This window comes from Nyctereutes procyonoides, unplaced genomic scaffold (genome assembly GCF_905146905.1).
Source record: "Nyctereutes procyonoides isolate TBG_1078 unplaced genomic scaffold, NYPRO_anot_genome, whole genome shotgun sequence".
NCBI lineage: Eukaryota > Metazoa > Chordata > Mammalia > Carnivora > Canidae > Nyctereutes > Nyctereutes procyonoides.
In genome coordinates, this window is record NW_026575121.1 from 29,933,545 (window position 1) to 30,005,633 (window position 72,089).

At 35.6% G+C, this 72,089-nt stretch overlaps 1 long non-coding RNA gene across 2 annotated transcripts; it reads left to right on the forward strand.

Moving 5' to 3' along the window:
- The first annotated feature begins 18,313 nt into the window (after nucleotides 1-18,313).
- LOC129516306 (uncharacterized) lies at nucleotides 18,314-33,979 on the forward strand. Of its 2 annotated transcripts, none has more exons than XR_008665743.1 (5): nucleotides 18,314-18,358; nucleotides 24,832-25,006; nucleotides 25,373-25,438; nucleotides 26,114-26,285; nucleotides 26,870-33,979. It is a non-coding gene; the product is annotated as an uncharacterized LOC129516306 (long non-coding RNA). The 2 variants fall into 2 exon arrangements; XR_008665742.1 differs by lacking the exon at nucleotides 18,314-18,358 and adding an exon at nucleotides 20,977-21,063.
- The last annotated feature ends 38,110 nt before the right edge of the window (nucleotides 33,980-72,089 follow it).

A 72,089-nucleotide genomic window follows, 5' to 3' on the forward strand; every position in this document is an offset into this window, starting at 1 on the left:
TTCTCTAGTTTTATATATGCTTATAATTTTTCATAATAAAACATTAATTTAGAAAGAAATAATGAAATGCTTGGAATCATATGAGTTATGTGCAAGATCAGGAACAGAATGAGACAAATATAGCTGGTTCTAATGCAATATTTTATAGTAAAGTACTACATAGGCAGTGTGACTTCCCTTTGCATATTAATTCAAACTTCTTCAAAAAGCAAGCTTTCAGCCTGCAGAGATTCCAATACAGATGACTAACATCTCTACATTTGCTTTTCCCTTTATCAAAAACTCTCATAAATGTGACAGTTTTACATTTATCCAGTGCTTATGAGTACCAGATACTGTATTTAGCATTTGGCATGTATTGCCAAGAGTCAATTCTTAGGCTTCAAAGTTTCTAATAAACTTGTGACTATTTCTTGCTCTTCTTCTTTCCTAAAATTTAGAGAAAAAAAAGTAGCAGAAAATTTAAGACACAAAAAGTTCAACTAATGATGGTGAGAGAGGGTATAAGCACAGCCTGCTGCCTGCCCTGTGTTCCAAAAAGAACCCTGTGCTTTGTAGAGGACATGCTGGCAAGCTCACAGATGACACTGCACACAGTTTAGACAGTGCATGGAAGCTTTTCTCTTGGGAATGCTTAGCTATGTATACCTCAGTGGTCCTCCAGCTTTCTGTATTTCAGATCCCACAGGAGAAAGGTTGGAGTCCTTGTACGGTTGCTTTAAGTGGAGTCATGGGGCCACACTGTATACTTTATCTATGGAAAGGATCCATTAGCCATAGGACACTGATGCATTGCAAGGGGCTGGATCCTGGGTACTCTCCTTCTCTCCTCTTGTTATAAATGAATGCTGTGCCACTTTAGTTTGCTGTATGTGTTTTCTGCTCTCAGTGGCCTTCAAATCTACATTCATCTCTTTCCTGGGTGGTACTCTGCCTGCCTTTGGACTTTGACCATTCCTCTGCAATATTCTATCCCGCAGCACAACCTGGACACCCAGTGAAACAATAATTTTATGTTATGTCTGTTGCATCAGTCAAGGATATTTTTGGGGACTTTGAACTGTTTTAGATTGGGACAGGTAAACAAGATAGGGAAAATACTCTAACATCACTAGAGTAGAGGTCCAGAAATTCTTCTAACTTCCTAGAAGATTTCTGGATTTGAAGAGCTTTTCTAAAACTAAATTGGAGCCCTAGAAAAAAATATACAGAATGATACAGCTCTACCTCTAGTTCATTCTACACATCTGGTCTAATCCTGGGAAACTCTACGCTTGCAACATAAGCCATGGCATCCAGGGTATGATATAGATATGCATGCCAAGAAAACAATTAGCTGTTTGCTGTCCTCAGGGCAACACAATGCTTTCAGCACCCACCATGAGATGGCAGAAAGACTGGGGCACAGCTCTCATGATCACTGATTCATGAGCCAGTTAAATTTCCACCTCACAAAAGCATTCTACTTCTTCAAACTTCTAAATCTCTCACAGCTGACTTTGGAAACAGACATCTTTGAAAATCTTTTTCTCTGCTGACATGGAACATGAGTCATGTTATTGTCTTTATGTGAATATCTTGACTTAAAATTTGACACCTCATACATTGTGGAGTCATTTTAACATTATTACCTTTACTCATACAGATCTGGGAATTTGTACATGAAGTACTCACTTGGATGAGAATATGCCTTTGTGCATCTGACAAGGTCATTCTAAAGAATCATGCTTGAAAGCATGTGAATAGAAAAGTGAGGCAGGGAAAGGACTAGCTAGCTTTATCAGAACAGGGAAACCAGAAACCAAACCTCCCTGTAAGATAACTGACTGCCTTTGTCATACTTTACAGAATGAACAAATACCTTCCAATAGCCTTGATGATCAATTATGTGAGTTCTGGGCTTCAGATGTGAGAACACAGAGGAAAGTAAACGAAGGTCAAACCAGCTCAAATTCCTCAATAAATGTATAATAATCTTCTGCATTTATTCAACCTGGCAACCTGGCACATTGAAATCATATTATCCTTTTTCTTTTTTTAATGGTAGAAGAGCAATTATCTTTAACTTTACAGTAATAGGAAGTTATAACCTTTCCATCAGAGCTTCTGAACTTAAGATTTAATAACCTTTGTTTTTTGAAGGAGGGATTATTCTGTTTTTTTTCTGTATAATCATCCCTAATCACACATTCTTGACTAAGACCCATCTGAAAAGTTTAGGCTACTTCATATTTTTTGATGTCACACATCGCATTAGCAAGTGCTATTCAAGAGAAATGAGAGAACATTCTCTACAAGGTGAAACCATTTTCTTTGCATACTGCAAAACAGTCATCATTGCATAAAACATTCAAGAAGGGTGGATGATGAAAATATTTACTCTGCTTTTTAAGCTAAGATATGTCCATAATTGTAGGGTAAGAATTGCTGTTTGTAGTGTGAGGATCTATTGACCCCAATGTATTATCTTTGGGGTTTACTTAACTACTTGAACTTAATGCATCATACTCTGTTTCTTCAATTCTTTGCTTAAACAAAACCTCTGTGGGGCTGACAAACTGATCTCCTTTCTTTCATACAGCACTTATCACTTTTTAAAAATGCATGATTTATATAGATTTTAGCTTTATTGTTTGTCATTGATTTTCTGCTCCTCTGTTAGAATGTAAATGTCATATGGGCAGAAATATTTGTCTGTTTTGCTCGCTGAGATACCCTCATTCTATAAACAGAATCAGGCACATAGGTGCTCAATAAGTTTTTCAATCATTGAAAACATCCATGATGAATAACAATACAAATGTTTTTGTTTTGTTTTCTGTCATTCCACAGAGTTGATTGGCTTTATAGAGTAAATATATACAAGGTACAAAATTTCAAACTCCAGCTAATCAGACTCCTTTAGATGTCTTTAGTATTTTTAAATCATACTAATTTATTCGGAGCACATGTAATTAACATGGCTCTTATCCCAGACAAATTATTCTTTTGCAACTTTTTAACTTGTCCTTTCTTCGGTGAACTTAATTATTTTAATCATTTTTCAAGTTTCTTCTTAAAAAAAATCTGTGTGATACTCATCCATAAATATTTTCCTATTTTTATATTCTGTTACATCTGAGAAAAAGATGAATATTTTCCTATTTTTATATTCTATTACATCTGAGAAAAAATTTTAAAAGATTATCCATGTGTTTGTGTGTGTGTGTGTGTGTGTGTGTGTGTTTTACAATATACCCTCTGACAAGAGTTCCTTATTGGAAGAAGTACTAAGTATTAAATGTTTTGAATTAAGTATCTGAACACTGTATCATTCTGTTTCTTAGGTAAGATGAGACTGTCTTTCTCAGTCACTTTGGAGATCAATTCAGTAAATACCAGTAGTAGTTTTGATTTACTCATCACTGGCCCTGTTTTGGTCCAAATGCCCATGGCTTTTAATATCAGGATCCAATAACTCCTTTCTGCTAACAGGACTTACTATAGATGTCTAACATCTCCTTTCTGCGAACAAAATTTGACTACTTTCAAAATTGTCTCAGTAATGTTTGGAAGTACACAGGGTCCAGGGACACATGTGCTCAAGAACAAACACACCCCTGTTCTCTGACTCTGACCTAGTAGTTAAGATGTCCAATCACTGCTCCATGTGTCTTCCTGGGGAAGCTTGTTACCATGGTCTGCTCTGCATCCCTACACTGTGCTATTCTGTGTGGGGAGGAAGGAGGTGGATGGCCCTCCTTAAACACAATGTGGAATGTTGCTGTCTGGACTCCAGAGGTGTACCATATAGACCTTAATCTCTAACAGCTTTTGTAAATACTGTTTGAATAGCTGTTTAAAACCAACCTAGCATGTCAAATTGGGAATGTGGAATAGAGGTAACTCTCATTAAGTCACCTCCATCTTTATTATCTTTTCTACTCTCTTCATATACCCCAAATTGCTGAATAATATATCTTATTTTTCAGGAAAGAAACAAAGGGCCCCATGGATCACCATTTTGTAACAGTTGCAAAACCAGGAATTGATTTTGAACTGAGTTAGGATACTTTGTAGATGGGTACCCCCTGCCTTCCCTATAGCCACCTAGTGGTATAAGGAGTTTAGTTTGAATGCAGAGGACAATTTACAGAGAGGTTGGAGGGATGTCTTAGCTCAGGTTACTATAACAGAATACCATAGACTGGGTGGCTTAAACAACAAAAAATTATTTCTCACAGTTCTAGAAACTAGGGAGTCTGAGATTGAAGTGGCTGCAAATTTGGTATCTGGTGAGATCTCTCTTCCTGGCTTGGGAATGGCATCTCCTCATTATATCCTCACATGATGGAGAAGAGACAGAGATAATACAGGATGCTTTATGTCTTTACAAGACCACTAATCTTACTCTGGAGAGCTCTACCCTTATGACTTGACTACCTCTAAAAGGTTTCACCTCCTAATACCATCATTTTGGGGTTGAGGATTTCAACATGAATTTTGGGAAGACAAAACATTGTCTATAACAAAGGTTGTCAACCTACCTATCATAAAAGAGAGGTAGAGTCAAAATATTATTTTTAAACTATTTTTTCTTCCTTCAATTCTTTAATTTTCAAAAGACATTACAAGCTGTGAATATGCCAAACAATGATACATTTTAGCAAAAATTACTGAGTTAGTCATGGATATGCAACCATAGGAATGCAAGGAAATGCTAACAGGAACTCAAAGTAGAGAAAACCTAGGATTAAATCATGGTGCTCATTTATTTAATGGATACTGAGTGCTACACATGTGGTGAGGTACCAGACAATTTATGAAACAGTCTGTCCTTGCTCTTACAGATTTCTTTATAGAGGAAAACTATTTGTTAAGTATATAGTGGCTTGCACAGATAATACGCACAATAGTCCTGAACAGTAAGAAATACACCAAATGTTACCTGTAAAACACTGTACTAACCCTTTAGAAGTACAAAAAATGAATTAGCAATGATCATCACCCATGAAGATGGTATAGTACAAAACAGAAGGACAATAGTTACTAGTAAGGCTGAATGGGTATGAGATTTCTTGACCAAGCCAAAAGTAGTTAAAACAAAAATAAATAAAGAGGAAAGTGAAGATGTATGATTCTATAAACTAGACAACTTTTTCATTTTTTTTCCAGTGAATGTTTTATAAGCAAAATCAGAAGCTGCAAAGTAAGGCAGGAAATGTCAGGTTGATATGTGACAATCTGAAAAAGCCCTCGATGTTTCCTTTACAATCAGTCATTGAAAACATGAAAAAGCATAAGTCCATCTTTTAAAGCAGCAATAATTTAACCTGAATTGATCACTTAAGAAAGACAAAGTATAACTGAACCCAAATGTGGCTCTCCACACTGGTTGAACTATCTCCAAACAAATCCACAAAGGCAAGAGATGAAGCTGAATTGATATATATGGAACCCACAGTCACCTGAATCTTCTGTCAATACAGAGAAAAAGACAACAGTTTCACAGTTCTCTAAATTATTGTAACATCAGCCTGGTAAGGAAGCAAAGTACTAACCATGCTTTATAAAACAATTCTTTAAGAAAGAAATTTTTAAAGGGGTTATAAAATTGATATTAGCCATTAAAGACAGTCGAAATGTCACTACAAGTTGATGAGTGAAAGTAATATGAAAAGGGCATGAAATTAATATAAAGAAGTTAAGTTTGTGAAAGTGGTATTATTCTCATTATGACTGCTATTGTTTATTTTGTCAGAAACACTGCTAATTCAAAAATTCCTGGAAAATGTGTCAGCTGAGGCAATTTTTAAGAATAGGAATGTGTGATATAATTTTTTAAATATATAAATTGGGCAGCCCGGGTGGCTCAGCGGTTTAGCACCTCTTTCAGCCCAGGGCCTGATCCTGGAGACCTGGGATGGAGTCCCATGTCGGGTTCCCTGCATGGAGCCTGCTTCTCCCTCTGTCTGTGTCTCTGCCTCTCTCTCTCTCTCTCTCTCTCTCTCTCTGTGTGTGTGTGTGTGTGTGTCTCATGAATAAATAAATAAAATCTTTAAAAAAATAAAAAATATATAAATTATCTTTCAAACCACAAAGAACAGTCAGTATTTATAGGCTAATGCAGACACTCTTTGTGAAATGAGCAAAAATGGATACCCAGTCACTTTAAAGAACTCTCCTCAAGGCACATACATAATCAATGTTCCTGCAGAATTCTCAGATATGTCACAAAAATAACCTCAATGGGCAGAGTGAGCTTTAAGCCAAGAACTAAAATAAATATGCTCAAGATTTTGTGCTATTACTGATGTTTCCAAATCAAATATTTCCTAAAAATGTGTAGATTGTTCAACTGACAGAAACTCAAACATAAAAAGACAGTGCGAGATGTACAAGTCAAAATCACCTAACCAAGATAGGAGCCTGATTCACATCATTTAAGTCTATTTTCCATAATTGGTACTTGTAATTCCAAAGCAAAGTCAGGTTTTAGATTATTTTGTCAAAATGGCAGAGCTACCTCCACAGGGCATCTGGGATTAATTAGAGAGCTGTGTACAAAAGTATTTTGATACCAGGCTCCACCTGGTCCTGTGAAAAGCCCTCTTGTCCTTGGGTCCTACGAAGAAATAGTTTGATCAGGACTGGTCAAGGATGGCAGAATGTTTCCTGTGGGTCCTATTTGGGAGACTCAACAACAGCAGCAGTGATACTTATCAACCAGAAGAGATATATACAGCTGAGCACATAAATAAATGGTAGTGTGTATCAAACTGCGAGAGGAAACTAAATCTTCCATGCAAAGATTAGACAAGTCTCTATGTTCCTATGAACAAACTATGTGCTAAACACTTCATATACAGTATCTTGTTTAATTTAAAGTAAATGAGAAACCTGTCTCTACTTTAAATAATCCCAATTCTTTTAACCTCCACTGTGGCAACTGTCTGATTCATGGTCAGATACTCTACCATTCAGTGTTCTCTAAAGTAACTGAAAGGATCTTATGACCTATCCAGGATGGATTAGATAACTTCCCACTATCTCTTTGGAGAGCTAATGGGATTTTTAATATTGTACAAAAAAAAAAAAACAAGCTGTACCCTTTTAACAAAAGGGAGCTTTAAAAACTGAGTATCAGTAGGAATCCTAGAACAGCCTCATTGACATGGAAAACCCTCAGAATCATGATGACATCTCCCTCAGCTGTCAGAACATCACAAAGTGTCATTTGAGAGTCTTTTGTCCTTTTAAAAAGAATGCACCATGACAAAGGGTTTAATGAAATTACCTTTTCTAAAACTTTATATCATTAAAGAGTCAGAATTTCTTTCATCTCCCTAAAAAAAAACAAATCAGTATTCTTTAAAGTTTTCTTTGCTTTGCTGGAATCTGTAGAGGAAATAGAGGGGGTGTGTGTGAGAGAGTGAGAGAGAGAGAGCGCGCGGGAGGGAGAAGGAAGAGGAGGAGGAGGGAAAGGGGAGGAGGGGAAGAAAGAGAACAATGCTGTTTGGTTTCATCTGCCATCTACAGAAGTACAGGAACAGTTGGTCAAGGGAATTAAAAAAAAAAAAAGTATTACCTAGAAGTTTCTAACCTAACTTCCAACAAAGTTCTCCATTACATGTAGACATCAGGAAATAAGATGCAACTGAAAAATGCTGCACAATCAAAATTTGTATACACAACCTTTCTTAATAGAACAGATACCCATTTAAAGCTTCGCATTAAAGGAAGATTTTGAAACCTGCCTGTCGTTAGTAAGGAATGTATAAATACATATTAATTCCTCTGCATATTTGGCTTTATTGATAGAAAAGTGTCAAGTTTAGTCCATAGCACAGGCATTAATGTGGTCAGCTGCCGGCCCTGGTATGACCATCCACAGCACAGGGGAAAGCCATCCTAGAGAAGAATTAGAAATAAATCTTGGTTTGAGGCTGAGTTTTTTTAATATTTGGGAACTGAAGACAGAGATTATATTTAAAATTGAAGATGTGCTTGTAGAGTACGAAAGTTTGCTTGTGGGATAATGTATAGAGTTGTCAAATTATTACTATGTTGTACACGCTAAACTAATGTAATGTGTGTTAACTATAGTCAAATAAAAATAGAAAACAAACAAAAACAAAACAAAAGTTTGTGGACTTTATTAAACTTTTTTTTCTGTGCCATGAAAATAGAATTGGGCTGATCAAAATATACATTAGCTTTAGCTAGAGTGCATCTTAAAGAACCCATTGGCCTGTTAAGAAAAATATATTAGGATCATTTCTTCATCTTCTAGTAAAGATGAGGATGCATCGTTAATAGACACATTCCATCAGATTATTTGTATTTCTTGAATATGCAACCATTATCCATGCAAAACAGCAACAACAACCAAAAAACCCTTTAGAAAGTCTGTTATGAAAGAAAGGCTATCCTCCCTTGTATTGGAAAAAGGAAAATACATATAATCCTTAAAATTTCCCTTTACTGGTTATTCAGGTCACTATTAACCACAATAATGACTTAAGAATAATTTGGTTTTACTATATCCGTTATCACCAAGTAAAATGTTTAATGTCTTTTAATTTTAATCACCTAATTAAATATGTCTACAGTTACAAATTATCTCAATTTCTTTTCAGAAATAAAAACAGCTCAACAAGTTATTACTGTTTTAGAAAGAAAATTCAGGGTATCTGGTCTTTCCCTACCTACCCAGACTAACTGAAGAAAAGTTGCTGGTATCTGCATACATCTTCCAATAAACTGCAATTCTAGATTAACTTTTTTCCTATGAAATTTAGGTACTTCCACATTCATTCTCAGAGCAATAAAATGCTAAAAGATATGTTTTAAAAGAAGAATTTCAATAGCAGTAAAATCTAACATGAAATATAAATATGTTTCTTATGTAAGATTCATTTTGACAATCATTGTTTAAATTTTAACTGAAAAATTTTAACTGAAGCATATAGTCCCTTACAGTTAATATATATATATATATATATATATACATACATATATATATTATACAAACATATTATTTTATGGGTTCCACTTACTCCATTTGTGTTATTTTATTTGTCCCCCTTTCCTTCTTCTGAAATCCTTTTTTACTATTCCATTGTCTCTCCTCTGTTGGTTTGGAAGTAATATTTTTGTTTTTATTACTTGAGTGGATACTCTAGCGATTACAATGTCCATACTTAACCTATTGAATTCTACACTCATCAATACTTTTATCTGCTTCCTCCAAAATACAAAATATTAGAAAATTTAGTTCCATGTGGCAGTCATAGAAATGTTTCTCAGATCTTCTGATGTGGGCAACATGGTTGACTCTTGGCCCCAGCCACAGCCTTTCTGGATCCTCCATCAATTTTGTGCCAAGGCCATGCTTCCCCTAGGTTGTTTTCATACTTTCCCCAGAATGATCACAGTGAGAGTTTTAGTGTCTTCCATTCTTGCTCAGTGCAAGCTTCTTCTGATGGACAGGTTTTGCTGGAGAACTCTCCTTTGGCCTGGATAAAATATTCTAAGACCTGTGTTGTAGTCTGGTCCTCTTTCTACCTGATGCTCCTTCTTCCCTCTCTCTTTCCTCATGTGGGATATCTGTATTAGGGTCTGACTATTCTCCTCAGCTTCTCAGCTTTCTTCCCTTTACCCTTCACGGTGTGTCCTCTAAACACTCCCTTGCTCGGCTACTCTGATTTGATACATGCTTCTTGAAGTTCTAATACTAAAATTCCTTTGTCTTCTTCCTGACTTAACATGATATTGAAATTTTTATTTCTCAATCTTCTTAATCCTATGAGACACAATTATTAGTCTTGTATACAACCAAGATTCATCAAGACAAAACCAACATTAACTGCTTTCTTTAATCTTTACTCCTTTCATCTCAATGTTTGCATCTGGAATAATTTTGCTTCTGAAGCAATTCCTTGGGATTTATTAAGATTCTCCAATCTTTGGAATTATTCATCATCCTGAAACTATGATAATATGTGTACTGAATTCTATATATTTTAACCTTATTTTTATTCTACACTTTGTCTCACCATATGACATTCTGCATAGATTCTTCAACTACCCAGCTTATGAATTTTCTTTTTAGATATTTCAAAATGGATTGATATAGGTAACCATTTTGTTTTTAATATTAGGTATAGTTTTCATTTCTATAATTTCTATTTTTTAAAAAGTGTATATTTTTTTCTTATAGATACATGCTTATTTCCTGGCTTTAGTTTTTTAATGTAGTGAGACTATTTGTTTTATCTTTTTTAATACTTCCAATATTTGAAGTCTTTTGTGTCTATTTTGGTTTCTATTGTTTCTACTGATTCCCACATATGGTACTATGCTTCATTGTAGCTTAAGAGGTTTTTGTTTTTTGTTTTTTTGTTTTGGAAAAACTAGGAGATGTAAGTTTGGATTGATATCCATAGGAAGTATTTCTAGTGATTACAACCTCTCAGTGATGATGTATTCCTACTCTGCACTGCAATCAGCTGGGTTCAGTGTCAAAGAGTCTTTCCTTCATGCCCAAAATACCACCAAAATTTAGGGTCAATCACAAGATTTGGCAGCATACCCTTCTCACAAAAGCAATCACAAAACCTTACTTACCTGTTTCATTTTCACTTGGATTTTGGCTCGATAAATCCTTATTCTTTGTCAGCTCTTCGATACTTTAAAAACTATCTTAAAAATATATTTCATGAAATATTTGTAATCGTTTTCAGTGGGTTGCTTTGTCTAAGTAAACTAGTTCACCATTAGATTGGAAAGGGAATTTCTAATACTGACATAAAAGTAATGCAATAAAGACCAATTTTAGAATAACATACATTCAAGTTCTCATAGGCATTTTTCATTAGTTTTCTACATGCCTTAAAGTGTTTGATTTCACTAGTTGAGATGATCAAATAAAATAGATGTGTTATTTTTAGTTGTCTTATCAAAATACTCAAGTTCATGAAGACTCAATCGATTATGTAGATATTGAAAACATAATACTTTCTATACCATTGTTTGTTTCAGAAAAATAGAGCTATAACCTAAATTGAGAGGAGAAAATGACCTTTGATATTGTACAGACAATCCTGTTTTTAAAACTAGCACAGCTGAATAATAAAAATGTCCCAGATATTTTACAAAAGAAATTCTAGAAAACTCAAAATTTAAGTTCTGGGTTCACTGTACAATATGCTTATATAAACACGTCTTTAAGTGAAACTTAGCATTAATGTGGACCTTCTCACAGAAATCATTACTAGATAATACATAAGGTTACTCTATCCAGAGCTCACTGTGAAAGAAATAACCTAGGTCAGTGTGAAATGAACAAGTGTTCATCACATAAATTATGCTTATCAGATAGTAAGTGAGATAGTAACAGACTTTGTCTTGCCTTGGGATATTCATTCTCATTATTAAGCATGTGATTAGGCTTTATCCAGAAAATGATAGCTCCCTATCAATTTAGTAAGGATAACAGGATCTGTTAAAAAGAGAAAAAATGGCAGAGGTTACCCCCAGAAAATATGAGAAAGACTATTTAATTCAGTTCTAATCCTATTTAACTTACAGCTCATTGTATACTGTCTTGGAGAGAGTTGAGGAAACAGGCTCTATCTCTATTTTCTTAGTAAATAAGATAATTTCAGAAAAAGAAAAAATGGTAGAAAGAAAATAAAAGAGAGCACTGATCTAGAGAGTCATGGAGTTAGGGAGATAAGGAGAAGGCTTGTGGATTTAGTTGTAGGAATCCTGGAAAGTCCATCTAAAGAGATAACATTTGGGCTGAGACTGCAGTGACATGGAAGAAACAGCCATGGGGGGATCAACTTAGATATTTTTAAAAATTTATTTGTTTTTTTTTTGTTTGTTTGGTTTTAAATTTATTTATTAATGAGAGACACACACAGAGAGAGAGGCAGAGACACAGGCAGATGGAGAAGCAGGCCCCATGCCAGGAGCCCGACATGGGACTCAATCCTGGGTCTCCAGGATCAGGCCCTAGGCTGAAGGCAGCACTAAACCACTGAGCCACCTGAGCTACCCTCAACTTAGATATTAAATGGCAACCACTTGCCCCAGGAACCAGCACTTGCTGCATGTCATCTTCCATCCTCTTTCTTCTAACCCAATGCCCCATGTTTCTCTGTCCTTTTAGACCAAAAGAGAAAAGAACATCCACGGAAAACAACAGTAGGAGGAAACAGGGAAACAGAACCAAATATTTTACATATGCAAAAGACAAAAGAAAAATTAAACTCTGATAGGAGAGCACAGAAATGAAAAAGGTGTACAAAAAGAGATAGAAGCATTTATTAAGTCCTATGTAGACAAGTAAAGGAAAGAGAATTGTTAACCTTATAAAACAGAAGGCTGAAGTGTGCTGCAAGCAGGTATGATACTATCAGACAGATTATGATGGCCAGGTGTCTCTTCAGTTCAAAGATACTTAAGTTTGCAGTGGTGTGTGAGGGATAAGCATGAGAACAAATGTCCTAAGTAGAGTCTGCCTAGACTTTTACAAATAAAACTACTCGTGTTTCGTTTTGAAACTTTTACCAGAATCCTCTCCATCTAAAAGCTTTTAGCCATCTATTTTAATGTGTATTCTTATCCCATGAGTTAATGTCAAAAATCATGAAGCTCTCTATGACCTCCTTGAGGCCAGGCACAGAAGCTTCTTATGAGAACACAGTTGTGAAATGGGCTTGCTTTCAGATTCATTTTTAAAAGATTTACACAGCACTCTGGAATGAGTTAAACAGAGCCAGCTTCAAATGCAGGTTACGTCAATTTCTATCTTGGTGGCTTTGGGCAAATTACTTAACTTCTCTGGGCTTCATTTTGGTATCTGAGAATGTGACTAATAGTAATACTTAACTCAAAGGATTTTCTGAAAGAGAGACAAAACAATATATATAAAAGCCCCTGCTTGTGGGTATGCTATCATCAGACAGGATGTAAATTAAACTTCCAGGATAGACAAGATCATGAGAGAGGCTATCACATTTTCATCTGCTCAGATACTTTCATACTCAGACAGAGTAACTAGGATAACAAAGGAAAAATACTTATGGAGAACATTTTCAACAAAATTAGATGAAAAATTCTCCTTAAATAAAATCTTTTAAAAATGGGATGCCTGGGTGGTTCAGTGGATTGAGTGTCTGCATTCAGCTCATGTTATGATCCTGGGGTCCTGGAAATTGAGCCCCATGGCAGGCTCCCTGCTCAGTGAGGAATCTGCTTCTTCCTCTTCCTCTCCCCTCTCCAGCCTCCTTCTCATGCTCTCTCTGACTCTCTCTCTCTAATAAAGAGATAAAATCTTCAAAAAGAAATGCTCCCTGATTCCAGAGTACAAATTGTTGAGGGCAATTTATTTAAGTGGATTAGCATTGACCAGAGGAGGAAAAACAGGTTGTTATTAACCTCAATAGCTCTGGAATCCAGAAATGGCCAACAAGTACCCTAAAAGAAGAGGAGCCACTGTGGGTGGAATTCTTGGCAAGTAGAGCAAAGAGCAAACTGAGAAACAGTAAAATATAGAAGCTTTGAAAGAATAATATTAATCAAAACCCAAAAAGCTTGGAAATGAGATTATTAAACAATAAGAGAATCGTAAGGAGAGTCACAAAGCTTAGGAAAGCCTTAGAAGAGGAAATAAAAGGAGAGGAATTGTATTCAGCAGTGAGGCTAAAACTACAAAAACAAACAAACAAAAACACACCTTAGAAATATTCAGATTTCTTTCCTTCCAGTAGGAAGGAAATCTGGAGATAAGGCTGGTATGGCACCCCCATTATATCATCAAAGACCTAGGCTCTATTTTTCTCTTCCACCAGCCTTAGTAAGGGATTGTCATTCAAAATGAAAGTCATTCAAAATTGTATATGTACTGATACTCCAGCCTTTGTGTCTTTATTTCAGACTAAATATAGGGAATGAAGTGACAACTAGAACCATGGTAATTGAGTCTTCCCCATTTTAAAAGTTTTCCCAGAAGACCAAGCCAACTTTTATTCACATCTCATTGACAAGATCTTGGTTATTCAAACACCTTCTCTGCAAGGGGATCTAGAAATGTCTTTCTTTTTTTTTTTTTTTTTTTTTTTATTGAGCACATTGCTGTCCTCCCCCAACAAATCAGACTAAAGAAGAAGTGGCAAAGGAACAAGTAACTAGCAGTGCTCAATTCTCAGTAAATGTCAACTCCTTTCTTAGTTGAGAAGTACAGATCAATGCCTGACAGAGAAGCAGGTAGCTATTCCAGAAAACCATTTAATTTTTGGTCTCGTGCTGAAAACCATAAATATATCACAGGTTTTCCAACCTGGTAAAAGTAGCCTTTGAGCAGAGTAGGAAAATGAATGTGCAGTTAATTTAGACTCAGATGCTGAACTGGGTTTTTCTGCAGTCCCTGCCTGTGTTCATTTTATCTCATCCTTAGCTTCTTCCTTAAGGCAATCGATCCTTAGTATTCACAGATGCCATATTTGAGAGTTTGTCTAAATGCTAACATTGATTTGCAATCCCAGAATTAATACTTGTGGTGATTCCATTAAGCCATTCATACACATGTACAAAGCAGCAAAAAATTCTAGTGTGCATGCTCACACTTGATTTTAATAAGGCTATCCTCTATCTTCTCATTTCATCTCTCTCACACTATAAACAGATATTATCCACTTTGCCATCTATACTGCCACCTTTTTCTCATTTTTGTTAGTGTTTTGTTGTTTAAATGGCCCCAAGTACACTGAAGGGCTGCCTAGTGTTCCTAAGTGGACAAAGGCTGCCATGTACCTTACAGAGAAAGTACCTCTGGTAGATAAGCTTCATTGAGGCATGACTTATAGTGTTGTTGGCCATGAGTTCAATGTTAATGAATCAACAATATGTATTCAATAAAGTGTCTTTATAAACAGAAACACACGTAGAACAAGGTTATGGATTGCTTAGTTGATAAAAATGTTCTTACCAGAGGCTAGTAGAAACTAAATCCTGTATGTCCTTGAGATGGTTCAGTATTCACTAAATCAGTGTTGGTGGCAATGTTATAGGACACTAACTACCAAGAATAATGCATATTGGCTATATATCTCTGCTTCTTTACCCCATAACTTTATAGAATGAAGCTTACAAAATCATTCTCAAGCCAGTCAGTAGACTTCACAGCAAATATTATGCTAAAGACTATTCAATATCCTACATAAATGCAAGGAGCTTTGGGAACACAAGATTACCAAAACCTATCACTTACTCTTTAGAAACTTATAGTTTATGACAGAGGCAAACATATACAGTTAGATGAAAAGTAGATTGTGCTTTTAATGCAATAAATATTTGCCTGTTTAATAAATTGGCAAGAATGGAGCTGGTACGTTCTTTTTAATTTCTCATTTAAAAATAAAAATTTAAAAATCTCATTAGCTAACTTTAACAAAAATCAGTTTCTCAAGAAGGTTCATACTATCATAATTTATCTTTACAAGTAACAAAGGGACTCATTGTTTAGGACATATAATTCAAGCAATAGATTTCAATTTTTGGAATACTTCTGCAGGAGTATTTCAACAAAAACAAAATCTTTCATTAAGTTAAATTTTAGTTCTGATATTGTCTTAGATTTATTCAAAATCTTTATTATAAACTTACAGCATCATAACTCCTGAATATTTTCTTTTTAGCAGTAATATAATTCTTATTTATGACTTCCATTTGTTCCTACTTCCTTCTCATCCTTCCTACTATATCTTCCCCAGCACCAGAAGCTTGTATCACCTAATGATATGAATCTAGTTATTCCAGTTACCCTCCAATCATTTCAGATGAGGTTGCCCTTGGCAACTTAATCTTTTACGTAACTGGCAAAATGTCATAAGACGTCCTTGACTATGTGTCATAGTGAAGCACCTTAAATAGGACTCTGCATATAATGTTTGGAATGAATTTCAATTTTCAGCTCAGTCTCTAGCTGAACAAGGGAATTAAAATGTTTTTCTACATTTCTTCCATGATATTTTGAATTTAAATGAATCATTCTACTTTTTATTATAGTATAACTGAAAGAAAATCTCCAAGCAAAGGATGATCCACTATTGCTGAATTTCAAAGAGAAATTGGACTGGGATAAAAATTGCCCCCTAAGGAGTAAGTTTTGTTTTCTGAGATATATTCTTATTAATGTCTCCTAACCACATCAGTGTCTGACTAGAGAGGGCATTGATACACCAATAATAGTGTTTTTTATTTTACCTAGAGCATAGTTACCACTAAATAGGAATGACATCAGCGGAGTGAGGATGTAAATTGTGACCAAATTAAATGCCTTATTTTGCCTTCATTGTTGGAGACACAAACCATATGGCCTCCATTCAAATATCTAGATTGATAAAACAGAAGACTGCAGTTTCCTTCAGACTGAGTCTTATTGACACTTAAATTTATGAAAGAGTTCTCAGAGTTTACAACAGAAACACGACAAAGGATTCTAACACTGAGCTTTCCCTTAGCTAACCAGCTCTGGTTTTGAAGCATGAGTGTGAACTAAACTTCCTTCCAATTGAATCACAACAATTGGGTCTCTGTTTTTGAAAGAGTACAATAACGCCTCCATTGTTTAGCGTTATCTGAACCACATATTTCTTCCATCTCTCTCTCTTCTTCAGTGGCCAGATTTCTAGCCACTGATGCTTCTTCTATGAGCTAGTTTGCATGATTAAATTCTCTAAATTATTCATTTCAATGTTTTTGCTTCAAAATATACTGTACTTTCTGCTATTTTTTAGAGCAGAATGTGAGGAATATGCTTGGGCCTCTAGGAATATAATGATTATGTGACACTGAAAGGCAAAATTATCCCCAGCCTTTCAACACACTAATAACACATTTAGTATCTCTGCTCCTTTTCTGCAGAGTTGAGAGTGGGAGACATTGTGCAGAGGAATTGGAGACCCATAGATCTCACAGAAAATGTATCTCACAATGGAACACTGACTTTATTCATTAGCCCAACTGTTTGAAAAGTACTTTTTCCAGGCCCTCTTACATGACAAATCGAGGGCAAGGAGGGTAAGTTACAAAGAAGGAAAACATGATCCTTGTTATTAGAAAAAATAAATGTACAGTAGGAGAATCATAGAAGCAAACAAGTTAGGAATAGAAGGAAATGTCAAATGAAGGTTTGAATCTAGAATTGTGGGAAGAGACAATGGTTTTAAATGCTATCCTCCTGGCCCTTGGGGAGAAGGTCAGTGGAGGATGGAAGATACATCAATGAAACAGAAAATCAGCTGTGTGTTTCCTTCATCTCTACCTCATCTTTAGGTGCCAAGCTTCTAGCCACTGGTGACTGTTCTATTGCCTCCTCTTCTGTTTTCCCATTTTTCTTCAGTTTCTTTTATTTTTCACCTGGTTAATGAGTCTCTGTAAATAAGTTTCTTTTTCTTTGTAGATCTGCCTACACAATGAAAATCTGAATTTGTCAGAGTCTTTGAAGGCCAACAGAAGAGCTTCTTTCTTCCCATGATAGAGCAACAGGGACAGTCTTAAGCATATTGAGTTATTGTTACATACCCAGAGTTTTGTTTCCTCACATTGAACAAAAAATGTCTAGTTTTAGTACTCTTTGAGTGTTTGACTTTGCAGGGAATTGTCTTATGGGTAACTGTATTACTGTTAACTTTCTATTTTAAAAAAGAAAGAAAAGAAGGTATTTTTTAAACTTAACAGTAAAGGTAGTTGTACTTTAAACCCGCAAGAACAGCTAGTTCACAGTCAAATCTTGGCACTTTTTTACTTATAAAAATTACTTTTCCAAAGATTAGAATTATGTATGTATTTTTCAAGTATTTTAACAGCCATGTAGTAAAGAAAAAGTTCACTCATGATGCCATTGTTAATTTTCAAGCATTTTCATTTCAGTCTGTGTGTGTCTGTGTGTAGTCCTGTGATTAGCTAGCTGTGCAGTGCATTTTTATGTAATTGGAATTAAACTGCCAACATTTTGTATTTTGCTCTTTTAATAAACTACATGTTAAAGGTGTACAATTGAGATGTTCTGATAGATACATTGGTAAACCCTCACCACAATCAAGATAATGAACATATGCAGCACTTCCCCAAATTCCTCAAGCCCTTTTATTATCCCTCCTGCCTAAACTTCTACCCTTCTACCATTACAAGGCAACAACTGACCTGCTTTCTGTCACTACAACTTATCTTGCATTTTCTAGAGTCTAGTATAAATAGGATCATGCACTCTGCTATAAATAGAACGTGCACTCTGCTATAAATAGGACGTGCATTCTGTATTCTCTTGGTGGGTGGTGGGTCTGGCTGCTTTCACTCAGGCATTCTAGTAAGTACATAGTATTATCTTACATTGCTTTCATTTGAATTTCCCTAATGGCCAAAGGTATTGAGCATGTCCTTTTATTATCATTGATCTATCATTTTGAATGAAATGTCTAGGCAAATTGTCCATTTTGCAAATGTGTTGTTTTCTTATTATTGAGTTTTGAAAGTGATGTGGAGCCACAAAGTGAACAGCCAAGAAAGAGTTCTTGAGACTTTTTGGTGCAAAAAAAGGTGTTTTTATTATAACATGAGGACAAGACCCATTGGCAGAAAGAGTTGCACTGTGATTGTGAGGTGTGACATATATTTTTAAGTTGAAGTGGGATAAAGATAATAGAAGTCTAAAGAGATTTCCACATGTTAAAGAAGACTTACAGGATCCTGGAGGTCTGGTTAGTGTCAAGGTAAGGTTGCTTTTTGTCTCTAGCAAAACATCAACATTAAGGCAACCATGAGTTCCTTGAGAAATGTCACACACTGCATCTCTCTGGGATCCAATGGACTGCAAGTTGTAAGGAAATTTAATTTTATCTCTATTTCTCTTGCATTTGTTTTCCTCATCAGAAAGTTCTTTTTCTATTTCGAATACAATTTTCTTCCAGACATTTGATTTGCAAATATTTTCTCCAAGTATGTAGTTTACTTTTTCATTATCTGAACAGAGTCTTAAAAAAAAAAACCCAGAAGTTCCTAATTTTGATGAAATCCAATTTAGCAGATTTTTTTTTTCATTTATAGATAATGTCTTAGGTGTCGTAACTAAGAAATCTTTGTCTAAGCCAAGGTCAAATTTTTCTCTCCTATGTTTTCTTCTAAAAGTTTTGTAATTTTAGACTTTCAGTCTATGATCCATTTGGTGTTAATTTTAGCATATGGTACAAGATATGGATTGAATCTTTCTCCTTATGTTTTTGCATAAGGATATACAATTGTTATAGTACTATTTGTTGAAAGATTATCTTTTCCCCCACTAAGTTTCCTTTGCACTTTTGCTCAAAACAGTTTTGTCTGTAAGTGTGTAATATATTTTTCAGCTCTATATTCTACTTGATTGATCTATTTCTGTTTTGATGCTATCACCACTTAATATGTGTACTTAAAAAGATTGTTGATATTACCAGTTGTAAGTCTATAGTCTTACTTACCATTTATCCTTAAAAACATGACTCCCATATGTTTTTGTCTTGTGCTGGACTCAGCCTCCCGATAGAAAATACTATCGCTATAAATGCCTGGAGGCACTTATCTGAGCCCCTGTGAACTTCACACAGACATATCCCCTTTCAGAACTATTACAACTGCATCACCCCTTGTAGTTTATATTTTGATTGCAAGATGACCTTCAGGAATAATTGTTAAGAAACATTAAAGAAAAAAAGAGTTTGAGATACCTGGGTGGCTCAGTGGTTGGGTGCCGGCCTTCTGCTCAGGTTGTGATCCCAGGATCTGGAATGGAGTCCCACATTAGGCTCCCTGTGAGGAGCCTGCTTCTCTCTCTGCCTATGTCTCTGCCCCTCTCTGTCTATGTCTCTCAAGAATGAATGAATGAATGAATAAATAAATAAATAAATAAATAAATAAATAAATAAATCTTAAAAAAAAAAGAAAAAGAAAAAAAAGAGTTTATTACTTATAAGCCCTGGACCATACAATGCATGCCAATGGGACACACAGCAAGGTAGCCCATAGAGAGAGAAAGGATTCACACTAGGCCTAGGGTTCTGCTTACATTGAAGTGGAGAGTCGGTTTCCAGGGCTCACTCATTACTGGCAAATTTAAAACATAAGAACACAATATTAAAAAGGCGTTTGTGATGAGCACTGGGAGTTGAATGTAAGTGATGAATTACTGAATTCTACTCCAGAAACTAATATTGCACTGTATATTAACTAATAAAATTTAAAGTAAAAAAATTAAAAAATAAAATATAAGCACATATTTGAAGTGTGAGAAAAGAAAAAAACAAATGGTCAGTTATTGAAATCAACCAAGATCTCAAAAACAAAGGAGCCTCAGTGGGGTAAGGAAGCCTGGCTCTTTATCTAATTATGATTGGCAACTTGTTAATTCCACATAGACTCTGTTGAAGCAGATGCCTCTTTGAAATGGATTCCTCTTTGAAGTGATTGCCTCCACAATCAAAGCTTAGGTCAGGCACTTGCATTACAAAGGAAGCCAACTATCAGGTTTTATAACTACAGTTATTTTGTTTTCCCTCATTTTTTGCCTTTTTTGGCTGAATTTAGTATATTTTATGATCCCTTATTATTATATTTGTTGGCTCACCTAGGTATAAATATTTTGGATGTTATTTGTTGGTTAATTACTTTCTTGTTTACAGTATATTTATTTTCACTGTCTACCCTCCAGATCATATACCATTGCACATATAGTATAAGAACCTTACAAAAATACATTTCCATTTCGTGTCTTCAAGCCTGTATAATATTCTTATCAGACATTTTATAGCTATGTGTTATAAAACCTCATAATACCTTATCATCTTTTAGCAATTAAAATTTTTTAAGATTTAAAAAAGAAAAATTTTAAATTTTAATTTTACTTATTGCTACATTTGCTGCTCTTTCTTCCTTTTTACAGATCCATATTTCCACCTGATATGCTTTGTCTTCTGTGTGACTTCCTTTAGCATTATTTGCAGCACATTTCAGTTGGTGATGACTTCTTTAGGTTTTACTGTTTGAGTACGTATTTTGCCTTTGCTTCTGAAAGATATTTTTGCTGGGTGTGAAACTCAAGGTTTACAGGGATTTTTTTTTTTTTTTTGCAATAAGATGTTACCTCTCTGTTTCCAAATAGAAATTTGCTATCACCATATTTACCCACACTGTACCTACTGTTTATTTTGTTTCACTGTTTTAAAGTGTTTTGTCTTTAACTCACTGGTCTTAAGCAATTCGATGATTATGTAGCCTAGTTTCTTCATCTTTCTTGTGCTTAGGATTCATAGATCCTTGGATCTGTACATTCACAGCTTTAATTGAATTTGGAGAATATTCAGTGTTTATTTCTTTGAATATATTTCCTCTATCTGTCCTTTCTCTTCTTTTAGGACTCCACTTACATATGTATTTAACTTCTCAAATTTCTTCCACATTTCATTGATCATGTTTAAATTTTTCTCAGTTTTTTTCTCACTGAGCTTCATTTTAGTTTCTTTTACTGTATCTTCAAGTTCATTAATATTTTCTTCTGTAGTATCTAATATGTCACTTATCCTGGGCAGTGTATTTTTTTCATATAAAACATAGTTTTCATCTCTACAAGTTCAATTTGGGTCATTTCATAAAATATATATTTTACATATTTCCACAGAATAAGTTCAATCTTCTTTCTTGAACATATGGAATATAGTAATAATAAGTATTTTGATATTTTTATTTACTAATATTCTCCTGTGTGTCATTTCTGGATCCATTTCAATTGATTGGTTTCTCTTCCTATTATGAGTTCCATTCCCTGCATATTTGAATGCCCAGTAATGTCTTTTATTTATGTGTTTGTTTGCTTGTTTAAATTCCAGTATAATTAATATACAGTGTTATATTAGTTTCATATGTACAATTTAGTAATTCAACAATTATATACATTACTTAGTGCTCATTACAAGAAGTGTACTCTTAATCCCCTTCATGCATTTCACCTATACCCCTTCTTCTCTGGTAACCATCAATTTGTTCTCTATGATTAAGAATCTATTTTCTTGTTCGTCTCCTTTTTTTGTTCATTTGTTTTGTTTCTTAAATTCCACATTTACATGAAATACTAAGATATTTGTCTTTCTCTGACTTATTTCACTTAGTATTATATCCTCTAGATCCAACCATGTTGCTGCAAATGACTAGTTTTTTTTTTTGACTGAGTAGTATTCCCTTATATATGTATACCACCTCATCTTTATCCATTCATGTGTGTTCATCTATGGATAAACACTTGGGATGCTTCTATATCTTAGCTATTGTAAATAATGATGCTATAAACATAAGGGTGTATATAGCTTTTCAAATTAGTATTTTCATTTTCTTTGGGAAAACATGCAGTAGTGCAATTACTGGATTCTATGGTAATTCTATTTTTAATTTTCTGAGGAACCTCCATACTGTTATCAAAAGTGGTTGCACCAGTTTGCATTCCCACCAACAGTACATGAGGGTTCCATTTTTTCCACTTCCTTGCCAACATTTGTTGTTTCTTGTGTTTTTATTTTAGCTATTCAACTGCTAGGAGGTGATAGCTCATTGTGAATTCGATTTGCATTTTTCTGATAATGAGTGATGTTGAGCATCTTTTCACATGTTTGCTGGCCATCTGTATGTCTTCTTTAGAGAAATGTCTTCATGTTTTCTGCCCATTCCTTAATTGGATTATTCTTTTTTGGTGTTGACTTGTATAAGTTCTTCATATATTTTGGATGGTATATATTTTGGATGCTTCATATATTTTGGATCCTGTGTCTCTAGCAGTTTTTTTTAAAGATTTTATTTATCTATTCATGGGAGACACAGAGAGAGAGAGAAGCAGAGACACAGGCAGAGGGAGAAACAGGTTCCATGCAGGGAGCCTGACGTGGAACTCAATCCCAGGTCTCCAGGATCACACCCTGGGCTGAAGGTTGCACTAAACTGCTGAGCCACCTGGGCTGCCTTGTCTTTTAGTTTTGTTGATAGTTTGCTGTGAAGGAGATTATATTTTGATATAGTCTCTATGGCTTATTTTAACTTTTGTTTCCCTTGCTACAGGAGCTATATGTGAAAAAAAAATGTTGCTAGAGCTGAAGGAAGAGAAATTCCTGCCTGTGCTCTCTTCAAGGATTTTTATGGTTGCAGGTTTCACATTTAGGTCTTTAATCCGTTTGGAGTCTATTTTTATGTATGGTGTAAAAAAATGGTCCAGTTTCATTCTTTTGCATGTAGGTATCCAGTGATCCCAACACCATTTGTTAAAGAGATTGTCTTTTCCCCGTTGCATATTTTTGCCTCCTTCATCAAAGATTAATGGGCCAAAGTTTTCTTCTGGGGTCTCTATTCTGTTCCATTCATCTGTATGTCTATTTTGTGCATCGGTTTTGATTAGCATAGCTTTATACTATATCTTAAAATCTAGGATTGTGATGCCTCCAGCTTTACTTTTCTTTTTCAAGATTGCTTTGGCTATTTAGATTCTTTTGTGGTTCCATACACATTTTAGGATTATTTGTTCTAGTTTTGTGAAAAAAGGCTGTATTTGTATTTTGATCAAGATTACATTAAATCTACAGATGGTTATAGGAGTCTATAGCAATTGCTAAACGTCCATAGAATGGACATTTTAACAATATTGTTCTTCCAATCCATGAGCATGGACTATCTTTCCACTTGTTTCTGTCATCTTCAGGATTATTTATCAATGTTTTATGTTTTAAAAAGTACAAATCTTTCACCTCCTTGGTTAAGTTTATTCCTAGGTATTTTATTAGTTTTTGGACAATTATAAATGAGATTTTTTTTTTCTTTTTCAAAAAAGTGATTTTCAAGTTTTTTTAGGTAACCTCCATATGCAGGGTGTGGCTCAAACTCACAACCTCAAGATCAAGAGTTTCATATTCTCCTGACTGAGCCAGGTAGACATCCTGGAATTGTTTTCTTAATTTCTCTTTCTATTACTTCATTATTAGTGTATATAAATGCAATAGACCTCTATATGTTGACTCTGTGTCCTGAGACGTCACTGAATTCATTTATCAGCAATAGTAGTTTTTTGGTGGACTCCTTAGGGTTTTCTATATATATATAGTATCATGTCATCTGCAAATACTGAAAGTTTTACTTCTTCCTTATCAATTTGGATACCAATTATTTCTTTGTATTGCCTGATTGCGATTGTTAAAACTTCTAGTACTATGCTGAATAAAAGTGGTGAGAGTGGGCATCCTTTCAGTTTTTCATTATTGAGTATAATGTTAACTATGGGTTTTTCATATTATGTTGAGTGATGTATGTTCCCTCTAAACCTACTTTGCTGCATGTTTTTTATTATGAATGGGTATTGTATTTGTCAAATGATTTTTCTGCATCTATTGAAATGTGCATATGGTTTTTAACCTTTTTTATTAATGTGATATATCACATTGATTGACTTATGAATCTTGAATCATCCTTGCATGCCAGGAATAAATCACACTTGATTCTTGTGAATGATTTTTTAATGGTTTTTTTTTGGATTCAGTTTGTTAATATTTTTGTCAGGATTTTTAATTTTTTTAATTTGAGATTTTTCTTGCTTCTTGAAGTAGCCCTATATTACTATAAACTTTCTTCTTAGAATAGCTTCTAGGGCATCCCAAAAATTTTAGATTATTTTGTTCCTATTTTCATTTATCTCCATGCATTTTTTTATGTCCTCTTTGATTTCTTGGTTGACCATTGTTTAATTGGGTGTATTATTTAATCTCCACATATTTGTATTCTTTCCAGATTTTTTCTTGTGGGTGATTTCTAGTGCTCAGAAAAGATGCATAGTATGACTCCTACCATATTGATGTAGCCTCCTCTCTATGATTAACTGTGGGAAGTCTGTCCTACTGTCTTCAGTTTGTCTTCTGGGTTATTTACACTGATGTGGTTTTATCAAGTTGTATCTATGGATGAGGTAAGCCCAAGATCCTCCTACTCTACCATCTTCCCCAGAAGTCCTCCAATGCCTAAGAATTTCTGATTAAATATCAGACATTGTTTACTCTTGTAAAGAGTTTTTGGCATTTCTCTCAGTATTCGTATGTTTAGTTTTTGTACACTATCAACTTACTTACTCAGTTTGATATTTCAGTAATAATTTAGGGGCCAGTAATAATTTAGTATAAAGTTAATTTTTTCCCACTATTAAGACTAGACATTTCTAAAGTACTCTAATTGATGATCTATGAAGTCTAAATATTTCAAAGCTTTCTGAGAACAGATACTAGTCCTCATCCTATCCAGTCTGAGTACTATGTTTTTATATGGTTCTTTTCTTCAGGTACTAGAAGAGTCCTTGCATGCATGAGCTAATCAGAACTCAAATGAACATTGAAAGGGACCATCTGTAAGTCTTAGTATTGACTCTCTGTGCAACTTTTCCTCTATGGTACTCTATAATGCACATACTATCTGTCTGGCTTCCTGAAACTCCCAGTTTGGGTTCTTCAACTTAAAGAAACCTGTAGGTTTAGCCTGAATTTTGTTTTCCTAAACCATAGCTTGAAAACCTTCTCCAGGTAGCAAGTTGGGGAAAAGCATAAGGCTTACTTCATTTGCTTCCTACCTTTCAGGGATCGTCATTTTTCATAACCTGCTATCTTGTAACGTGAGTACCACTGTACATATGCTTTCAGGCATTTTAGTTGTTTTAGGCAGCAAAGTAAATCCAGACCATGTTATTCTATCTTGAACAAAATATGAGTCTCAGTGCTTTTTTTTTTGACTTTGTATTATGGAATAAACTTTTGCCTGTGTCATTAAAAATTGTTCAAAAACATTTACAATCTATTTAGAATATTTTACTGTGTGGATGCAGCATAGTTGTAAAAATTTTCCAATACAAATAATCTATGGTCTTTCTTTTTGCTCTTTTTTGGCATAGAATTGTCTATCTAGATTGTTTTCATAGAAATAGAGTAACTAAGTCCAAAAAATTGAACATTGTATTATTTTCCTATGGCTGCTTTAACAAAGTACCACAAACTGCATGGCTTAAATAATATATTTTATCATTTCACAGTTCTAGATGCTGGAATTCTGAAATCAAGGTTTCAGCAAGATTGGTTCTTTCTGAGAGATATGAAGGAAAATCTTTTCCATTAGTCTCTTCTAGCTTCTAGTGATTTGCTGACAATCTTTGGCATTCTTTGTTTGATTTCTGTCTTCTGACCTTCATATGGCATCTTCCCTAGGTAAGTGCTTGTGTCCAAGTTTCCCCTTTTATAAAGACATCAGTCATATTGACCTAAGGGTCCATCATACTCCATATGATTTTATCTTAACTATTTATCTCTGCGACAATTCTACTTTTAAGTAAGTTCACTTTCTGAGGAACTAGAAATTAGGGTTTCAACATAGGTATTTTGGTAGGACACAATTCAAACCATAAAAAAGACATATTTAAACCCTATTATATTACTTCCAAATTGATTCTAGATGGGTTATAACAACAGACAAATTATATATTAAATATACTTTTTTTGCACAAGAATTTAAGCAACTTGCAAAAAAATTGAAGAATTGAGAAAAGTAATTTTCACCATGTAAAGTATTGTAAATCAGCAGTGTATTGCTATATAGGTTCATTCTTCTATAAGTATTTTATAAGCTTCAAAAAATATTATAGCACTTTGCCATTCCCGTTCTCTGAACTCTTTAGCCTCCCTGTGGTTCCACTCTAAATTAGAAGTGTTTTCAATTGTCTATTGACGTCTCTTTCAAGTGAACTTTCTTTAGCTTATTTAATTTGTCTCTTTTTTTCAACTTGTTTTTACAGGTAAATGTTGAAAAAGAATGTGTGCTTGTCCTGAAAGAAAATGAACTCTATCAGCAAATATAGTGTGGCTTTTCTAAATTGAATTGAACTAGATCAGCAAGTGTTATTTTTAAGAGTATTTGTCCTAATGTCCATGAAATATTAGCAAACAATGGAAGTTAGATTAATTCCAATAACTGCATATTCACTGAATACCCCCCACTCTCATTTCTGTAGGTGTACAGGGTTCAAGTAAACCTGAACTGAAATTTAGAATACCTGAATTTCCACAATTTTCTGGTGAAATGAGTAGTCAAGAATTGATTTGCATAAAGGTTGAAACTGATATGAATGAAAGTATCAGTCCTGGTACTGGTGGTGAGAAGATAAGGAGTGAGGATGACAAAATGATAATTTTCTCAGATATGGTCTTCCCACATCCTCTTTCACTTCAACCCTTACAATAAATTGTCAGTGTATTAATGCTAGTGTTATCCTATTACTAAGACTAAGGAACGTAGGATTACCAAAATAACCAAAAATAATTCAGATTATTCATTTAACAGTATTTAATAACTACTCTATACCCCAGACTGTGCTAAGTAATAAATATACGGTGGTAAAAAAAAGAGTCTGGGTTTCCCTGAATCTTAAAATCTAGTCAAGAGAGAAACAGTAGGAAAAAAGAAAAAAAAAAGACTTAGATATACTAATTACTAATGAAAATAATAATGATTTATATGAAAACAGAAGCAACTTAATTCAGATTGGAAGATATGATAAGGGTCACTTCAAGAAGTAAACTTCAAGCTAGTATTTGAAGAACGAGTAAGCATTTGCCAGGAACAAGTGGAAAGAAGGATCTTTCAGAGAATAGGAAGGAATATAGACATTGACTTAAGAAAAAATTTAATGTATTCAAATAATTAAAAGGCAACATGGCTGGAATAGAATGATCAGGACTAATGAGACCATGTTGATGAAAAAGGCCAGGGTATGATAATGTAGAACATTGCTCAGGCATGTTTACAATTTGGGGTTTCATTCTAAACTACTACAATGGCTAGTAATTTTTAAAAGTGTATAAAATAAGTGTAGGACATGGCTAACTTAACTGTTAGAAGAGAATTGGTTGATGACAAAAGAGGAAACAGTAAGTCAAAGCAAGAGAGTGGTGGCAATTGGTATCACACAGAGTATATAGAAAACATATATACTTTTGAAGAAGCACTGGAATCATCAGGGAAAAGAAGAGCCATTTTTTATTTGATGCAACAAGTGAAGAGAGGCAAAGAGAAATTTCAGAGATCCTCTAGTTCTCTGGCTCAAGGCACTAGGTTGTTTGATGCTAATTACCTATGATAAAGGAAGCAGTGTAAGGTGAAGATTGACTCAAAGATGAAGAGTTCAGTTTTAGATATGTTAAGGAACTGAAGTTGCCTGTTTGATATTCATGAGATGTCGAGGAGAAAGTGACTAAAGGTCTAGAGATTCTAAGAGTGGCTTGAAATGGGAGCACAAATTTGAGAGTCGCCACCACAGAAATGTTATTGAAGACCAAGGAGACAGATAGGATCACCTAGTGAGAAAATCTAGTACAAAAACTGAAGACAGTCCAAGACCAACCTCTGTAGAACTCCAAAATTTAATGAATGTATGGAGCACAAAGCAACTGCAGAGGAACATTTCAGAGGTCAGAAGACAATAGTTAAGAAAATGTGGTGTCTAGACAACAAGAAAAAAGAGATATAGTGTGCTAATGGCTAAAAGGCTATTGCATTTTGGTACATAGAGGCTTCTGTGGCTTTAGAAAGAGCTGTATTTTTGAAAAGTAGGGGGAGAATCCCTAATGATATGAATTAAAAAGGGAAAAATAAGTAGGAAGGTAGAAACAGTATAGCAGATGATGCTTATGAGAGACTCTGTGTTATACAGGGAAGAAACAAAAAAGTAGAGCAGGTATATATATATACAATGGAATACTACTCAGCGACCAAAAAAAAAGAAATCTTGCCATTTACAACAATATGGATGGAACTAGAGCGTATTATGCTAAGTGAAATAAGTCAATCAGAGAAAGATAATTATCATATGGTCTCACTCATATGTGGAATTTAAGAAACAAAACAGAAGATCATAAGGGAAGAGAAGAACAAATAAAACAAGACAAAATCAGAGAGAGAGACAAACTGTAAGAGACTCTTAATCATAGAAAACAAATTGAGGGTCACTGGAGGGGAGGAGGGGAGGGAGAAGAGGTAATTGGGTGATGGACATTAAGGAGGGCATGTGATGTAATAAGCCCTGGGTGTTATATACAGCTGATGAATCACTGATCTCTACCTCTGAAACTAATAAAAAATAAATAAATAAAAGATGCTTGGAAAAAATAAAATAAAGCAATAACAGATAAATAAAGAGATGATTAAGTTAAAATGAGCCCATTTGGGTAGTTGCTACTCCAAACTGACCAGCATCCTTTTAAGAAGAGGAAGTTTGGACACAGAGAGACACCAGGGATATACACAGAGGAAAGATCATGTGGGGACACAGGAGGGAAGTGGCTGTCTACAAGTCAAGCAGGAAGGCCTCAGAGAAACCAAACCTGCTGATAGCTTGTTCCTGATCTTGGACTTCTAGCTTCCAGAAATGACACAATAAATCTCTGTTGCTTAGGGGAAAAAAAGGCAGAGCAGACCAGAAAGGATATGGAATCAAGGAAAGTTTTGGTTTTGTCTTTTTAAAAAGATATGAATTATCAGAGCTGATTTATAAGTTGTTAGGGAAGATCCTATTGATGAAATAGACTGAATATGCAAGTGGAGAAGAAATGCCCAAAAAGTGAAAGTCAAAAATTAAGAGGTACTGGTATTTGCCAAGAGTGGTACTTTCCTTTTGCTTTAATAAAAAAGAGGAAAAGACTCAGATGGTCCCAGCAAATGGAAACTTGGTAAAGCTGGATGAGATTATACAGAAAAGAATGAAAGCCAAAGATCTTCTAACATTTTTTAGCAAATGTGATATGATCTCACTAATTACAAAATATTTAAAAATAAACCATTATTTGCATAATTTATATATATATGCACATTCTACTTTTTATAAAAATAAAATAAACAACAAATACCGTTAAATATACAATTAATTGGGCAAGGGAATTGTCCTCTTTGACATGTTGTCTTATAAAGTAGATCTTGTATTATAGCGTCTAAATAACTTAATTTTTTTTTTATTTGAGAGAGAAAACCTGAGCAGGGGAGGGGCAGAGGGAGAGGGAGAAGCAGACACCCCACTGAACAGGGAGCCTGACCCAGGGCTTGATCCCAAGACCCTGGGATAATGACCTGAGCCCAAGGACTTACTGAGCCACCAAGTCGCCCCCTAAATGCCTTAAATTTTAAGGACAGAAATAAAAGCCCAATTTATGTGAATGTCTGAGAGTACATTTGATGAAATATGCTGCTAGAAACCATCAAAAGTTGAAGGGCTTATGGCTCTAATATAAAGCCAGCTTTATTCCATCTGTAGAAATCTGGTAAATATGCAACAAAATATAATAGTCCCAATAAAAGATGTTGTTTTCCATTGTTTTCCTCCCCCACAATCTTACATTTGCAGAGGATTTTTGTTTGGTCTTCTCTGTTTAGAAAAATACATTGGCAAGGAGCTATTACATAATATTGGCTTACCATGACAAGTCAGAAAGAAGTAACTTCTTCCTACGTTGTTTACTTTAAACATTTATTCTCACCTTTTTCTTTTCATCTTTAGATTTTGACTGAAAAAAAATCAGTTTTAGTTCCATTAAGAACCAAATGACTCATTAGGCTTAGTTGCTATGATAGATTTCACTCCCCCCTTTTCTCCCTCCCTCTTTCCCTTCCTTTCGTCTTTGTTTTTTCCTTCATTTCTTTTCTTTTCTTTTTTTTTTTTTTTTTTGACCTACCATCCTGCCTGAAGATTTGAAGATGAGAAGATGTTTATTCCAAAATATCATTCGGAAAGTTCACATTATTGCAATATTGGCTACCTGAAAAGTGAGCCTGAATATCTTTCAAGGCCACGTTTAATTTTCTGATTCAACATCATTCTAAAATGATCAATATCCTCATAAATAAGTTTGGAATCAGGAAGAAGAGAAAACTTGTCAGCAATTGCATGTGTGGCCCAATTAGCCAAGGCAACTTTGTTACTTTTCAGTTGGATTTACTGTCTGACATTTGTGCAGGAAGTCCATACACTAGCTTTATTTTGGAGTTGCACTTGGAAAGCTGCCCAGGGTAGAAATCTTAATTGGAGATCCTCTGGAATTGGCAATACCAAGAAATGCCAGGATAGTTTTCCGGACAAGAGACCAATAGGGCTGCTTGTACTAAGTAAGTTTACTTATTTGGGACTTTTAGTAAAATTGTAAAAATAAGAAACTATTATAGAATTATAGAAAGGAAGACTAGTATTTTCCAACTCAATTAAACCTAAATCAATACCAACTAACTCCAAAAAGTAATTTCAAAAAGTTATCTTATCTCTTCCCCTATTTTAAACATATTCATTAAACTATATACTTCTATGTAAATGGCAGCTAAATTCCTAAAATATGTTATCAATATTCTTAAACATCTTCAGAAGTGATAATCATGCAATCTCCTTTCTTTGCTGCTCCAGAGATTCATAGTTAGGATATTTCTCTACTTATATTTAGCAAAGCATTACATATTGCAACTTAAATTGACTCCTTCTTATTCTGACTTTAATGAGGATTATCTTCCTTAAAAATTATCACTCATTTTTCAGAATCCCATCAGAACAAATCAAAACCAAGCCAAATTAGAGTAGTCAACATATTTCTATAGAGGTGCAGAGGAGATTTTCTTAATGCTTTTCTCAGCTTTTATAAGAAATGTAACTTAATTGAATTTTCAGTAACTGTCAACATTGGTAAGGAGGAAATTATTACAACCTTATATGTATTTTATGATTTCTCTGAAATGAAATAATCTCAGACTGTAATATTATTCTTGACAATGAATGACTTGGCATCAGGATTAAATACAGGGATAAATCTACTATTGGGAAGCTAAGACTTCAAGAAGGAAAGGGATTCTTGAGTTAGCTTTTAAAGATTGAGAAAAGTTCAGAAGGCAGAAATTCTGAATGCTATTCTCAGTTCAGGGAACCATGATGTAGGGTCATTGTGAATATCTCTTAAAAATCCATTAGTTTATGTTGCTCCTGTCTGAGTTACTACTAGATCCTTGTTCTCCTGTTTCTGTTATATTTTCCATGTTCTCAGCATCAGCCTACCTACTTTTTCCCTTCTGCTTTTCATGGTGCCTGAAATCAAGGAAGTAATTTGGAAAGTTATTGCAGTAGGTATCAGGATTCTCCCATTTGGCAATATCACATGGTTATATGAAAGTATGCGTGATGTAATGCAAGTTATTTGCCACCAAAAATAATTCATGTCATTATTTCTCTTAAAAAAGGAAAAAATGAAAGACATATAGAACTTGAAGAGATATAGAACTTCTTGTCATGAGGGCAAGAAGATTTGCATTAAGCATGTTACCAAACATCTTCATAAATCTTTTGTTTTTATTCAAGTGTAATTAACATATAGTGTTATATTAATTTCAGTTGTACAATATTGTAACTCAATAATCCTATACATTTCTCAGTGCTCATCAAAATAGGTGTACTCTCAATCTCCTTTATCTATTTCACCCATCCCTCTACCTACCCCTTCTGGCAACAACCAATTTGTTGTCTATAGTTAAGAGTCTGTTTTTCTGTTTCTCTTTTTTTGTTTGTTTGTTCATTTGTTTTGTTTCTTAAGTTTTGCATATGAATTGAATCATGGTATTTTTCTCTGGCTGGCATATTTCACTTAGCATTATACCTCTAGGTCCATTCATGCTGTTGCACTTGGCAAGATTTTGCTCTTTTTTTACAAGTGAGTAATATTCCATTTTATGTATCTACCACATATTCTTTATCCATTCATTTCAAATGTCATCTTTCTGGTAAGATAGGCTTTCTATCAGTAAGGTTAAGTAATACTAAGTAGAATGTGTGAGCAAGGAAGAAAATAACTTTTATAGAAAAATAATTAAATGTTTATATATAATTTGTTGTTTACATGTATATAATTATATATTATATAAATTGCTACATATACACACACAAAAAAGACTGTATATGATGTGTATACACAAGTATGAATATTTCAAATGATATCCTAAACAATTATTATTATAATTTCCTTTTTCAGAACACAACTTTCTTTTTGTTAAACACAAAAACAGAATGTTCTTTTTCACTCTTAAGCAGAAAGTATTTTGCAACTTCACAGGAGAGAGTCTTAGGAATGATAAATCAAATCTAAGCCCATCGCATATGATAGGATTGTCAACAAGATGACTTTTGGCCTTTTATGTCATGTTGTAAATGAAACGGCTGCTTGACTGACTATCTGAGATGAAAACCAGCTGTGTAATGGTTAGTTACTCATTGCATTTTAATTATTGCTTGCTATCCATAAGAGAGGATTAAAATTGTCATAAATGTTTGCTAATTAACTAAAAAATATGGAAAGTATTTTATACTTGGAAACATTTTTTGACCGAGTGCATGTTGATATCAGAGGGAAAAAACTCTCCTACAACACTGTCCTCAGGCTATTGTCTAATAAAACTTCAATTAACAATGTGAACTTGATCTGTATTAGTATTAAAAAGATAACTCTGAGTTAAAATTACAGCATTTTTTTCATTTCTAATATATTTTGTTAACAAAGTAAAGATATCCAATTCACAACATCTCAGCAGAAAATGCTCAAAGTGTTTAAACCATTTCACTGAGGAGGTAAAATTAGGCTTATGTGCAAAAGGAGCAACTCAACTGAAATTTTAAGAGCTTGATATGCATATTAAAGGCAGTGATAAATTATATTGTGGATGTTTTTGCATTCCAGAAACTGAGGAACAGCCCAGATCTATTTTTATCTATCAGGACTATTGTATAGCAATTTGATAGTTCCAAACAATTAGCCAGTATATATTTTTGAAAGATATTTTCTCTCTTTTATTTTTCAAACTGTGAAATGACTCAAAGAAAACTTTTGCTAAGAAAACAAACTGAGTGTAAAAGGAATGAATTAAAGTTCAAGAAATCTGAATATACCCTTCTTTCTCTGACTTTGCTGTGGCTATATGGAAAAGCCTTTCCATTTGCATTTAGATGTGATTTCCCCAGTGAAAAGCCAGATATGCTCTGTCCTAGTTTGGAGAAATGATTTGGGTCTTTAGGTCTGACTTAATTTATGTAGAATGAAAAAGCCTTTTCCTGAGTAGAAATATCAGTAAAATTAAATTCTTAGTGTTTTGTGTTTGTTTTTATTTTCATTATTTCTATAGTATTTTTATATTTACATTACTATACAACTTCTTCAACGTGAAAAGGCCCTAAAATTGTCCTTCCATTGTTTACGTAATCTATGTAAAATCAACTGTGGATATGTATGTGTGGATGGCCAAAAGGGAGGGATACAAGTTGTTTTAATTTTGCTTTGCTTCATTGAATCATAGAAAATTGGGACCCAAAGGATATTAGTAATGATATAGTTCACTCTCATATATTACAAGTGAGAAAATACACTCAGCAGATTTGATTGGCTTATCCAAGGAGATGCATAAAGATAGTGAGCAGGTGACAATAGATGAGAATGTATTCTATGGGTTTTCCACTATCCTACAACATCATTCTCCTGAAAGAGTTCTTTGGTGAAAAAAGTCTCTCTTGGTTCCAACATGACCAAATTATTTTACTGGTGCTTTCAAATCCTATGAAAGTTCTGACATGACTATTTGGACACTCTTTCTACAAAGTTTTGTTTCGTGATAAGACAGTGGCCACCAGACATCAGCCCAAAGGCAGTTGAAACAATGGCTCTCATAATTCTCAGAATGTTGCCTCAGAAAGCCACTGGTTCAGATAGGAGTCTATAAATAATTAGAATACAAAGTCACAACTTTGAGGAGTGAGACTTTCACTTATATTCAGAAAGCTTTTCTCACAAAGAACAAAACTTGCTGGCATGTGAAGGGTGGACTTTAGTGTAGGCTAAATTTTAAATTGCCATTGAAGGATTAGATGTTTAATTCCGCGAGATTTTAATAAATTATCTCAATATTATATATGATCATTCAATAGACATGACCAATATTTTAAACACTAAGCACAAAATTGGGGGGGGGGGGCGAATGTGACCAAAAAAGTATTTCAGTTATACACTGTTTGTTTTTTTTTTAAGATTTTATATATTTATTCATGACAGACACAAAGAAAGAGGCAGAGACATAGGTAGAGGGAGAAATAGGCTCCATGCAGGGAGCCCGATGTGGGACTCAATCCTGGGACTCCAGGATCATGCCCTGAACTGAAGGCAGATGCTTAACTGCTGAGCTACCCAGGCATCCCTATATACTAAGTTTAATATTGATTTTTTCTAGGGGCAAAGTGAAAGAGTATGCAAAACAATTCCATATTGAGGGTTTTCCTACCAACATGATCAGAAATTTACGCAACTGGACATTTTTCTAAGCATCTATTGCCATGAAGCAATTGTCAAGGCACGTGCGGATGACATTCCAGGCTGGAAATATCCAGGGGCAGGTTCTTCTGCCTAAACGCAGGCTGTGGGTTCTAAAAATATGGCTTGGGATTGAGCCATGGTCAAAATAAAAGCAGTATTGGGGTGCCTGAGTGGTACAGTCAACCAACCAACTATTGGTTTCAACTCAGGTTGCGATCTAGGGGTCATGGGATCGAGCCCCTCCTGGGGCTCCATACTCAGCACAGAGCTGGCTTCAGACTCTGCCCCTCTCCTCCTACTTCCTGTGCTTGCTATCTTTCTCTAAAGTAAATAAATCTTTAAAATAAAAAAATCAAGCAGTATTATCCATAATGTCAAATGTGGCCTCACTTCAAGTCTATCTTAAAAATATTTGAAAGGAAAAAGGAGGTAGAATCAAAGCCAGAAAAACTAGTGATTATCATCAATCATATTCTATGCTGCCATCCAGTTAAATGAGACTTAAGATCCAAAGACTAAGTTTATTTCTTCTTAGGTCCACATTTGCATACGAAACTTTGGGTCAGCTTAATTTGTATATACATGAATAGGCGTATATATGCTGCAGAAAATAGCTCTTTGAAAATAATATGACTTTAAAACATTCTCAAGGAAAAAAAAAACATTCTCAAGGGAGGAGGGCGGGGGGTGGGGGTGAATGGGTGATGGGCACTGAGGGGGACACTTGACGGGATGAGCACTGGGTGTTATTCTGTATGTTGGTAAATTGAACACCAATAAAAAATTAATTTATTAATTAATATATAAAACATTCTCAAAAGTCATCATTTAGGGATCACTGGGTGACTGAGTGGTTTAGTACCTGCCTTTGGCCCAGGGAGTGATACTGGATTCCCAGGAATCTCAAGGCTCCCTGCCTTGAGCCTGCTTCTCTCTCTGCCTGTGTCTTTGCCTCTCCCTCTCTGTCTCTCATGAATAAATAAAATCTTTTTTTAAGTCATCATTTAGCATGAAATAATAAAAAAATCTTCCTTATTTTATAGCATACAGAAAAATCTATTCAAAATGGATTAAAGACAAACATTAGAAATGGAATGGTAAAACTCCTAGAAGAAAACATAGAGGAAAACCTCCTTGACATCAGTCTTGGCAAAAATTTTTCAAAATTGACACCAAAAGCACAGATAACAAAACAAAAATAAGCAAGGAGAACTATATCAACTAAGGTTTTGCACAGGTAGGGAAATAATAATATGAAAAGGCTATCTATGGAATGTGAAAAAAATATTTTGTAAACCATATATCTGATAAGGGTTAATATGCAAAATATATAAAGAAGTCATACAGCTCAACAGGAAAAAAATGAATAACTTAAAAAATGGGCAAAGGACCTGAATAGACTTTTATCCAAAGACATGCAAATGGCCAATAGGTGTATGAAAAGAAGCTCAACATTACTAACCACCAGGAAAATGCAAATCAATACCACAATGAGATACCACCTGTCATCTGTTAGAATAGTGCAGGATGCTATTTGGATGCTATTACCAAAAAATGAAAAGACAAGTGCTGGCAAGGATATGGAGTAAAGGGAACCTTTGTGCATGGTTGGTGGGAATGTAAACTGGTGCAGCCATTGTGGAAAACAGTATTAAAATTCCTCAAAAAAATTAAAATGGAACTACCATATGATCCAGCAATTCTACCTCTTGTATATAACCAAAAGAAAGTAAATCATTATCTTGAAGAGATAACTGCACTCCCAAGTTCATTGCAATATTATTCACAGTAACCAAGACATGGAAACAACCTACCTATCTATCAACAGTAGATCAAGACAATATTTTATATATAAATATAAAATTCAGCTGTGAGAAAGAAGGGGGTCCTGCCATTTGCCACAACTTGGATGAAACTGGAAGACATTATGCTACGTGAAATAAACCAGACAAAGAATGACAAATATTGCATGAATATTTGTTATGTGGAATATATATTTTTTAAAAAGCCAAACTCACAGTGACAGAGAGTAGAATGGTGGGTACAAGAGACTGGGGAATGAGGGAAATGGGGAGATATTGATCAATTTCAGTTATAAGACGAATAAATTCTGGAGACCCAATGTACAGCTTGGTAACTATAATTAAAAATAATGTATACTTGAAATTTGCTAAGCTCTCAATGTTCTCACTACAAAAAATAAGTCACTAGGAGGTGATAGATCTGTTAATGAGTTTGTGGTAATCATTTCACAATGTATGCATATATCAAAATGTCACATTATATACCTTAAATATATACATTTTTATTCACCAAAAAATTTTAAAAATAAATACAAAATTTTAAAAATAATTTAAATTTCAAAAGTCAGATCCAAAAATTATTAGCAAGTATTGGGCAATGTATTTAAATTATTTTTCTCATCTGAAAATGAGGATATCTACCTCATAGGAATATACAGCCCCTTCCCCCTGAGTATGGTTAGACCTAGCAATTCACTTCTACCAGAACATAGCAAATGTAATGGGATATTACATCAGATATTAAAGTACAAGACTGTGAGCTCCACCTTGCTTATTCTCTCATTCTCTTAACTTTCTCTGAGGAAAGCCAGCTACCGTGTTGTTGGCTGTCCTATGGAGAAGCCCGTGTGGCAAGGAGCTGAGGGAAGCCTCCATCCAATTGCCAGCAAACAATTGATATCATTCTAATAACTCACAAGAGACAAGATCCAGCCACATGAGTATGTTTGGAGATTTGAGACTGCAGCCACATCTGACACCTTGATTGCCTCCTTATGAAAGACCATGAGCCACCACATGGCCCAGCTAGCCAGACCCAGATTCACACCCACAGAAACTGTGGAATAATAAACATTGTTTTGAGCCATTATATTTGGGGTGATTTATTACACAGCAATAGATATCTAACACAATAAAGTTATATTTAGAGTTGTTGAAATATAGGTCTGGGGCTCGGAGAAACCACTGAAATTAGAAGGCATTAAGAAATAGATTTTACCTTTAATTTGGATGCTATTACTTGATAATTGAGTAGAAAAGATGGTAAGACAAACTTTTGGAGAGTACCAATATTTAAGAAAAATAAGATCCATCAGAGGAAAATAAATCCATAGTAGAGGCCAAAAGGAATGTAAAGTTGAGGTTAGAATTAGGAAAGAGTGTATCATGGATGCTAAGTGAGGAGAAGGTTTCAAGGTGGAAGTTAATACTGAAGTTAATTAACATTGGCGCACAAGGACGAGTAATATTTGTTAAAACTCACCATAAGACAGGCACTTATAGGTGTTTTGCAAGTACTGACTTATTTTGATCCTTATAATATTAGAACACAATCATTCTCATTTTACAGATAAGAAAGATGCTCCAAGGAAGGAACTATCTTGCCCTAAGTCACATAGCTAGCATGAGGAAGCATCAGGATTCAAATCCAGATCTATCTAGCTCCCTTACTTTTTCCACTAAGATATAATGACTCTTAGATTACACAAGATGGTTTATAAAGCTCTCTTATATAATAAACCTATTAAGACTGATATAAGATCTCTGTGAAATGGTTAGGAAGGTCTTCTTCAACCATTGGATTGTGCTCAGGCACATTTCATGTTCCTGAAGGAACCAAGTTCTCCCAGAACCTTGCACATACTAGAAAAGCTAATCTTCCCTTCTGATTTTGTGTCTTCTAGACACCATTTAGGTATCATCTTCTCCATCAAGATTAACCTCCTAGCAGATGGATGGTGATTGGAAGCTCTGTTGCATACTTCCATATTAGCACTTCCCATGCTCTATTTTAATTGTTGGTTTACGTTTCTGTTTCCTCCATCATAGGTTGTGGCTATATTTTGTCATAATTTCCATATGCCTGGTTTATAATAGGCAACAGATATTTATCAGAAATAGACTGAATGGATAAGTGAATGGAAGGGCACTAGTTAAATCCTGAAGACCGAGTAAAATGAGAAAGGAAAAGGAATGACAATCAGAAGCAAGAACATGTATGAAAGTCTGAAAGCATAAAAGAACATGGGGTATACAGAAGAGAAAATACTTCCATATGGAAATTTAATGCTCACTTCATCACATATGTAGAAAACTCAGAACCATATGGTTATGGGATTCTCTAGGAAGTGGCAGGCATAGAGATAGGAAAGCTAAAGATTATAGCAGACACTGTTGGATGCTTCCTAGTAGCCATTCTTCCCTTTCTCTTTCTGATAAAACTGAATTCAGGAGTTCACCAGCATCTAATCATGTGTTTCAGGAACTGCTTATTCCCAGGCTTACAAAGGAAGGGGTAGGAGGTCCTAAGGCAATCCATATGCATATATCCCCCTGCTTTGGTTGATATGAACTATGTGAATGTGAATCAACATACCCAACCGTGTTCTTATGACAAGCAGAAACTTCATTCATTTGTATTGATTGGTAACTACCCACTAATTAGAAGAATCTCAGGCTATCATGATTAGCACTTGGTAATGAGTATTATTTGTTAAGCAGACTCTGTGCCAAGCACTATAACAAGTGATTTATATGCCCCATGTATGAAAGAGCCCCATGAGTAATGTCTTTACTGGGGTAAGGAGTCAGGACAATATCTAGACAACTTACTTCAATTGTTATTAGCTAACCTATTTTGTTCAATGGGATCATGCACTCTTTGACCCTATTGAGAAGAAAAGGAAAAGATCTATTACATACAGTGAGTTAAAAATGAGAGTGGGAGTGTATTAAACAGTCACTTTGCCCAACTCAACACTGGTCACAGGGAGTAAGATTTCTTATGATTAGGTACTCTTCCCCAGGTAAATATGGTATTGCTTTTAAGGACCTAGCATGGCAGAAGGCTTGACTGTTGCAGGACTTCCATCTCCATCACATGTTAATGCTTATGGCTAACCCACCAGAACAGAGGTGAATCTCACAGCATGATCTATGAATGCAAGACCCTCTTCCCGACCAGGACCCACAGCAGTTTTCTTTCAGCTCCTGCCCACAACAAGGCAAGCAACTCACAGGTCCCTCTCCCTGAAAACTATTTCATCTGAAGTAAGGGGTTCATTGATTGGACTACAATCTAAGTACCAGGACCTGCTTGCACTTTCCAAGCCAGCAAGACTGTTCTCACCTTATTCCTTTGCACTCCATTCTCTCTGACCAGGTGGCTCTTCCTCAAGATAGTCACACGACTCATTTCTTCATTTCTTTTAATTTACCTAAAAATTTACACTCTCAAGTACACCCTAGTGATCCTGTCTATCACCTTAACCAAATTATTTTTAATAATACAACTTGCTGCTATTTGACATTATATTTTTATTTTGGATTGCCCCAAGTAGGATATAAATCTCTTAAGGGCCAGACTTTGTCATTTTGTTTATTTCCTTGATGTCCAAAAGACTGCTTGGCACAAAGTTAGCATAATAAATATCGTTGCATAAACAAATCTTACGTATTATAGCCAGAAAATTTATCAAACTAAAAAAAAAATATTTTTAACTTATCAGTATATATTTTAAACAACTGCATCTTGAATATTAGTATGTTTTGCATTTTCCTTCTCAAGTGTGTCCATGTTGAGGGAGGGCAGCATATTCTTAAATATATTAGGCCGATTGTTGAAATCAGGAACTTGAGATTCACCATATTTTATAAGACCCATCTAGCACTCCCCCACATGCTAGGCTGCCTTTGGCACCTCCCGGATTTAAATGGTAGAAAAGAGAGCTGTGGCACAGAAACATTTTACTTAACATGAGCATTAACCTGGCATTGCTAAAGATATACCTTGGAGATATTGCAGGTTTGCTGTCAATCATTGGGATTCCTTGCTTGATCTCTGCCTTTGACTTCATGGGGCATTCCCTCTATGGATGTGTTTGTGTCCTAGTTTCCCCTTTATAAGGGCATCAGAAATATTGACTCAGGGACCTACTCTACTACATATACCCCATCTTAACTAATTACTTCTGTATCAACCATGTTTTCAAGTTCACATTCTTGAGATATTGGAGATTAGGGCTTAAACATATGGATTTTGGTACACAAATTCAACATATAACAAACATATTTTAACTCTGTTATACTACTTCCAAATTGATTCTATAAGGGTTGTAACAACAGACAAATGATAGTCATACCTCAGAAATATTACAGGCTCAATTCCAGACCACTGCAATAAAGTGAATATCACAATAAAACAAGTTAAATGAATTTTTGGTTTCCCAGTGCATATAGTCTATACTGTAGTCTAGTAAGTGTGCAATAATATTATGTCTAAAACACAATGTACATACCTTAGTTTAAAAATATTTGTTTGATGGGCACTTGGGTGGCTCAATGGTTGAGTGCCTGCCTTTGGCTCAGGCAGTGATCCCAGGGTCCTGGAATTGAGTCCCATGTCAGGGTCCCTGCAGGAAGCCTGCTTCTCCCTCTGCCTGTGTCTCTACCTCTCTCTGTGTGTTTCTCATGAATAATAAACAGCATCTTTAAAAAATATGTATATTATTGCTAAAAAACCCTAAACATTATCAGAGCTTTCAGTGAATTGTAATTTTCTGTTGGTGAAGGGTCTTGCCTCAATCAATGTGCAAGGCTGCTGACTGGTCAGAGTGGAGGCTGCTGAAGGTGGGGGTGGTCGTGGCAATTTCTTAAAATAAGACAACGAGGAAGTTTGCCACGTCAATGCACACTTCCTTTCACAATTTCTCTACGGTATATTTTGCTGTTTGAAAGCACTTTACCCTCAGTAGAACTTCTTTCGAAATTGGATTCAATCCTCTCAAACCCTGCCACTGCTTTATTAACCAAGGTTATGTAATATTCTAAACTTTTTGTTGTCATTTCAACGATCTTCACAGCATCTTCACTAGGAGTAGTTTCCATCTCAAAAGACCACTTTCTTTGCTTCTCTATAAGAAGCAACTCCTCCTCCATTAAAGTTTAATCATGAGATTGCTGCATTTCAGACCCATCTTCAGGCTCCTTTTCTCATTTTAGTTTGTTTCCACCATATCTACAGTTATTTCCTCTGCTGAAGTCTTGAATACCTCTAAGACATCCCTGAGAGCTGGAGTCAATGTGTTCCAAACTCCTGTGAATGTTGATATTTTGCCCTCTTGCCATGAATCACAAATGTTCCTAATGGCACCTAGAATGGTGAATCCTTTCCAGAAGGTTTTCAATTTACTTTCCCCAGATCCATCAGAGGAATCACTACCTATAGCAATTAGAGCCTTATGAAATGTATTTCTTAAATGATAGTACTTGAAAGTTGAAATTATTCCTTGATCCATGGGCTGCAGAATAGATGTTGTGTTACCAGAAATGAAAACAACATTAATCTCGAATATCTCCATCAGATATTTTGGATTACCGGGTATACTGTCAATAAGCAGTAGTATTTTGAAAAGAATCTTTTTTTCCTGAGCAGTAGGTCTTGATGGTGGGCTTAAAATATTCAGTAAACCATGTTGTAAACAGATGTCATTCAGGTTTTGTTGCTCCATTTATGGAGCACAGGTAGTGTAGATTTAGCATAATTTTCCAGAGCCATGGGATTTTTTGGAATGGTAAATAAGCACTGACTTCAGTTTAAAGTCACTAGCTACATTTGTCCCTAACAAGGCAGTCAGCCTGCCTTTTGAAGATTTGAGGCATTGTCTTTTTCTCTCTAGCTAGGAAAATCATAGATGGCATCGTCTTTTAATAGAAGGCTGTTTTGTTTACATTGCAAATTTGTTGTTTAGTGTAGTCACCTTCATTAATACTTAGCTAGATCTTCTGGGTAACTTGCTGCACATTCTACGTCAGCACCTACACTTTGTACTTTGATATCATGGATATGGCTTCTTTCCTTAAATCTCATGAACCAATCTCAGCTAAATTCATACTTTTCTTCCGCAGTTTCCTCATCTCTCTCAGACTGCATAGAATTGAAGAGAGTTAGGGTCTTGCTCTGGATTAGACTTTGGCTTAAGGGAATGTTCTGGTTGGTTTGATCTTCTCTTCAGACCACTAAAATTTTCTCTATATCAGCAATAAACCCTGTTTTGCTTTCTCACCATTCATGTGTTCACTGGGCAACACTTTTAATTTCTTTGGAGGACTTTTCCTTTGCATTCACAGCTTGCTAACTGTCTGGTGCAAGAGCCTTAGTTTACAGCCTAACTAGGCTTTCCACATGCCTCCTTCACTAAGCTTACTCATTTCTAGCTTTTGATTGACAGTGAGAGCCATGCTACTCTTCCTTCCACCTGAATACTTAGAGGCCATTATAGGGTTATTAATGAGCCTAATTTTAATATTGTTGCATTTCAAAGAATAGAGAGACTTGTGGAAGGGGGACAAGGAATAATTGATCAGGAGAACAGTCAGAACATACAGGACATTTATCAATTAATTTCCTCATCTTATATGGGTGGGTACACTTGGTGATGCCCCCCATTACTATTTATAACAACAAAGATAACTGATCACAGACCATCATAACAATTATAATAATAATGAAAAAGTTTGAAATGTTGTAAGAATGACCAAAATGTGGCACAGAGACATAAAGTGAGCAAATAATGTTAGAAAAATGGCACCAGTAGACTTGCTTGATACAGGGTTGCCACAGACCTTCAGTTTGTCAAAGCAAAAAAAAAAAAAAGCAATATCTGCAAAGCTACAGTAAAATGAGATATACCTGTGCTTTGCAGGCAGGGTAGATATTTAAGACTGTTTCTTAGGAATTGGTTGTGGCTTCTTCAGACACCAGTCTTTCATTGCTGGAGATCTATCTCTGCAAAGTCTTCCCTGAATGGCTACTTAAAAATTTTTACCATCCCAGCCTCTGGCTTCCTTGGTCCACTCCTCACAGATGCCAGCTAAATTGGGACCCTATCATCTGTCTGGGCAGCCTTCTTGACCCATCCTCTTAATCACCTTTGCTCAGCCTTCAAATTAATAGACAGCTACAGTCTCTCACTTTTAAGCTTTGTCATGCTTAGGACAAGCTTTCTCACTTCACAGGCTCCAAGGAACACAAGTAAAGCTTTTGTTCTCCTTGAAGCACTGTGCAAATCCACACCTGGGGAAAACATGAAATATCTCCCAGTTTTCTGAAAATTCCTGCTTACTTCGATAGCCTTTCTTCTCCGAGCTCTATTTGTATTTACCCTTGACCTACAGGCTAATTGACTCAACGAGTACACTCATAACCAAAGCTTTAGGGAACCATGTAGACTTTATTCCACATATTGTAGGGGTGGCAGAGGCACTATTGAAATCACACTGCAGACTGCAAATAGCTCAAATCACATTGTGCACGCAAACTTTTTCTTATCCTGAAAAGCTGTTCAGGTTTCTCGGACTCCTGCTCCCTAATTTCCCTACATGAGATCAAAATTTCTCAGCACAACAAAGGCCATTTCTATAAAAAGGATTCATCCTCAAAAGAGGAATATCAAAGTTTCTTTCTTGAATAAGTGTGTGTGTGTGTGTGTGTGTATTTACCTTGACAGAAAGCAATACATGATGGATTTCCTTGCATTTTAATTTGAATAATGCTGAAAATGCAAAAAGTTAAAAGTTGCTCACAAAGTCATTATTACTTTAAATATTTATTACGTGCATGTGTATGCACACACATGAAATAGGGAGTAGATGTCTACTCAGCTCCCACTGTGTCTCAGATATGATCACATCAGCAGTTTGGTGTGTTGCCAGATTTTTTTAGGCTAATGCAGACTTTTGCATGTATGCATATAAACTTGTGTGCAGTTTTGATACAAATATAATCATGTGAAATATTTTGGTCTTCAAAGTTTTGTTTCTTCCCTTATTGACATATCATCATCTTTCTGGGCGATAGATAGACCTGTTTTTTTATGGCTCCAGAGTATTTCCTTTCGTGAATGGATTTAGGCTATGCTGGCCATGCCTCCCCACTCCCCACAAAGTTTTAACTTTTTTTTTTAAGATTTATTTATTTGAGAGAGAGAGCTGGGGGGAGGGGCAGAGGGAGAGAGAAACTCAAGCCAATGCTGTGCCAGAGTCAGGCTCTATCTCACAACCCTGAGATCACAGCCTGAAACGCTTAACGGACTATGCCACCTAGGCACCCCTTTTCTAGTCTTGGATAGCATATAATCTGTGATGAGCATATCTTTTTCAAAATGTTATGATTACGTTTTCTTTATTCTTCTACATGAACTTTAGAATAATTTTTGGAAGTAAAGAAAAAATCAAAAGTTCCACGGAGATTGGCATTATAGAAAATGTAGGAATTAATTAGAGGGTAAAATAGCATTTTAAAATATTGTCTTTCCATCCAGGAACATGACATGCCGTTGCACTTATTCACAATAAGGTTGTTTATTTGATTGACTTCATATTTCCCAATAAAATTCTGTAGCTTTTTCTTAAATGTCAGACATGAGCAACAATAAATGGGTGCTAATATGTGTGGCAGGAAGTTTTGCAATTCAACCCAGAATCTAATTTCTAGATAAAAAATGAAAAAGGTTGTCTCTGTGTTCCTGCTTCTCAAAATATTTGTTTTTTTTAATATTTCAGTTTTTAATGTTTTAATAGCTTCAAAGGCATGCCAACTTTTTTCATTGCCAGTTTCATTCAATAAGATAAACAAGGTAAATTGTAAGAATGAATTATTTTCCCCTAAGAGGCTCTGTAAAGGTATTCAAAATATGTTCCTTAATATATGTGTAGTTTTTTTTTCCTGAGTTGATTCCATGCAATAAAATTTACTTATCAGCATTAAAAGTCCAAATACATCTTTTAAATTGTGTCTTCCTAATGAAATATCCATGAGGTGACAATCAGGGAAATCACAAAAATTGGTACTAATTTTTAAAAATATTACCTGTGTTTTCTGTTATTTACAGTAAATGCTTATTTGAAGAAGAAGCTGGCCATTCAGTCTTTCACTTTGTGGCTGGATTTCTCTTTCCATTTGGCCATTTTCTGGCCTCTGGATTGCTACAGTGGAATATTTCTCTGAAATGATCTTGACTGGAGCAGAAAGAGGGAACAGTAAACTTAAATTAAGATTTTTCTCTTTATCATCCCACTCATATCCCAGAAAATCCATTAGCTAGATAATTATGCCATATAACTATGAAATAATCAAATAACCTAGATAACAATTTCAGGTAATCTTTATCATAATACTTTGTGTTTATATGGAATGTTTATTTCCAATATTCCTAGGAAGATAGGAGTTATGTATGTTATGTATTGTAACAAGTACAACTGTGCACTGTTCATGCTCCCGATCAACCATCAACAAAGGATACAAAGTTAAAAAATAAATTGGCTTATATTTGAAATTCTATGTGTACATCATACATAGATGCTAAGAATTCTACTATATTACTCTTAGCATCTAAATCATATTTTGTTGGGAACACAGAAACTTCTCTTCTTGTTTTAACAAGAAGGGATTTAATAGAGGGAATTGGATACCTATACTGATTCTAAGGCTAAGGGAATAAAGGTCAGGGTATGCCACTGTAGGCTTTTAGGAAGTCTGAGTGTGGTAATTCAGGAAAGTGTCACTGAAGCTCTCACTTGCTTCCAGTACCAAAACAGGTGACTCACAGGAGCTCACCTAGAAGATGCTGCAAGCCTTACTTATGTCTACAGTCTGACAAACATTTCATCTGTTACTGATGAAAGAAAAGAAAAAAAAGATTTCAAATCTGTCATTTATATCTCTAGTGACTGAATCTCTCCCTGAAATTAAACATACATCTTACTGCAAAGGAGTCTGGGAAATGTAGTTTTCAGGCTTCACACCAGTAGGGTTGGTACTCAATATCCTAAGATTGAAGTTTCTTATTGGAGGCCTATAATACACATACTTATTTCAATTTTGGTCAACACACTATCGATTTCACTTGATCTAACTCATCTAGATGCCCTGATTCTCTAGTTTAAAAATCTTAAATTAATGCTTCCTTAATAAGCAGCCCCTGTTGGCATTAGTCTCTTAGACTTAGAAAGTGGCATGGGGCACCCACTGGCTCAGTCAATAGAACATGCAACTCTTGATCTAAGGGTTGTAAGTTCGGGCCCCACACTGGGTGTAGAGATTACTCAAAAATAAAATATTGTTTTGAATATTTTCAAAAGAGAGAGAGAGTGGGGAGAGGGGCAAAGGGAAAGACTCTCAGGCAGGCTCCACACTCAATGCAGAGTCCTATGCAGAGCTGGATCTCACCACTATGAGATCATGACCTAAGCCAAAACCAAGAGATGGATACTTAACCAACTGAGCCACCCAAGTGCCCCAAAATAAAATATTTTTTCAAATAAGAAAGAAAATGCTGTAAAAATTTCTTTCAGAAATGTCCCAGGAGAGCTTATTTATATCTGTTCTACTGTCAATTTCTTCTACTATGGCAGTGGGAGAATGAGTTCTAAAACTTGGCTAGCATTGCTTGCAGCAACAAAAAAAATTATTATAGCCTCATTTCTCCTGGATCACATTGCTATACAAGATTAGTGTGTTTTCTAATCTAGCTAGGTGGTTTGCAATAACCGAGATTCTTGTCAGTTTTACTGAATCATTCATGGACTTGATTTGAGTCTTATAGAGAGTGCTATCTTTAAAGGTTTAATTTGATTATTCACAGGTGGACTTCATGCAATATTTCTTAATTTTTCATTTAAATTCCAGTTAATTAACATGCAGTGTGATATTGGTTTCAGGTATACAATGTGAAACACTTCCATATAACACCCAGTGCTCATCACAACAAGTGTACTCCTTAAACCCCATTGCCTATATAACCCATCTTTCCACCCTACTCCCCTCTGGTGACCTTCCATTTGTTCTCTACAGTTATGAGTCTGTTTCTTGGTTTGTCTCTTTCTCTCTTCTTCTCTTTTTGCTTATTTGTTTTCTTAAGTTCTCTTTCTGCCGCTTCATAATTGGTGTATAGAAATGCAGCAGATTTCTGTACTTTGATTTTGTATTCTGTGACTTGACTGAATTCGTCTGTCAGTTCTTCCAGATTTGGTGGAGTCTTTTGCGTATCCTATATAGAGTATCAAGTCATCTGCAAATACTGAAAGTTAAACTCCTTCCTTGAGTACTTGGATGCCTTTTATTTCTTTTTGTTGTCTGATTTTTTTTGGCTAGGACATCCAGTACTATATTAAATAACTGTGGTGACAATGGACATCCCTGTCTTGTTCCTGACCATAGAGGAAAAACTTTCAGTTTTTCCCCATTGAGGATGATATCTCTGGATTTTTTTATATATGGCCTCTATTATGTTGAGGTATGTTCCCTTCAAACCTAATTTGTTGATGGTTTTTTTTATCATGAATGATGTACTTTATTAAATGCTTTTTCTGCATTTATTGAAATGATCATATAATTTCATCCTTTCTTTCATTGATATGATGTTATCACATTGATTAATTTGTGAATATTGAACCATCCTTGCAATGCAGGAATAAAACCCATGTAATTGTGGTGAATGATTTTTTGTAATGTATTGTTGGATTTAGTTTGCTAGTATTTTATTGAGAATTCTTGCATATTAATCAGGGATATTGGCATGTAGTTCTCTTTTTTTAATGGACTCTATATCTGGTTTTGGTATCAGGGTAATGCTGGCCTCATAAATAAATTTGGACATTTTCCTTTCCTTCTATTTTTTTGGAATAGTTTCAGAAGAATCAGTATTTTTTTTATTTTTTTTAATTTTATAAATTAATTTTATTGGTGTTCAATTTACCAACATACAGAATAACACCCAGTGCTCATCCCTCAAGTGTACCCCTCAGTGCCCGTCACCCATTCACCCCCACCCCCTGCCCTCCTCCCCCTCCACCACCCCTAGTTCATTTCCCAGAGTTAGAAGTCTTTATGTTCTGTCTCCCTTTCTGATATTTCTCACACATTTCTTCTCCCTTCCCTTATATTCCCTTTCACTATTATTCATATTCCCCAAATGAATGAGAACATACACTGTTTGTCCTTCTCCGGTTACTGTGGCCAAGTTCAAAAAGGGTGTTGCCTGAGTTCTCCTCTGGGATTTTGATGGAATCTTGTCTCACATTTAGATCTTTCATCTATTTTGAGTTTATCTTTGTGTATGGTGCAAGAGAGTGGTCCAGTTTCATTCTTCTGCATGTGGATGTCCAATTTTCCCAGCACCATTTATTGAAGAGACTGTCTTTCTTCCAGTGGATCGTCTTTCCTCCTTTATCGTATATTAGTTGACCATAAAGTTCAGGGTCCACTTCTGGGTTCTCTGTTCTGTTCCATTGGTCTATGTGTCTGTTTTTGTGCCAGTACCACACTGTCTTGATGAACACAGCTTTGTAGTACAACCTGAAATCTGGCATTGTGATGCCCCCAGATATGGTTTTCTTTTTTAAAATTCCCCTGGCTGTTTGGGGTCTTTTCTGATTCCACACAAATCTTAAAATAATTTGTTCTAAGTCTCTGAAGAAAGTCCATGGTATTTTGATAGGGATTGCATTATACGTGTAAGTTGCCCTGGGTAACATTGACATTTTCACAATATTAATTCTGCCAATCCATGAGCATGGAATATTTTTCCATCTCTTTGTGTCTTCCTCAATTTCTTTCAGAAGTGTTCTATAGTTTTTAGGGTATATTTTGAGAACCATTTGAATGGTAAATGGTTCTCCAACCTTTTATTTTCAGGTTGTAGGTGTCCTTCTGTCTAAAATGAGTCTCTTGTAGACAGCAAATAGATGGGTCCTGCTTTTTTATCCAGTCTGAAACCCTGCGCCTTTTGATGGGGTCATTAAGCCCATTCACGTTCAGAGTTACTATTGACAGATATGAGTTTAGTGTCATCATGATATCTATTTAGTCCTTGTTTTTGTGGATTGTTCCACTGACCTTCTTCTTAAAGGGGAGTTTTAAGAGTCCCCCTTAAAATTTCTTGCAGAGCTGGTTTGGAGGTCACATATTCTTTCAGTTCCTGCCTGTCTTGGAAGCTCTTTATCTCTCCTTCCATTTTGAATGAGAGCCTTGCTGGATAAAGTATTCTTGGTTGCATGTTCTTCTCATTTAGGACCCTGAATATATCCTGCCAGCCCTTTCTGGCCTGCCACTCTCTGTGGAGAGGTCTGCTGTTACCCTAATATTCCTCCCCATGAAAGTCAGGGACTTCTTGTCTCTTGCTGCTTTAAGGATCTTCTCTTTATCTTTGGAATTTGCAAGCTTCACTATTAAATGTCGACGTGTTGAACGGTTTTTATTGATTTTAGGGGGGGATCTCTCTATTTCCTGGATCTGAATGCCTGTTTCCCTTCCCAGATTGGGAAAGTTTTCAGCTAGGATTTGTTCAAATACATATTCTGGCCCTCTGGCCCTTTCGGCGCCCTCGGGAACCCCAATTAAACGTAGGTTTTTCTTCCTTAGGCTGTCATTTATTTCCCTTAATCTGTCTTCATGGTCCTTTAATTGTCTGTCTCTTTTTTCCTCAGTTTCCCTCTTTGCCATTAACTTGTCTTCTATGTCACTCACTCGTTCTTCCACCTCGTTAACCCTCGTCTTTAGGACTTCTAGTTTGGATTGCATCTCATTCAGTTGATTTTTAATTTCTGCCTGATTGGATCTAAATTCTGCAGTCATGAAGTCTCGTGAGTCCTTAATGCTTTTTCTAGAGCCACCAGTAGCTGTATAATAGTGCTTCTGAATTGGCTTTCTGACATTGAAGTGTAATCCAGATTTTGTAACTCTGTGGGAGAGAGGGCTGTTTCTGATTCTTTCTTTCGAGGTGAGGTTTTCCTTCTAGTCATTTTGCTCAGTGCAGAGTGGCCAAAAACAAGTTGTATTGGAGCACGGGGGAGTATCACTGGTCCGTCTAGCTGGTCTTCTGGGGGAGGGGCCTGCTGTGCTGATTTTCAGGTGTTAGCACTTGGGGGAGCTGCTCTGCCCCTGCCTGCTGCGGGCTCAGTGGGGGTTGTTTACCCCGTCAGGCCCCAGGAGGAACAGCCGCAGTTGCTATGGCAACTCTGGAAGCCTGGATTCAGCCTCCGCAGGAACTACGGGGCTCGGGGCTCTCGGTTCTCCGTCTGCAGGGCCTGGAGGCTCCGGGGCGGGGCCGCTGATCTGCTCAGCTCGGGCAGGAGCGTCCTCGCTGTCCTGAGCCCTCCCGGCCTCTGCCTGTCCCGGGGGAGGCCGGATCCTGGGCTGTGTCCCTGCGCCCTGTGCTCCGGGGCCTGCGCTGTGGGATTCGCGCTCCCGCCCCGCAGCCCCCTCCGCGGAGCCGCCGCCCGAGCCCCTCCGAGCTGCTCCGGTCCCGCCGTGCGCGCTGCAGCCCTTAGGGAGCTCGGCCGCGGGGTGTGGGGCTCTCCCGGGGCGCAGGTGTCTGTTAGTGTCCCCGGGAGCCCGAGGGCATCCCCGCCCTCCTGGGTCCTGCTCCACCTCCCTGCGAGCCCCTTTCCCCCGGGAAGGTTGGTGCAGCTCCTGCTCCTCCGGGACGGGACGGGGCTCTCCTGTCCTGGGGACACTCGCCCCGGCCTCAGCCCGGCTCCTCGCGGGGCCCCTCCCCCTCGGAGGCCTTTTGTTCCTTTATTTCTTTTTCCCCGTCTTCCTACCTTGATAGAAGCGCGGACTCTTCTCACTGCAGCATTCCAGCTGGTCTCTCTTTACATCTCAGGCCGAATTCGTAGATTTTCAGGATGGTTTGAAGGTTATCTAGGTAATTTGGTGGGGACAGGTGATTTGGGGACCCTGCTCTTCCGCCATCTTGCCCCTATGTCAGAAGAATCAGTATTAACTCTTCTTTAAATGTTTGGTAAAACTCACCCATGAAGCCTTCTCATTATGGACTTTTGTTTGTTAGAAATTCTTTGATTACTGATAGAATTTCTTTGCTGGTTATTGGTCTGCTCAAATTTTCTATTTTTTCCTGTATCAGTTTTGGTAGTTTATATGTTTCTAGGAATTTATCCACTTCTTAGAGGTTGTACGATTTATTGGCATATTGTTTTTCATAACATTCTCTTATAGTTGTCTGTATTTCTGTGGTATTGGTTGTTATTTCTCCTCTCTTGTTTGTGATTTAACTTATTTGGCTCCTTTCTCTTCTTTTTAAAAAGTCTGGCTAAGAAGTTTTATCAATTTTATTAATTTTTTTGAAGAGCCAGCTCCTGATTTTGTTGATCTACTCTACTGTTTGTTTTTTCATTTCTATATCATTTATTTCTCCTCTAATCTTTATTATTTCCTTCCTTCTGCTGACTTTAAGCTTCATTTGTTGTTCTTTTTCTATCTCCTTTAGGTGTAAGGTTAGGTTGTCTACTTGAGATTTTTCCTGATTCTTGAGGTAGTCCTATATTACTATACACTTTCCTCTTGGGACCTCTTTTACTGCAACTCAAAGGTTTTGGACCATTGTGTTTTCATTTTCATTTGTTTCCACATATTATTTTTAATTTCTTCTTTGATTTCCTTGTTGACCCATTTATTGTTTAGTAGCAATGTGTTTGACTTTCATGTATTTGTGATATTTCCAAATTTTTTCTTGTGGTTGACTTGTAGTATCATATGGTTGTGGTCATGGTATGCAGTTTGTTTGTAAAACATATTATCCATCTCTATCCAATGAATCTGGAAGTTTGTATAATTCTGGATAGGTTCCAGCAACATCATTCTGAGTCACTATGAGAATCAAGATCCAAACCCTTTAGACAGAAAATTTCCATTGATACCCTATAATTTTCAGCTCCAGACTCTTATAAAATGACTTCATATGAGTTCTAAATATTTGTTAATCAAAATCTCCACTGTAATGAAAAAAACTTTGTCTCCAGATTATTTTTCTCTTCTGTATAAAGAGTAACAAACAATTTAAGCAAATTGCTACCATGAAAAATCCAGAAATGCTGACATAAACTGAAAGAAAAAGGTCACAAGTTAATGTTATTCTATTGAATAATTTAAAGAAAACTTCCAATTAAATCATCAATTATCTAGCTTTTAATTTCCTAGAATAACAATTTTCTAAATTTGGTTGATATATAAGAATATATTCTGTCTCTCTCTGAATTGTTTGGGGTAACAACTATAGTTTGAACTGCAGAAGATATTAATAATGTAAAAATCATTTCTGATATATTAATGTGTAAAACAGATTTCCAAAGAATATAATATGATCCCATTTTTTTTAGAAAAGGTAAAAAGATGAATTGTATTCTTAGAAAACCATTAGTTGCCACTGGCCAGTGATATTATGATTGATTCTAATATTTCTGTGTGTTTTCTGCCTTTTCCCATATAACTTTTTTATTATACTTATTTTCAAACAAAAGAAGTTGCCTTCATTTATAATATTTCCTCATAAAATCAAATAATCTTCTCCCCTTGAATTTACATATTACAACTATTTCTTTTTTTACAAAAGTACAATGACATTTCTGTGGAAAGAGATAATCTTTCTAACAAATTATGCAATAACAATTGTATACACCTAAGCAAAAAAAAAAAAGAAAGAAAGAAAGAAAGAAAGAACTTTGATAAGTGCTTTATATTCTATACAAACTAACTCAAAGTGCATTTTAGATATTAAATCTAAAGTTATAACACTTCTAGAAGACAACATTTGGAAAAAGAATCTTTGTGACCTTGGGTTAGACAAAAATCACTTTGATATGATGATAAAAGCACAATCTGTTAGAAAAAAAACAAATTGAAAAGTGGGACTTCATCAAAATTTAAAACTTCTGCTTGTTGAAGACACTGTGAAAGGAATGAAAAGCTAAGTCACAGATTGAGAGGGAGTATTTGTAAATCCTATGTCTGGTTTATATTCTCATAATGTCAAACATATATTTATCATATATATCAAACATATATCATTTATCATATAAACCAGCAATTTCCCCTGCTAGGTATTTATTGGAGAGAAAAGAAGGCAAAATGCATTAAATATTTGTACATAAATATTCATTGGAGCTTTATTTGCAATAACTCAAAACTATAAACAACCCAAATGCCCATCAAAGGTGAATAAACAGATTGTAGTATATCCAATACTGTATATAAAATGGATTACTACTTAGCAATAAAGTAGAATTAACTATTGATACGTGCAATAACATAAATGAATCCCCAAAATAATTATTGAGTTAATGCAACCAAACAAAAAGAGTACATACTGTTTAATTCTACTTACACATAATCCTAGAAAATGCAAAGTTATCTAAAAGTAATCTACATCAACAGAAAGAAAACAGTGGTTGCCTTGATATAGGGGAGCTGGGAGGGTCAAGAAGGAGAGATAACCAAAGGGCATGAGCAACTTTCAGGGGGAATGATAGTATGTTTATTATTTTGATTTTATTGACAATTTACAGATAACATACATTATTACATATATTATTATCTTACACATTTTTCATATATTTTAAATATTACATATTATTGTTTATATTATGTACACAATATGTATAATACATACATGTATGTATATCATATTATTTATATATTGCATATATTATTTTATATCCATGTTAAATACATATAAATTTATCAAATTGCATACATTAAATATGTGCATTTTGTCTTATGTCAATTATACCTGAATACACTGTTTAATATATATATATATATTGCTATCCACAAATTCAAAATGCTGTGTTAGTTGTCTATTACTAATAACAGATTCCCTCTGACAACCACCAATGTGTTCTCTTATTATGATTCTGTTTTTATTTTTGTTGTTTTGTTTGTTTTCATTTGTTTTGTTTTCTTAGATTGTACATTTATGTGAGATTATATGATATGTGTCTTTTTCTTACTCGTTTCCCTTAATGTAATACCTTCAGGGTCGGGTCCATCCATGTTGTTGCAAATGACATGATTCCATTTTTTTTAATTGAAGAATAATTAACATAGATTATTTAAGTTTCAGGTGTACAACACAATGTTTCAACAATTCTTTTTTTTAAGATTTATTTATTTGACAGAGAGAGAGTACAAGCAGGAGGAGTGGCAGAGGGAGAGGAAGAAGCAGCAGGTTCCCTGCTGAGCAAGAAGCTCGATGTGGGGCTCTACCCTAGGACCCTAGGATCCTGACCTGAGCCAAAGACAGATGCTTAACTGACTGAGCTGCCCAGGCACTCGATGACTCAACAATTCTATACATTACTCAATGTTCACCATGATAAATGTAGTCATCATCGGTCACTATACAATGTTATTACCATATTATCAACTATATTTTCTGTGCTATCTTTTTCAAGTCCATGACTTATTTATTTATAACTGGAAGTTTGTACTTCTTAATCTCCTTTAATCTCCTTTATCTAAAGATTTCATTCTTGGGGTATGTGGGTGACTCAGTTAATTAGGTACCTGATTCTTGATTTTCCTCAGGTCGTGATCTAAGGGTCATGAGATTGAGCCCCTCAATGGGCTACACAATGAGCAGGGAGTCTGCTTCTTTCCCTCTCTCTTTGTTCCTCCCCCTGCTCATGCTCACTCTTGTACTCACTCTCAAATAAATAAATTTTTTTAAAAAATAAGATAAAAAAAATAAAGATTTCATTCTTTTATATGGCTGAGTAATACTCTTTATCCATTCATCCTCTTTGTCCATCCATCTATTGATGGACACTTAAACTGCTTCTGTGTCTTGGCTATTGTAAATAATGCTGCAATAAACTTTGGGATGTATATATCTTTTCAAATTATTGTTTTCATTTTATTTGGGTAAATGTCCAGTAATGTAATCATTGGATCATATGGTATGTCTATTATTAATTTCTTAAGGAACTATTATACTGTTTCCATAGTCCTTGTACCAGTTTATATTCCCACCAACCATGCACAAGAGTACCCTTTGCTCTACATCCTCACCAACACTTATCATTTCTTGTCTTTTTGACACTAGCCATTTTGACAGGTATGAGGTAGGATCTCACTGTGGTTTTGATTTGCAGTTCCCTGATGATTAGTGATACTGAGCATCTTTTCAGGTCTGCTGGCAATCTGTAGATATACTTTAGACTTACCATTTTACTTCTAGTCACTTAACAACTTTCTTGGGTTCCTTTGTTTTGATGGGAGGTTTTAGAGATTACATATCTGGGGAATTTGAGGTGGACAGATGAAGAGTTATTGTAAATTCAAGGCAGAATTAAAGAATAGAAAGAATCTTGGGTCTATTAAATCCCTTCCCACAATGGAAGCATCTGGCGATGAGATAATTTTATAATTATTCTCACTAATGGTATTTATTTAGCCTTTAGGGTAAATAAGGCAATATTATAAAAATTATTAGTTTTTAGCAAGATATCTTACATACTATTATATTAGTACAGACAAAAAAATAATTTCAGTATTATTTCTTGTATACAGTCTTTATTTTTTTATTTTTTATTTATTCATGAGAGACACACACAGAGAGAGAGGCAGAGACTAGGCAGAGGGAGAAGCAGGCTCCACACAGGGAGCCTGATGCGGGACTCGATCCCGGGACCCCAGGACCACACCCCAGGCCGAAGGCAGGCACTAAACCGCTGAGCCACCCAGGGATCCGCATGTATACAGTCTTCATACTGAATAAGCCACAAACAATAAACTTTTCTAAAAATAGACCAAAAGAGAGTATGAATTTAGAAAAGCAGCATAATCTTTCTCATTCTTTTATTATTTCAACTACAAAATTTACAAAAGATTTTAATATTTAAGTATGAAATTTATTATTTCTAAATTTAATATTTATGATCTACTGAAAGTCTTTCACTTTCTTCTTTGCAATTTATTAATTATAACAAAACATTGCTTTTAGAAATACTTCGTTAGAGACAAAATTGTTTCAAAATACACTGCTTCATCAAAACACTCTTTAGACCAGTATGGAGAATTAGACATAATGTTATCTCCATGAGGGGGAGGCTTACCACTCTACCACCATGACTGGACACACTACAGTTGCTCAGGAAATGAGGATTCCAAGAACAAAGGTTCAGGAAGCTGGACACCAAGCACAACTGCACAGCAAACCAGCTGTGTGTTAATTTAGCTCTCATATTCCTTGTTTGTAAAATGGAGTGTTTCTGATGGATCCTATCAACTGGGACCTTTAACTGCAGTAGAAATTCAAGTCAAAGTGCCAACCCTTTCCCCTCCACCACCACCAAAAAAAAAAAAAAGGTGATTGGGAGCAGAATTCATTGGCACCTGAGTTCTTACTGCTCCACGTATTCAAAGTATTCAGGTGTCCATCTTCCTCACCTGGGACTGCCTGACAAAATCCTAAAAATAACACTGCTTCTATCACATGTCTATCTACAGTCACTGTGACCAGGGACGTGTAGCCAATCTCTGGGTAGGCAAGCCCTATGTCACATTTCTACTACTCCTTAATGCTGGTTGGCCATGGAAGTGGAGGTGAGGGATCACTCCATCTAAATCCCATGGAATGGTTTTCCTTAGAAAAAGAGATTTTCTTACCAAAAGAGAGAGAGAGAGAGAGAGAGAGAGAGAGAAAGAGAGAGAGAGAGAGAAGCTGGATACATAAAAAAACACTCTATGTCCATTGAATCATGGACTAAATCATGGATCCTAGAATAAATACCCCACCATATTTTTTAAATGATGAAATACCTGGTCCTGTTTTCAGGACTTAACACCTACTAAATAATCCTTATTAAGTAATCCTTCTCTGTTAGGACTGCATATCTTAAATGTGAAGGTCAGTCATGTCAGAATCCCATGGGCTGCTATTAATCATCTTATGGCATGACATTTTCTAACTGGAAAGAAAAACACACACACACACAAAAAAAAAAAAAAAAAAAAAAAAAAAAAAAAAAAAAAAAAAAAAAAAAAAAAAACCTTGAAATACCTGTGTGCTTTCAGAGAAGCTTAAGGAAAGTTGTTTTTTGGTATAATTCCTCTTATCCCAGACACAATTCCCAAGAATGTGTTCTCAACTGGACTTAATTAAATCCGCACTTTTATTGTTTCTTTGATTAGCTTACACTAACCACACTGGCACACTTGGGGCTGCTTCCAAGCTGTGTCTTTGGCAGTAACACTCCTGTCTACACAGCCTCTTCTCCAGACTGAGACCATGCAAAAGAGTAAATTCAGCCCTGGAGACCAATGTCTGTTTTCATAAAACCAAAAGTAGTCAATAATCACTTTTGAATTACCATGGTATCTGCTTTAGTTAACTTGGAGTAAAGTTTTCTTTTTTAAGGCTTCTATGTTTTGAGTATGTAAGTGCTAACCATTATAAATGTAAATGAGGTTTATAGAGTGTGACTGAAGTACATGCCTAGTTAAAAAAAAAATAAAGTATAACCAGAAAGGAGAAAAGATGAAAGAATTCTAAAAGCTTCAGCCCTCACTCTCTTATGTTGTACTGAGAGAAATATCATGTTTAGAACCCAATCTAAAAATCATTTCAGAAGGATTTGTTGTTTAGACTGGAGAAGGAAAACTTGGAGTGGCTTAATCACCGTCTTCAAGTCTATGAAGGGTTTCTATGAAATTGAAACTTATTCCTTTTTTCCCTTTCCATGGTGAACTGAATGAAACAAAATAGCATTAAATTAAGTCAGAGGCAATTTGGGTTGGACATAATGAAGAACTTCAGAATTGTAACAGCAGAATTCCTCCAAGGGAAGGCTGGGAACTCCTCATTCTTCGTGGTCATCAAAAAATAATAATAATAAAAAGGGGGGGTATAGACTGCTTTTTTGCAGTTCTCTCAGCTCATATCTGCTCCACAGGTAATCAGTATTACTTTTCTTGCATTGTCACTCTTCCCCTTTGACTTACTTACTTGTCCTTAACAAGGGACCCCCTGCTTTAGCTTTGACAACAAGACTTTTAAACCAATGCCAAAGGAAGGGTGCAAAGACACTGGATGGAGCTTGAGCAGTGCATCGAGGGTTACTGATTTCTCACATGTGGTATAACTTAATAGAATTCCAGACATGTGTTGAGGCCAGAAAACTATTTAATTTGGGGATCATGCGACTTCATTATATCCTTCTGTATGGAGTGAAAGTAATTCCAGCACAGAAAATCAGGTCATTGAGGGAGGAAACATGTCTCTCCTTTTCCTGGGATGAGGGTCATAATCCCCTGGATAGCAAGACATAGACATAGGGTACTCCTGGTGTCATAGGATGGGAGGAAGCAGATTCATCAAAGAGGGAAGTGGCCCAGTCCTGGCTGTAAATGTTCCTTGCTATTTTAAGGCACTCCACTAGAAATTAAGTTCTGGAAATATGCAGGAATATGGCTGCAGCCTCAAACATTGTTCCCTATGTCATCCTGAGACCAGCGGAGAATGGAATAGAAGTGGCAATCACACAAAGAAAAAAAGAGCAGTAACCGATGAAACAGTCATGAGAGCTGACAACAAATCTTTGAAGAAGAAATGCAGATTAAGAAAGGGGAAGTGACCTAAGAGAGTAGAGGAAGCTGAAGCCCAATGTCTTAGGAGGTGAATACTGACAAGAAACAAGACGATTCGCTCCTGAAGTACTAAGGGTTGTAGGCAGAAAGTGGTATGCAAAGTGGGGTAAGGCCTGAGAGACTCAACAGAGATTGGCTGATGCTTTATGTACAGAATAATCAGAAGGACTGGTCCCCATTCAACCAAAGCAATAGCCCTTCCTACACACCTGCAAGAGTGGGGGGATTTACTTCCTGCAGAAATTGTGCCAAAAAGCCCTGGCTCAGAGACACCAGGCACAACTGAGGCTGAGTGAGGTCACAGCACACATGTCAAAGAGTGAGTCCTCCTCACCCATCCAGACCTGGCTGATGATCTGCTCATCAAGGCAGAAGATTGGGAACCTGCCATCATTCATTCTGTGCCTACCACCTTGCCTTCTGAAGCCTTGGAATGTTATGATTCTCATTATCTTCAAGAGGTAAATTTTATGGTCATCCCAATCCTTGGGTATTTCTCCCTGTATTAGAAGCAGAGTTACATAGATACATACATACTACACACATACATACATTATGTAGATACTACCAGGGAAAAGATGGAGAGTATTCTAAGACAAGGGGAGTGGAAATTATTCACTGGATAACTTCACTGGATATTCACTGGATAGATAAGGAAATTGTGGGTGGAAAGCTGTAACATTTCTTACTTATGGAGTAGTTATACTTTTCTTATTTCTAAATGACAAGCTCAGAAGACTAACAGCTCCCACAGTAAGGAGTTCAGAATACTTCTCTGAGGAACAGGCGTATTCCTGTACTCCAAATCCCGTGTCTTTCTGGAAAGCTAGACACACACACTTGCAAAAGTCAACCATTTGACTCCTTTGCTATATTAATCATTTTCTCTCTGTCGATGAGTTATTCTCTCAAATGCATTATTCATTATTATAGATTAAATACAGTCAAGTAAGTCTTAATTAAGACACTATAAATCACAGAGGGTACCTCTATTTTCCTTATTTCTAAGTTGTTGGAGAAGCCGTCTACATATATAAGTGTAAGCTCTAGTTAGCATATGTAATATATATGTTAACTTGTCCTTTGGTTAGAAATAATAATTATGATTTCTATAAAGAGGCTTTCTCAAATGCATCTTTGCATCACTCTTAAAAGTTTCAAAAATAAAAGACAACATGATTTGACACAGTGATTTTAAGCTAAAGGTATTTAAAAGTTTTAATCCTAGAAAGGTTTTAATTTTTACTTGTAGGAAGTAGGAAAGCCCTACAGAAATGTTTGCATATCAAAGGGTTAGTAGGGGTCTTTTATTTTTCTTTCCTTAAATTGTAATATTGAATCTGTATTGATTTATCTGTGGCATTAGTCTTTTTTTAATTTTTTTTCCTGTGGCATTAGTCTTACATAAACATAAGACTGTATTTTAATCAACTGAGCAAGGGTTCCATAGTTAAATAAAATATTTAAATATTGAGGATCATGCCATAAATAGGATTTATGGAGTTTTATAATGTCAACATGCACATCTTAAAAACTTGAGCCTGATCTTTATGCTGTTAAATTCTGTACTTTATTTTCTTTGACTTGAGAGAAACTTGAAAAAATTCCATAACTTGTTTTCTCCCCCCAGTTCATCTTTGTGTCTCATTTAACAACTCCTTTGAAAACTAGAAACTTGGCATTGTTCTTTGTATTTCTGAAAAGGATTCTCCCTCCCACAATTGTTCTTTGGTTAGAAATGCTGATTGTGATTTCTCTAAAGAGGTTTTACTAAATGTATCTTTTCACAGCTTTTAAAAGATTCCAAAATAAAAATAACATTTTCTGATACAATAATTTTAAAATAAGGGCATTTAAAAAGTTTGATCCACGGCACAGAAGGTCTTAAAAAAAAAAAAAAGATTGTTAAACTCTTGCCAGGCTTGTAACTGTTCCACGAGCAAACCATCAATCACAGTGGCGCCGCGTTTTTCCTGAACTTCTCTGTCTGCCAATCATTAATCTGCCCAGTTTCTTATTTACTTAGTCTAGTGTGCACGCTGGAATCATTCCTCCCGCTTGCAGAGCAGTACACATTTTATCAACTGAAAACCTAGGACTGTCTTCTCCAAAACTCTGACCTGTTTTATAAAGATCTTACTTAGCCACGGATGTGCCAGTGCATAAAGTCCATTAACCAACTTATAGCTCTGTTTCAAAGGGATGGTTTGGATCTTTTGAATGGAAATTTTAAGAATTTGCAAGATATGTGCTTACTCGACATTTGTACTTACATGAAACTAGAAAAAAAAATAAAAATCTTTTAAAAAATAAAAAATATCTTACATGAAACTAGAAATACTGTAAATGTCCAGCAACAGAGAACTGTTGATGGAGAGTGTGTGACTTTCCTATGTGATGAGACCTTACGAGCCATTAAAATACTGTGATGGGTGAATATTGAGTGACAGACAAAGACGTTTAGAATACGGAGTTGAATTTTAAAATAAAGCGAGTACTAAAACTATATGCAAAAGGATCCCTTTTTTTTTGTGAAAAGTGATATGAATGTGCAGGAATAGTGTATGTGACAGAAAAAAATAACAAGGAATTAAAGGTGAAAAGATGCTACAGTGATAAAGGAAATTCTCCTTCTTTTTCCCGGATGATATGTTTTCTAATGTTTTGCCATGTGTATGTATTACTTTGTAATAAAATTGAAAAACGATTTATAACCAAGAGGTCCTGTATATCTTCATTAGAAGCGTGCTAATTGCTTGTTTTGCCTTAGGGTAAAAAGGGAGAGGTTCCTGTGAGCAGCTTGATGAAGACCTGCCTAAAAGTAGTAGGAGCGAGAGGCAGACCTGCAGCTCCTAGACCGACTGCTTCAACCCACATGGATCCCTCCTTGCTCTGCGTTTCCAAGCTGAGAAGAGTTCAACCACACGGGCTGGCAAGCATTCAGTCTGGTGTTCTTCCCATCGTCTGCTACAATTGCTGTCTCCTTTTCAGTTGAGGGAACCACTAACTGGGGCTATATCCAAATAAGAAAAAAAAAACAAAACAAACAAAAAAAAAGGATAATGGAACTGAACAGACGAGCTCCACTGCCATAAATTGACTCAGCAATTTGCCAATGGTAGCACGATCTCATCCCTGAGAAAAGACACAGTGTTTCCTCCCTCAGGCTGGTTCTCTTGAGCCCTAGGCCCTAGTGAGGTTTTACTATGCCACCTGTGTGCCCGTGTAGGGGTTTAAGTGTGATCGCTCAAACCTATGCCACTGTCCAAGTATCCAAGTTCAAAATGTCAAGGTCTTCTGGTGCCACGCTCCACTCCCATGCTCTTGGCACCAAACCCATCACCTCCCACTACACCTGCTTATACCATTGCACTCAGGTGTTTGTAACCTACCTTGAGGATGTATCCAATGCACCTTGGTGTTCCCAGTGATGTTTTTCTCACTACTTCATTAATCATAGATGTTCAGTAATTTTGTGTTAGAAGACAGAGAGGCAGATATGGATAAGGGATACTGATTCAGTGTAAGCTGGTATAAGCTTTATTCTCCTAGGCTAAAAGAAGACATGTTTTATTTGTATTTGATGTACTGAAGTGCCCCAATAGGGGCCCTGAGTGGCTCAGTCGGTTAAATTTCTGCCTTCAGCTCAGGTCATGATCTCAGGGTCTGGGATGAAACCTAGCATCATGTTCCATGCTCAGCGGGGGAGCCTGCTTCTCCCTCACCCTCTGCTCCTCCCCCTGCTCATGTGCTCTATCTCTCTCTCACTCATTCTTTTTTCCAAACAAACAAATAAATAAAATATTTTTAAAAAAAGGAAAATTGTTTTTTTAATGATGTGGCCCAATAAATGATATCCTTCTCTCCAATATACATTGGAACCCCTGAAGGAAGCTAAGAAAATGAAGGCTAAGACATGTCGGTGGACATGGATGGCTACAGAGGTCATCTTCATAATGTACTCCTGAGGCAGGAGGACTTCTCACAAGATCAAGGAGGCATCCCACTGAAGGGAAATCCAAAGGGTTCAATAAAACAGTTGTATTTGGAGAGGACTTTATGCTGAAGTCCTCTAAATCAGTGATTCTCAAACTTCACTTTACTCAAGAACCACCTTGAAAGCTTGTTTAAAAACCAAATTGGTAGGTTCCTCTTGCTAATTGATTTTGATTCTGTAGTCCAGATGGAGCCAGTTATCTGTATACTTTGAGAATGGCTCTATATTCTATCAGAGAGCAGAATTGTTATCATAAGGTACCAAACACTGCAACTGAACAAATAGTACTCTCTTTATTCATAGGGTAGGGTTGCCTCTTCTAAGAGCAAAAGCAAACACAAAATTCAATAAGCAATTTGTAAAAATAAACTAATCATTACCAGTTGGCAGAGATGAATACCTAGCCAGCCAGTCAAGTTCATACTGCCTGTCAAGGAATTTTATTATGCTAAGTGGCAAACCGTACTACTTGGCTGCAAAAGCAAAACATATGTATCAGGACATCCTGGGGGCACAGATGTGTGCTTTGGCTTGAGAAACACTGAACCATATCAGATACTTTTCTCCTATGTGGCTGTAGTAAGAATACTATATCCAGACAAATCAAACTGGGCTTTTTTTTTCTTTGTAGAATGAGAATTTATTTTTCTTTTTTTTTAAGAGATTTTATTTATTTATTTGACAGGGAGGGAGGGAGGGAGAGAGAGAGAGAGAGAGAGAGAGAGAGAGAGAGAGAGAACACACAAGTAAGTGGAATGGCAGGGAGAAGGAGAAGCAGGCTCCCACTGAGTAGGAAGCCTGATACAGGGCTCCATCCCAGGACCCTGGGGTCATGACCTGAGCAGAAAGCAGACGCTTAACCAACTAAGCCACTCAGGCACCCCAAGAATTTATTTTTCAACCTAAAAACTTAGTCATCTTACTTAGGAAACATTTGTTATATAAAGTCAAGCCTTAATTTCCTCAAGCTTCCCAAACAAGAAGGCCAAATTTTAAAACCACTTCTCCCTTTCCCCCTATGCAAATAGAAATACCACAGAAAAGAGCAGAGTGATGACAGGGCTAAGGCGAAGGTCTCTGATAAATGACAGTAAGAATTCCCCAGGCTCAGCTCCCAAGAGATATATTTGGTGTGGGTGATGATGTAATTCTAACGTTATTGCCTCCCCTCCCATCCTCCCAGCTCCTTCCCTCTCCCTTCCTACCTGCCAATGAGAAAGAACTCTTGGGATGTGAAAACTGATAAAGTGAAAATCATTCTTCGTTAAATAAGCAACATGTTTTAAATGGAAGAGAAAGTCTTGTTATTATTAGAAACATATTTCATCAGGCAAAAGCAGGGAACTAGATTCATGGTGTTGAATTCCAGGTATGGTTAAGATCAATCCATTGAGGAGGATGAAGAGTTAAATAAACATCCCAGTGTTCATTGGGACAATCAATCATACTGATTGTAACAATGTAGCAATTTACTGATTCTTCTTCCTATAGACATTAGTCATGCCACAGTGGCTAACCTTTAAATTAGCTGGCAAATGTTTCTCTTCATAATTGTTCCCATTAAAGATAAAATGCTGGCTAATTTCAAGAGAAGGGAAAAGCAATTAGAAAATTAAAGAATCTTTCTCTTCATACTTCCATTTCCAAAAACTCTATGTTAGTTTAAGTAATGTTTTATGCTTTGATCAAAGCTATTAGCAGATGGCTCTATTTTATGAAAGACGAGAGTACATCTAAATGCCAACACATTTTGAAATCTAATTCCAAGTTGCATTAATTAATGTGTATTAACAAGGTATAAATTTTCAGTTAAATACTTATTTGATCTGTACAAAAATGATTATTAATTTAGTCCTTGTCAATGCTCTTTTGGTTATGGTAGCAGGAATACATTCCAACTAGCAAAAAGCAAAACAGGAGTTTGGAGGGAGAGCAGGGCTGTAGTCCCATTCTATTCCCTGAAGTGGCTGCTTTTCTCTGCTACTCTGTATACTTGGGCACAGGACAAGACTGCTCCTGCCCCTAACATGCCATCTCAGTTCTAACAGCAACTTTAAATTGTAACATGTCTGTGTCATAAATTCATTTTAATGGAAAAAGCCCACGAGTCCACTGTAGGTCAACTGCTTGCTTCATAGTCCAATTGGGACTTCATTAAACAAAGTTATAGTTTCTCTGAAAAGAGAACCAGACACAGTGGTAGAGACTCTAGCACTCATTAGAGTTGTCACTAACTGAGAACAATGACATTGTGCCACTCATTTAGCCTCATCGCTTCAGCATTATCTGACCAGCAGAATCAACAGGTTAGATTGTTTCCAAAAATCCCTTTAAATCAATATCTTAAGCACTCTTAATAATAATTTATCTGATAGAATGTTCTCCAAGCCAGTGATAAAGAACAGTACATCTACATGTAACAAGGATTCAGTGAAAGTCACCTCAATCGTTAGCTAAAAACAAAAACAAAAACAAACCCTAAGAAAATTAAAAGGTAATCATAATCATAATTGATTATTTGATTATAACAAACTATTTGGTTATTTTTCTATTGAATTAAAAATAATATTAGGTAGCTAATAATATAATGATATTATATTATTAATATTATAATAATTAAATAATAATATAATAACTACTATATGCTAATAATAGTCAATCACTATACTGAACTTTTTTGGAAAAGTATCGAATGCGTTTTTTTAATTTTATTTTATTTGTTCTACTTTTTAAATTTAAATTCAAGTTACTTAACATAAAGTGTAGTATTGGTCTCAGGACTAGAGTTTAGTTAACTCTCAGTTAAATAAATAAAATCTTATAAATATAATAAATAAATAAATAAATAAAGCTGCCATAAACATAGAGGTTCATGTATCCCTTTGAATTAATGTTTTTTACTTGAGGGGTAAATCCCCAATAGTGCAATTATTGGATTGTAGGGTAGTTCTATTTTTAATTTTTTGAGGAACCTCCACACTATTTTCCACAGTGGCTGTACCAGTTTGCACTCCCACCAACAGTGCAAGAGGGTTCCTATTCCTCCACATTCTAGTACTTGTTTTGTACTGAACATTTTTAAATGTACTAACAAATTTAATTCTCACATTTATATTTAAATTTGGCATCATTACCCTTTTTTTGTAGAAAAAGACATTTTTAAATTGGGCTAAATAACCCACTCAAGGTCTAACAGCTTTGAAGTTGTACATTTAATAATCAACTCTGAGTCTGAAATGTTTGCCACACTATCATCTGCTAGACTTTCATTTGACATGAGTATGCTTCTCTCCAGTGTTTGTGTGGTCTATTGGGTAAAGGAGATGCAGATTTTATTTTATTTCCAACTGGTTCGCATATTCTGCTCCAATTATTTTGCCCATCTACCACCCACTCATGCACAACTCTATGACCTGCTGCCATTCCAGGGCATATGCAGAAAGGGGAGAAAGTGAAAAAGGAAATGTAAAAGATACACTGGGATGCTTTTGGTTTCTGTGACACCAAAGGACAGGTGACAACCTTCAAAAAAAAGTCACCTAATGCACTTAACTTTTTGTCTCCCCATCATCTTATTCCATACCCCTTCATCAAATTATGGATTCTAGTATATTATATGCTACATACTAATGAGTCATTTTAATTCAGATTGATCCCAGGTGAGCCTGTCTAGTCCAAGGGAAAAAAAAGCAGAATAGAATCTTGATGCAAATGTTTATTTTGCACTTTCTGTGATGGGAATGAGATTAGTATGAGTTATCCTGAGTTATGTCCAGATGTGAGGAGAGGAAGCTGTCAGCTTTTCATTGCATGTAAGTGTCCACTTCTGGTGCTTCCTTTAGCTATACATGTTTGTTTCCTTGTATCTATCACTAATCTCAGAGTAAGCCTTCATTCCTACAAGGTATTTTCAAATTATTCTTCTTGAATGCAGCAATAACTGATGAATAAAAACTACAAGTAGGGAATTAATAGTCATCTATTGTCTGTTCATCACCGCATCCCTAGTGCCTAGAAGAGTGCATGGTACACAGAAAGTACACCATAATCTTTACTACAGGAATAAATGAATGGATCCAGAATTCATCTATATATAATTAGTGAAGCATCACTTGCTAACCTCCCACTATCTGGACAGCTCTATGAAATCCCCTAAATACAATTGATTTTCTATCTCATTTCTCTCCCTCTGTCTGGTTCCCATGCCTTTTTTCTTGTGTGTTCCAAGCACCATGACATACAAGTTAAGATGCTAGCTGCATTCTGCTGCATATGTGGTATCTGTTGGATTCCCAACCTCTACTGACTGGGACCTTTGTATTCTCTTGTTGTTGTTGCTGTTGTTATTTTTGTTTTATTTTATTTATTTTTCTATGAAGTCTCTATATTCTGCTGGGATTCCTCTGGCTTTTTACTCTCTTACTTAGTTTCTTCTAATGATCCCCTTTTAAGTTATCCCTTTAAACTTTTTTTTTAGCCCTTTAAACTTATGCATATATGCTAGATTCACAGTATATGATGCCAGTATAGAAAATCCACTGAAGAAGAGTGAGGTACAAAAATGTTATTTGTTCACCATCAGAGTATTGGAAAATTGACTTGAGTTTCTTCTCCAGTCAAGATTTATGAGAAGTGGCATCACCACAGGTACTTACCAGGCACCATAACCCCACAAAACTTTAACAATGATGTATATCTTGCTGTTTTCCAGATGTAAGCAAAGAGGCATCCCTGCAAAATGTCCTTCATTTAGAAAGGGGCATTGGAAACCTCCTCCCAGAGGAGAAAAAAGTATCTAATGCACCCTAGTGCTGATGGGAGATAGACCTAAATGGAAAAATGGACTTTTGGAGGATGTTCTAACTAGCCTTGAATCAAAGTAGATATATCTAAAATGGATTTTCTTCTACAAACTGCATGTGTACTTCTTTAGTTCATTCTCTTGGTGGTAAGAATTATTTTCCTCAGAATACCAACAACATTAATAAATATCAAGAAACTTAAAAAATTGTTCCTAATAAAAATCTCTTAAAATACTCTAAGTTAGAAAAAGGCTAAAAAAATCAGGTATCCTGCTATTTACAAATTTTTTATTGACTTTCTTTCAAAGACAAGAAAAATCTAAGTCTAACACATTAACTTATTTTATCTACAAAAATTTCAGTGTGTATACCTCCAAATGATTGGAATTGTTTGTTTTAAGCATCATCACACCGGAATAAAATTAACTAATTCATTAATATTATCAAACATCCTGTCAATGTTCATATTTTCTAAATTTCATTATAAACACTGTGCAATTTTGTTTACAATTTGTTTTACTGAATCCAATTTCAAATCCAATCCATTTGTTTTATCTGAATCCAATTTCAATCCAATTTCCAATTTATCCAATATAAATTATTATTTATATTAAAAATTATAATTATAATTATTTATAATTAATCAATTATTAATATATATAGTTTCTCCCTCCCCACTGCATTTTAATATTTTTATAAGAAAAATAGATCTTTTTTTGTAAAATATTTCAACCTTCTGGATTTTGCTAGTTGCATTCTCCTGGGAACACATTAATTTTAAGTTTCAATTATTTTTAGAAAATAACTTTCTGAGTCAGATGTCTATATATGCCCCCAAATAATGCTGCAACAAACATAGGGGTGCATATCATATATCTTTTCAAATTAGTGTTTTCATATTCTCTGGGTAAATATCCAATAGTGCAAATACTATTTAATTTTTTTGAGGAACCTCCATACTGCTACATACAGTGACTGCACCAGTGTGCATTCCCACCAACAGGGCAGGAAGGTTCCTATTTCTCTATCTTCTCACCAACACTTGTTGTTTCTTGGGGGGGAAGGATTGTTTTGGGGGTTTTTTGGCCGTTTTGAGAGCTGTGAGATGGTATCTCACTGTGGCTTTGATTTGCATTTTCCTGATGATGAGTGATGTTGAGCATCTTTTCATGTGTCTGTTGGCCATCTGGATGTCTTCCTTGGAGAAACGTCTGTTCATGTCTTCTTTCCATTTTTTAATTGGATTGCTTATTTGTATATGTGTGTATGTGTAAGTTGCATAAGTTCTTTATATATTTTGGATACTAACCCTTAATCAGATATGTCATTTGCAAATATCTTCTCCCATTGACAAAGTTGCCTTTTAGTTTTGTTAATAGTTTCCTTTGCTGTGCAGAAGCATTTTATTTTTAAATAGTCCCAGTAGTTTATTTTTGCTTTTGTTTCCCTTGCTTCAGGAGACATATCTAGAAAAATGTTGTTATGGCCAATGTTAAAGAAATTACTGCCTGTGCTCTCTTCTAGGGTTTTTATGGTTTCAGGTCTCACATTTTGGTCCTTAATCACATGCTAAAATATTTAACATTTCCACTAGAATCTGTTTCTTTTTTTTTTCTTTTTTGAACATGCAAAATAAACAGCACTATTTGTGTGCCATGGCTTTATTCTGTACCCAAAGTTTGCTTGCTACTTTGCCTTTGTATTTCATCACAGCATTTGAAAAACAGATTTTGGGTCAAGAATTAAAGTATAAGCTGAAATGTAATAAGTTCTTCCATTTGCTCACAGTACATTGCCTTGTCCCAAATGATCTCCTTCATCCTTCGTGTCCTAAGGATATGTCTTAGCTTTGTCATTTTCTTTGAGTATATCCTTAAAAAATCTTTATGGCTCCCCATCTGAAACTACTTATGATCCCCATCTGAACATACTTGTCACTTTAACTAGAGTTGAGTCTGCATATTTAAGGTAAAATTTAATCATGCATTTGTGGAATATTTTTATCCAGACCTCAAAATTATTACTCTGATATATGAAATGTTCCTATGGAAAAGGCAAATATCTGCCAAAATTTGGCTTCTGTATGTATAAGTTAACTGTGGTAGGCATAGAGACACTGAAATTCTTTATTCATCAAGTGACTAGTCTGGGTGGATGAAACACACTCTGGGCATGAAATCTGATTTCAATTATTGGTTGAATCCCTTTGCTTTCCTTTAGCAGCTTTTTCTGGTGCTTTCAGACTTTAGATTTCAAAAACTTTAGCTAATTAAAAGTGAATTAAGGGATGCCTGGGTGGCTCAGTGGTTGAGGATCTGCCTTCAGCTCAGGGCATGATCCCAGGGTCCTGGGATCGAGTTCCACAACACGCTCTCCATAGGGAGTCTGCTTCTCCTTCTGTCTGTATCTCTGCCTCTCTCTTTGTGTCTCTTATGAATAAATAAAATCTTTTTTAAAAGGGTGAATTAACCCACACTATGCACCTTATTTAAGTTTAGAGTGTGATTCTCAAGTTAACTTTAACATTTTCCAAGTAAAGTTGGTAAATTCCTGGCAGGATTTTTTTTTTTTATATATCATATTTCTCTTCTTGGTCCAATGTATTTCCTCCATGTTCCAAGCCATGGTAGATGCCACACTGTTCTTTCTGCCACATCTTTAATAGAATTACCCTTTCTTTGTATCAGAAACCACACTAATTGCAAAAAAAGTTTCAGGTTCATTGCAGTTGTTTAGGCCTGAAAGAGTTATCTTTAATGATTTTCTATTGTTTCTGCTACTTTCATTTATATTTCTCATTCTGCAGATTGGTACTTCTCTCTGTGCACACATTATCACATATGCCTTTTGTAGCTGCCTGGGACTGTCCTAGGAAATCAGAATTGGGGGTTCTGGGGGGTTAAGGAGTAGAAGGAGGAAATGCTAGTCGCTTTCAACTTTTGAAGGTAGAGGATAACTTTCCAGCAAAGCTCTACTTTAAGATGCGTTTGCATTGTTAAGGCAAATGAAACAAAACATAACAGTCATCTAAGTACAGAAACCATATTCAGACTAAAAAATCCATTAACTACCTATGCTCAGCCTGGAATCAGTGTTACATGCAAAACCTTTATGGAACCCACTATCAACTTTGTATTGGCAACTAAATGTTCAGTTTGAAAGCAACCCCTAAAACAACAAAAGCTGGCAACTGTCAACTGCCAACTAGGGTTAATTAGACTAATGTGAAAATGGCATTTGGAGCAGGATAAAAGGGTAGGAGCAGATGAACAATCTATTGTTGAAAACATTTAAACGTTCATATATTTCATCTAAATTAATAGCAAGACATCCACATGGAAATAGCAGTTTTGTTTGATCGTAGGACAGGCTACTTGGAAATAC